Here is a 72,089-nt window from a genome sequence, read left to right on the forward strand (position 1 = left end):
AATATGTTGTTTTTGTCATGGAGAATACAGCTTTAGAATAACTGAAGATTTTATCAATCAACCTGATAAATGTCAGAATAATTCATCTGACGTCTGTTTGAAAACGTTTATTTTTCTGCTCTCTCGAGAGTTTTTCCTCTGAAATCACAGAATATGAGCAACACAAAGAACCACACATTTTAATCTTCATTTTTATTTATTAATCATGACATGCATTGTATATTCAGTTAAACATGTTAAAGCAGGTCAAGCACAACATTAGCATGTGTTTATTGTTAAAACAGCCATTACTAAATAATCACTTTATCCATTAAAGAACAGAAATGATCAGACACAAACACTTATCAATACTGTTTATATTTAGCTGATATCTAAATCACGAAGCTAGCACATTTTTTAGCATTCTTTCTAATAAGAGCAATAAGGCAAGAATTATTCAGTTAAGTGCTTTATGAAGTTTTTATGTTTCATATGTTCTGCGTTTTTGTTCAGTAAATATTAACACTATAGAAACATATTTGATCATATAAATAAGTGCTTCACAAACACAGTTATAATCAAATGTATGTTATATCATGTCACGCCGTTTACATAGAAAATAGTGAAACACAACACATTCACTTTTGTATTGCAACATCAAATTACATCATTGTAGGACTGATAATAATGTTGATTATATTTTATATTTTAATAACGCGGCCATAAGCTACATGCTTCGCCTTTTAAATTGTCCATGCACAATAAACGTGTGAACTATAAAAGTCATTATCAGTTTCAGGAATACCGCAACAGAAACTCTAACACAAGTTTGAGAACCTTTGATATAAATGACCACACTGACAGTTAGTGTAACAGGGTTGAGCATGAGATTGTGGGTTCACACATTCATTTCACTTGTATATATCAATGGTTGGATTTAGTTGCTATTTGGTTTATTTGTATCCAATGAGTCCTAATAAATGTAACTTCAACTATTTCTAAAGTGCTTATTTGATAAAGATCGCCACTACCTCACATAATGCAGTGAAGCAGTCCGTGTGTACACTAAATTATTGATTGGAGAACGGTCGATATCCATTAATTCAGCACCATGGACAGCAGCGGGTAAAGCTCATAATGGAGCAAATTATAATGTACATGAAAAACTAAAATAATATCAACAATAAAAACAGAACAAACATCAGAATCTAACACTGATGCTCAAAATGTTTCTCATGTGTATTTTCTAGAATCTTCTTCACATGATAAACACAGATTGTCATGTGATCTCATCTGAACTTCATCATGATCTTGTTTTTGGAGTGAGTTGTTATATAAATGTGTATAAAATCAGATTAGAGACGGGTTAGAGAAAGTCTGAAGATGTTCTTCATGTGTAGCTGATATTTCTTCATCATCACATTTTAAATTAATACTGTCTACAGTCACACAATATCAAACACATGACAGTCAAATTGATCATATGCTATGCAGTGAGTAACATATGAAATATAAAAATATAAACAAATTCTGATCAGAGATCATCTTCAACGGCAAATAAATGAAATTCTGTTTCACTGTTTATCAAAAAACATGTTACTTTAGCTTTAAAAGCTTTTATCAGTCGAGCTCAACAGCACACATGAAGATGATCTTTTAAAGAGGACGGATCATGAACACAGTAAATCAGTTTTATTACTGTAGATGTTGATGATGTGAAAGATGTGATGATGAGCATATATCTCATCCTCGATCATTCATTTTCTACTTCATTGGGGGAAGGCTTGTCAACCGCTGCTGATTTATTTTCTTCAATTTCTGCTGATTCTGTCAGAAGAGAGAAATGTCAACAATTTACCATAGAAATAACATTTAAAAAATCACATTTACAGAATAATTTTAAAAACGTATCTTACGCAGCAATAGAGTTTTACTTTGCTTTATTTTCTACGTGAATGTAAATTATATCTCCACGTTCTTTCAATATTGTACTTTCACTTTAAATGAACATTCATTCATTCATGAGAAACATGTGTTTAGATTAAACAGATTTATACTGCTAAATATAAAGGTTTGAAAGTACACTAAAATAAATATAACATATGTTACAAATTAAATGACACATTAGCGTTCACATTATAAAATTATCCCTTTAAATAACTCCATTATAAGTAATAAAAAATTCAGGACAGTCATGGAAAACAAACTCAAGTCTAATGAAATTATAGTACAGTTTTCACTGTGGACAGAAACTTCAGGACTGAAATCTCACTGTAAACACTTCAAAACACAGTTCTTCATTATGAAATGATATATCAATTGTGATGTGTTACCTGATTTCTGTTTGTCCTTTACTTTTCCAGAAGCCTTATCTGTTTAAATAAACATTGTTCATTAAGAAATGTAAATCTTTAATAATCCTGCTGCATTAACACTGTGTTCAGTGAACAAAACGAAAAAGTGTAATAAAGAGCTTTTATTCAATTATTCAACACAACAAAATAAGAGTCATTTACCAAGATCATGTTTTCTTTTCAGATCATAAATAGTTTATAGAGAATGATGTAATAAAATGAAGTGAATTATTGTATCAGAAATTGTGAGTTACTCACTCTTGATCCAAACCATGAATATCCTGAATGAGATCTTTTCTTTACTCTTGATGTGTAGTTTATAAACTCCAGCATCTGTCCATCTGACGTCTGTGATGGTGAGATCTCCAGTCTGAGGATTCATCTTCAGTCTGCCTTTGAATCTCTCATCATCTTTATATTTAGTGTCTATTATGACTCCATTCATTATAGTGGCCAGAATGATGTTATTTTCAGAGATCCACTTGATCTCACTGCCTCTCTGTATTTTACTGTCAGTGTGTATAGTGAGAGATTCTCCCTCACAAGCGATCACTGAAACAGACGTGAAAACACACAAAAAACATGAATTAGAGTGAAAATGTACTTATTTACTTGATAAGAATCACATATAGCTAAAACTTTACTGCAGCTTTTTAAATCTTTAGTAAAATCTCATGTTCAATAGATGATGAGACAGAAACTTGAACAAAAGATCAGGTGAGTGTACAGGTAAACACATTCTAAACAAGTGTAAAGATAAATGTATTTATCAATGATCAATAATCTAATGTACTGTTTAAACACATCTGCACATTTATCATTATTGGATAAGTAGTTAATGAAACTGATTTTGTTTCCTTTAAGAGACAGTTTACCCAAAAATGACCATGTAGTCACTTCATATTCACTCATCTCTCATCATCATGTCAGATATAAATCACTGAAACAAATCCACTCACCAGAGATGTTAACCCTGTATGTTCTGTATTCTGTTCCTCAACTCCTGCTGATGATCTTTGCTCTATAAACTCCAGAGAGTTCAGATGTGATGTTTGAGATGGTGAGATGTCCAGTCTTTGGGTTCAGCTCCAGTCTCTCTTTGAATCTCTTATCATATGAGAGTTTATTCAGTCCAGTGATTTTAGCTATGGGAGTTTTTTCATCTTCAAATGTCCACTGAATCACATCATCTCTCTGTATTCCAGTAACATCAGAGTATAGAATGACAGAATGTCCAAACTCTACTGATCTGATGTTCTCTTCATTTATAACAGCAGCACATAGAAGAGAAAAACACAGAAGAACATCCATCAGATCAAATAAAATGAAAAACTTTGCTTTTAAGGATTACATCACTAATGTTATCCATTATCTGTCATCCTGCGTCACAATTCCACAAAATCCAAGTGAAAACTCAAGAAATAAAACATCAGAAGATTCTTATGATTTACAGATAAAATCTACAGAAAACATGAAGAGTTCTGCAGCTTAACATGAAGACAATTCAGAAGATGTGTGGAGAAGATAAAATCACAACACGTGTAATGTCAATACAGCACTTGATATATAAAAGCCATCATTCTCATCACATTAACTTGAGCTTTACTTACCCCTGACATAAACTTTAAACTGAGAGTATGATGTTCCTTTACTGTTGATGATCTTCAGTTTATAGTGTCCAGTGTGTTCAGTGTTGAGATCTCTGATGGTGAGATCTCCAGTCTTATCATTCAGCTTCAGTCTGTCTCTGAATATCTCATCATCTGTAGGGAACTTGTTGTTCTTTCTATTGATTTCAGCTATGAGAGTTTCTCCAAACCTCCACTGGATCACATCATCTGACTTTAGTTCAGTAACATCAGCGTTCAGAGTCACAGAATCATTCTCATATTTACACACTGTATCAGTCACAGCAGCACACAGAAGAGAGAAACACAAACATTATAACACATTAATATTACATTAATAATCATTTCATGATCATGTCAACATAACTAATCATTATTAAACATATGCCAGATATATTTGTAAGTTAATATCAATATGATTATTTATTTGTGCATCAATATGAGTTAAAACTAACAGATGAAACTGCTAATGTAATGTAGTTAATGTAATCCAAATTAACACATTTATATTTACTTATTTGGCAGACAATTTTATGCAAAGCGACTTACAAGTTGGAGATCATATAACATTGTGTCAACATGCTAAACAGTACTGATAGTTTACAAGGCCATGTGACTAGGAGGATTACAGCTGAAGTAAGCAAGTGAGAGAATGAACAATATGGGGTGAAAACAGTATCAAAACCTCACACAAATACACGTAAAAGATCAACATTCACACTCTACAATTCACAAAGTCACGCCAGTGACCCTCAAATACACATCAATCTAAACATGCTCCATTTACAAATGCACTCATCATTATGCATACATGTACAATCTACAAATACATTTTATCTGTAGTTGTAATTGTAATTATAATTGTTATTTAATCTACAAAAATCACGTGTGCTTTGCATTCTGACCCTTTGAACATGTGTGAATATACTCTTTTGTATCTGTGGACTGCTTTGAGACTCTTGTAACGCAGCTCTGATTCAAAATGCACAGAAGCAGATATGATTGTCCTCAATGCTGACGTCTCCTGCATTATAGTGTCCTCCTCAAGAGGGCGCTCACCGGCCTTATTAAATTTACAGTGTAAGTTGTTACCAATTTCAGCTTCAACCCAGAAGTAACGTCTAGATTTACTAACATTTAAGCAATAATGTTACTTATGATCTAACATTGAAGTGGTAATGATCCAATTTCCGAGGCCACGTGAATGCAGTATTAATGCACATGCCTGTGCTGTTAGCTGTATTGTGTTTAAAACAGGGAAGAGTTGTTTGGAAACTTATTGTACGACTAAATGTAAGGTATGCACACGACTTTAACAAGCTATAAAACGGCAAACTTAATACCGAAGTGGATCAAACATTATTTAAATCCAGGCACTACAATGCAGATTCCCGCTAGTCTGGTAAATGAACACGATGGAACAGCCCTACGGTATAATTTTGGATCTATACTAAGATAGTAGAATCTATCCGATCTATCATTAGGCGTTAGTAGTAGGACATTAGCATAGTAGTAATCACAATTAATTTCTTTACAAATAAAATTGCTTATATTAAAGAGCTAAGAAACTGCGAAGAAACAAGAGGCAACACAAGCTGATCAGTGATCTAGTAAGAGTCTTTAGTTTAGTTTAATGTGAAGCGATCGTTACTTTAGTGTTCAGTCAGTCTTCGTACAGTGCTTTGATATTAATTCTTGTTCCGGTTTTTACCCCATCGTGAGTCCTTGTTTTGTGTTTATTGTAAAAGTATTTTTGTTTCCCCCGCACAACCACTGCCTGCACTTGGGTTCTTCCTTGCAAATTCATGACAGTTACACTATAGACCTATATCGAAGCTAAATTTCATTTCTAAAGTACATGAAAAGGTTGTTTCATCACAGCTATGTTCCTTCCTCCAAAGGAATGACCTTTATGAAGAGTTCCAGTCAGGTTTAAGAGCACATCACAGTACAGGGACTGCTCTGATCAGAGTAATAAAAGATTTTCTTTTGCCATGTGATCGTTGTTGCATATCGTTACTTTTGCTATTCGACTTTAGTGCTGCATTCTACAACATTTACCACAGCACACTTTTACATAGACTTGGAAATGATGTTGCCGTTAGTGGAATAGCATTACATTGGTTTCTATCATACCTATCTGACCATTTTCAGTTTGTTGTAATACACAATGAGGTGTAACACAAATCACAAGTACAGTGTGGTGTGCCACAGGGCTCAGTTTTAGGGCCTTTGCTCTCAGCACAAAACATTTATCTCTAAGAGGAATAATTAAGAGACAAAGGGCCCTGTTGCACATGATGACTCTCTGATTAAAACACCCATTACTCATTAAGAGAATTGGGACAACCCGTTTAGACCATGCGCCCGGGTACGCCGACCGTTTTCCCGCCATTAAACTAGCAAAAGAGGATTCGGACACACCCTGAGGGTCCTGCTCCTTGTGCTTTAAACCATGCACTTAGGAGTGAAACTAACTCTGTGGGCCCTATTTTCACAATCTATGCTGATTATAATCCATTCTATATTTCCTGAAGGCCTCATGAGAGACTACAGTTCAATAGAATAACGGAATGCATAGTCGATATAAAAAACTGGATTAGTAGCAACTTTTTCTTGTTGAACTTGGAAAAACAGAAGTGTTACTTATTGGACCGAAAACCAACATACATAACTGTCATGGTTCCACCTCTCCTTGATAGGTATTTCTTGGTCTTGAGGTGGAATCATATAGGATCCTTTTCTGTTATGAATCTCAAGGCAAGAACCCAATTGCAAGGCAGAGTAAGGACAAGATGGTGGTACGGGGTAAACAAGAGTATTTATTAACAAATAAACACTATAACAAAAAAGGCAAAACAAAACCCACAATGGGGAAAACAAGACTGAGTAAACTATAACAAGACGAGAACACGGACTAACTCAACTAAGAAAACAAAACACTTGAAACAAACACTAAACTACACTTACAAGACACGATGAAACAGGAACTTGGGAGACAAGGTACTCAACACGTAGCAACAGGAGACACGAACAGCTACAGCACACACAGAGCAAGGTATGATATACAGTTGTGTTCAAAATTATTCAACCCCCACTGAAATTGATTGTTTTGGTCGGTTTGACATTGATTATGATCATTCAGTCATCCTGCTTACAATTAAATCAAAGAGGCACGTGTAGGTCAGACAAATATAACATAACATTTATAATGAAATAACAACAAATGTCTTTTCTGAGCTCACATCATTATCAGTTTTATTCAACCCCCAAGTGACATTCAATCTTAGTACTTAGTACAACATCCTTTTACAGTTATAACAGCTTTTAAACGTGAAGCATAGCTTGACACAAGTGTCTTGCAGCGATCTACGGTATCTTCGACCATTCATCATGGGCAAAAGCCTCCAGTTCAGTCACATTCTTAGGCTTGCGCACTGCAACTGCTTTCTTTAAGACCCACCAGAGGTTCTCAATCGGATTTAAGTCTGGTGACTGCGATGGCCACTTCAAAATGTTCCAGTCTTTAATCTGCAACCATGCTCTAGTGGACTTGGAGGTATGCTTGGGATCATTGTCCTGTTGAAAGGTCCAGCGTCTTCCAAGCCTCAGGTTTGTGACGGACTGCATCACATTGTCATCCAATATCCTGGTACTGAAGAGAATTCATGGTACCTTGCACACGCTGAAGCTTCCCAGTACCTGCAGAAGCAAAACAGCCCCAAAGCATGATTGACCCCCCGCCATGCTTCACAGTAGGCAAGGTGTTCTTTTCTTCATAGGCCTTGTTCTTCCTCCTCCAAACATAGCGTTGATCCATGGGCCAAACAGTTCTAATTTTGTTTCATCAGTCCACAGAACACTATCCCAAAACTTCTGTGGTTTGTCCACATGACTTTTGGCATACTGCAGTCGACTCTTCTTATTCTTTGGGGACAGCAAGGGGGTGCGCCTGGGAGTTCTGGCATGGAGGCCTTCATTACGCAGGGTGCGCCGTATTGTCTGAGCAGAAACTTCAGTACCCACATCTGACAAATCTTTTCTCAGTTCCTCAGCAGTCACACGGGGACTTTTCTCCACTCTACGCTTCAGGTAGCGCAGAGCAGTCGAAGTCAGCATCTTCTTTCTGCCACGACCAGGTAGCGTTTCAACAGTGCCCTTTGCCTTGAATTTGCGAATGATGCTTCCTATGGTGTCTCTTGGTATGTTTAACATCTTTGCAAGCCATTGCCCTTCCTGTGAAGAGTAATCACCTGTTCTCTTGTCTTCCTGGACCATTCTCTTGACCTCACCATGTTTGTAACCACACCAGTAAATGTCTAGAAGGAGCTGAGTATCACAGTCATTTTAAAGCTGCCTAATTGGTGCTTATTAGGCTGTATTGCTGCTCCCTGATATCCACAGGTGTTTTCAATACCTGATTGAAAACACTTCATTGAACCTCTGTTCTTGTGGTAGTCTTTAAGGGGTTGAATAATTGTGTCAATGAAGAATTCACAAAAGAAACATTTACTACTGTATTACAAAACTAATTGATGTCATTTTAGTTGCATATGGTTCTTTAAGAAGTCCTTGTAGGATTTCATTCTGAATACAATTACAAATGTACACTAAATTCCCTAAAACCATTTACAGCATTGGGGGTTGAATAATTTTGAACACAACTGTACATTGACAGGTAGGTACAACTTACAATGAACGTGCACAGGACAATGAACACGAGGATGTTTTAAAGGGAACAAACTAAGAGGGAACAGTTGCAGGGGATAAACACTCAAGGGAAGCTTATTAACACAAACTAGGAAACAGGAGGGTAGGAACGATGACGCAGACCAGAGAGAGAAAAAATCGTGTCTCTCCCACATGAAACAGAGGATCCTGTATCATTCCACCTCTAGACCAAGAAATACCTGACAAGGAGAAGTGGAACCATGACACGTAACAACAAAGAATACTACTTGACTAGTGACAGAGGCTCAAAAAAACCTCATCGTCAGCTTAGATTTGGGCATTTTAATCAATAATTATCCATCATTTGAAAACCATGTGACCAACACCTGCAAAATCTATTTTTTCATTTTAAGAATAAATCTAAATTATATCATATGTGCTCACTTTCAAATACAGAAAAGTTGATTCACACATTCAAAAATAAATCATGTTACAAATGAAATGACACATTAGCTCTCACATGATAAAATGATTCCACATGATTTAGTGAATCAGACTCAACTCACAGCTGTAGAGAATCTCACCTGAGTTCTGCTTCTGATCTGGAGAAGGGCCGTCTGTTAAGAATCAAACACACAAATGAAACATTTATAAGTGTTTTCTGCACATGTTTGTGTGAACACAGAGTCACTTTATATAAGAAAGAATCTTTAATAATCCTGCTGCATTTACCAATGACTCTGTTCAAATAAACAAACAATAAAAATGTAAAAATATGATGTTTTTAAATTAAAATAAAAGTGAAACAGCTGTCACAAAACATCATGTTTTCTTTACAGACCATCAATAATTGATAGAGAATGTTGATATAAGAAGAAGTGAGTTATTATATTTCAGATATCTTGAGTTACTCACCGTTGACAAAAACATTAATCATCTTGTATGAGATCTTATCATCACTGCTGATCTGTAGTTTATAAACTCCATCATCTGTCTTTTTGATCTTTGTGATGGTGAGATCTCCAGTCTCATGATTCATCTTCAGTCTGTCTTTGAATCTCACATTATCTGTTAACTTGGTGTCTCTTATGACTCCAATCTTTCCAGTGACCAGACTGATGTTATCTTCAGAGATCCACTTGATCTCACTGCCTCTCTGTATTTTACTGTCAGTGTGTATAGTGAGAGATTCTCCCTCATAAGCGATAACTGAAACAGATGTGAAAACGCACAGAAAACATGAATTCGAGTGATAATTTACTTGAGATTACACATACAGCTGATCTTTTGTTAACGTTGCATTTTTATTGCAACTATTAAAATCTTTAATGGTGCAAAAAACCTTTTACAATACCTTTTATCTTGTAAATCTTTGAACCTGATGTAAAAATAACCGATCTCTCATATCTAATTAATTATCTGCTAATGGAGCCAAACATTCATTTAAACCATGAAAAGTTGCTCAGGAACCCTAATCCCCTTGTCAAATAATTTGACTTATACAAGAAGGAAGCATCATATTTGATGTATCTCTCAGCCAGTTGCGTGCAAAAGTTAGGAGGCCTCCAAGAAAATTCTGCCCCCCAACCAGAAAGAGTTCTTTTAAAATAATAATAATTTTATATAATTTTTATTATTAAATTCACATGGACATTGACGAAGCAAATCTTTGAAATATTATTATTAAGTCACAGGAGCCTGGCGGGTCACTTATCAGGTGTTTGTTTGCTACGGTAAACACAAAAAAGGTTTAGCTGTACCTATGAACTCATTGGGTGTCAGATACGATAACTCAAAAGTTAATAGCTGTATATGCATGAATCCAGTTTATACCTTTTTTCTGTGCATGAAGTTAACATGCATAAGTTATTCACAAGTATATATACATGCATTAATTTATATTAAATTAAATAATTAAATTAGCAAGTTTATTTATATAGCACATTTCATACACAAGGGCAATTCAAAGTGCTGTACATAAAATGATTGACACAGATAAGTAAGACATATCTTTAAAATGTAAATGATTTATGGTCACAAACACAACTTTAGATTTTATGAAAAAATGAACAGCAGTAAAATTCATAGAAAATGTGAGTGTATATATAAAAATGAGAACAAAAGAAAAATATATTTGAAATAGAAATGGAGGTTATGTAAACCAGCACAGTGCTCAGGGTGTAAATGCACAGCTAAACAGTTGTGTCTAAATCTGGATTTAAAAGTAGCTGCTGTTTGTGAACATCTGATATCTTTTATAAGCAGATTCTAGCAACAATGACTAGCCTTATTTTGAGTGAACCCTTGTAACTGACTTGATCCTAATTATCTGATAAGTGTGTTTGGTTTATATTCAACAAGCATATCTGAAATGTGTTTAGCTTTGAAGTAGTTTAAATCTTATTTTTCAGACCGTTTTCAATTTGTACAAATAAACAATGAGATGTCATGCAAATCGCTAGTCCAGTACGGTGTACCTCAGGGCTCAGTCTTAGGGCCTCTGCTCTATGCATTATACATGCTACCTCTAGGAGATATAGTACAGTAACACTGTCACGTGTATACGGAAATCTAGCACACAACTCCACGTACAATCCAAGAATAGAGTTTTAATGATAACCGGGGAACCACACAGGAATTAACACACAATAACATTAACAATACTAGACAAAGAACTAAGGAACACACAGGGCTTAAACACAAAGGGAAGACACTCAGGGAAAACAGAATCAGATGCGGGACTAATTAACAATGAACTAATCATAAGACACGGGTGAAAACTAATTAACTAATAATGAGATTAGTGAAAACAGGCAAGGGAACAATTAACTAATAACAAAACACAAGTGAAAACTAATTAACTAATAATGAGATAAACCAGGGGAGAAAGCAAAACAAAACATACACCAACTGTGACAAACACGGAGTTAGCTTTCACTGTAATGCTGATGATACAACTTTATATTTCCAAGAAGCCTCAGGAAACACATGAGATATATCGAATAATGGAATGCATGGTCGATATAAAAAACTGGACAAGTAAAAACTTTATATTACCGAACTTGGACAAAACAGAAGTGTTATTAATTGGAACGAAAAAAAACATATGCAAAAATCAAGAATACTGCTTAACTATTGTAATATGTTCCATAAAACCCTCGTCGTCAATAAAGAAACTTGGCATTTTGTTCAATAGAAATCTGTCATTTGAGACCCATGTCACCAACACCTGTAAAATTGCATTTTTCTGTTTTAAGAATATATCTAAACTATGTCATATGCTGTCACTGTCAGATGCAGAGATGTTTATTCATGCGTTCATTACATCAAGACTAGATTACTGTAATGCACTGCTAGGTGGTTGCCCTGCAGGCTTTTTACAAAAACTCCAACTCGACAGCTCGAGTTCTTACACTTACAAAAAGTATGAACATATTAGCACTGGTTCTGTCAACCTTGCACTGGTTGCCTCTTAAGGATCGCATTAACTTTAATATCTTACTTATAACCTATAAAGTCCTACATGGTTTAGGTCCTCAGCACTTGAGTGAACTTGTCTTGTATTACAGTCCCTCATCTGCACTTCATTCTCAGGCGTCCGGTCAGTTGGTAATACCTAGAATTAAAAAATCAAGTCTAGGTGGTAAATCCTTTTCCTATCTAGCGCCCAAACTTTGGAACAGTCTTCCCTGCCCTATCCGGGGGACAGACACACTATCTCAGTTTAAATCATGACTAAAGACGCATATATTTAATCTTACATACACTACACTTCCATAATATAAATACATTGAAGGTTTAGGCTGCATTAGTTAGATCAACCGGAACCAGGAACACTTCCAATAACAACTGATGTACTTGTTTCATCAAAGTGTGCAGGGCAGTACTCTACTCTCAGCCAGTCTTGTCACATTGTTCCAAGGTTACAACAGCGGGCAGGATGCAGTTTATGTCCAGATCTGATGGGTTGGGAAGCAACGTTCTGAACAAGAGCTGAGATGTTGGAGCTGGATAAAGAAGGAGGCGGCGACTTGACATGTCTTCGCTACAAAAATCAACTGCTATTAGATTATTAATGATAATAGTAAATCTATAATTTTTGAATCTTTATAATTTTTTATAAGTTTTGTTTTTATTTAACTGAAGGAAGTTTTGACACATCCAACCATAATTTGCATCAATGATGCTGGTGGAATGTTGGGGGTAATAACATATGATGTAGTAGTATGGATTTAATAATAGTATGAACATGTTTTTCACATGTATCTGTTTAAACATCAGATAACATACTTACATATGTGAGTAATTAGCTATATGTGTATGCATGTGTTTATATATGTATTCATAAGCAAAGTTTGATTTTAACCCTATACAGCTCCTCATTTCACAGAGATTCTATCATAGACTACTTAGTGCGCCTGAAAACTTTGTAAACACTTTAGTATAGGGGGCAATTCTCACTATTAAATAGATGTTATTAACATGCCTATAATTGCCATAAAAACTGTTTATTATCACTTATGAATCATTTGTTCTACATGATCATACTTCTAATCCCTAACAGCTCCCCTTACTAACTCTAGGAAGCTCCCAATTTTGGTCGGGGGGTTGAAACCGGTATTCACTGGAGATGGGTCATGGTTTACAGATTTTTGGAACCCCAAAATGTCTCGCCCCAGGGGTTTACGCCTGCAATCCCACAGAAAAGGCATGTCGGCTTCTCCCTTGAGAAAAGCGTCGCATGATCGACCCTGGGCCCCTGACGAGGGAAGAGGGACTCGAGACAAGCGGGCCGGAGCGGACATTGGTCACATACAGTATATGTGAAACACCTAAAGATGCATGCATAAACCATGGGTGGTACTACTGAACATCCCCGACATCCATTATTGGACAAGAGGAAAACAACTGTTTAGTGGACTTTGCTGTTTTAACCCGGAGGTAGTAAAATGGAAAAGTGTTACCATTGAATACATCGATAATTCTATTGATCTTCTAGTATGTGATTAAGTACCCGATCTCTACTAAAGTGGACATCCTAAAGAACTACTACATGTGGCTCATGAAATAAACTCTAGGATGCATAACTCTGTGTTATAGCCCCTGATTCAGTGACCGCCTAGTAACTGTTTCTAAGACAATGCATAAAATAGGAAAGTGTGACCTATATGACCTTTGACATGTGAGTATTACTCACAAAATGCATATTTGTGCATAAAAAGGAAAATGATTTATCCTACATAAACGTGTCTTCACAATTGCAATGTCCAAAATGACAGATTAGGATCCCAAATGTCATGTGTTTGAGTTGATTCTCTAAATCTCTTTGAATTTAACAATGTAGTAAGAGCACTAAACAAAATGCATATTTCGAACCATAGATAAACATCCTAGATAACACATACACATGGCTTGTCAATAATAATGGTAGGAGGGAGCTTCTTGGGTGTTGTGTATTGAATTCATTCATGTATTGAAACTGTTTCAAGGACAAAGCATGGAATGACTAAACATGCATCCTAATGTAGTTTATTTTTATTGATATTTTAACTTGTTATCAAGCCCACTGTGTTGAGTGGCATGATGTGAGCATCGTGTGAGTATGACAGTCCTGCTAAATGACTAAATATAAAATGTAAATGGTTCCTGTTTAACAAAATGTATGTGCATTTTATTCTTTGGTTTAGTCATTATGTAGTAAAATATATTTTTAGTTTGAATTTTTTTTGGGAAAATGCCGTTATTTTCATCAATCTATGTGATTATTTCAGATGTGATCAAAAATATAAAATGACTTTAAATTTAACATTAAAAATGTTAAGAGTGTTTAGTGTTAAACTCTTCTGGTCATTACATCATCTCTCATCATCATGTCAGATATACAGTAAATCACTTAAACAAATCCACTCACCAGAGATGTTAACCCTGTATGTTCTGTATTCTGTTCCTCTACTCCTGCTGTGGATCTTTGCTCTATAAACTCCAGAGAGTTCAGATGTGATGTTTGTGATGGTGAGATCTCCAGTCTGAGGGTCCAGCTTCATTCTGCTTCTCCATCTCCCATCATATGAGAGTTCAGTCCCTACAGTCATCTGAGCGATGGGAGTTTTAATATTTGTTTCTAATGTCCACTGAATCACATCACCTCTCTGTATTCCAGTTACATCAGTGTATAGAGTGACAGGATGTCCCAAAACTACTGATCTGATGTTCTCTTCATTTATAACAGCAGCACATAGAAGAGACAAACACAGAAGGACATCCATCAGAACAAATAGTTGACACCCATTCACTTCCATTCTACCGTTGAGGAGAAAAATGATACGTGGTATTATAACTCTGACTGCATTATTCTTCAAGACGAAAGTCAAATTCTGTCAGGATGCCTTGGTGAGTAAAATATAAAATATCAATGTTCAGATACAAAAGAAACATCATTCTTATCACATTAACTTGAGCTTTACTTACCCCTGACATAAACTTTAAACTGAGAGTATGATGTTCCTCTACTGTTCATGATCTTCAGTTTATAGTGTCCAGTGTGTTCAGTGTTGAGATCTCTGATGGTGAGATCTCCAGTCTTATCATTCAGCTTCAGTCTGTCTCTGAATCTCTCATCAAGAACATCATCATGTATAGAGATCTTGTTGTTATTTCTATTGATTTCAGCTATGAGAGTTTCTCCAAACCTCCACTGGATCACATCATCTGACTGTGGTTCAGTAACATCAGCGTTCAGAGTGACAGAATTATTCTCATATTTACACACTGTATCAATCACAGCAGCACACAGAAGAGAGAAACACAAACATTAGAACAAATTAACATTATATTAATAATTATTTCATGATAATATCAACATAAATAATCATAATCATTATTAAACATCCCTGATAGCACACAAACATCTGGCTTATGTCTATTTGTCGTCTGCATTTACATTGGCAAGACATCTACAATACGTCTCGGAGATGTCTGTAAGATGTGTATGATTTAGAATGGATGTAAATTTGCTCTTTCTAAGATGTTTAGCAGATGTTTTTTGCAGCAGATCTCCAGATGTTTTGCAGACGTACAGATGTTTAGACGTGTCTGAGACGTATTGCAGAAGAGCAAACTATGTATTGCAGATGAGCGGCCAGAGGGGCTCGATCGCACTTCCGCCAGAAGGGACTCAGCTCCTCTTTGATGCCTTGGCCTGAAGGACCTGCAGGATGGCCATGGCATGAAGAGCAGAAGCTGCTTCACCCGCGGGAGTGTAAGCCTTCGACACCATTTGCAATCATCGACATATCCCTTAGCAGCTCCCGAGTCGAGGGAAGTCAGGGCGGCTGAGCCGTCTGATGTGCACACGTCGAGAAGGGGGCCTGCCACGTCTTTGTGAGCTCTTCATGCATCTCCAGGATAGTACTGCAGCGGGATATGGCTTCATGAAGCGAACATCCTCAAAATTACAGCAGTGAGACATGTCCCATACACATGCATGCTGTAGGAAATTCTCAGGTGTTTTAGGGAAATTTGCTCTTTTAGACACCTAAGACTCGAAATATCCGAGAGGAGTCGTACAGAGAGGTTGAGTCCACTGATCTGCGTCGTATGGTCCGCTAGCTCAGAAAGAAAATTGCTTCGCATAAATGTGATGCTCAGCTGGTTCTGAAGAACAAAAGGTGAATGAATGGACGCCCCACCTTCCTTTTAAACCCGAATGTACGAAGTGCCCCACACTCTTTCAGTTTAAATCTGGATTAAAGACGCATTTCTTCAACCTTGCATACACAACAATACAATAATACAAATCCTCTGAAGGATTATTTGGCTGCATTATTTAGATCAACCTTTACAATAACAACTGATGGATCAGAGGGTGTAGAAAGGAATTCTGCTATCAGTTTGTTTATTCTCATTGTTCTGAGGACCATAACCAGTGCAGATGGTGGTGATGATCGACATGTGGACAGATGGAGGCAGTAACCAGACTACTCAGTAGCTGTAGGTCATACAATCTAGCGACGTATACTGACACTGCCATAATATGATGTTAGGATGTCTTTGATCGCAAGACCTTGACAACGGCTGCCATTCAATCTCTCTCACTTTACGACGTAGGACCAGAGTTTAGAAGCCACGACCACAAAAATCCTCACGATTGTCATGATTCTTCAGGGACAGCCCAAAATCTTTCAGTCTGAACTCGGCTTTAGAAGATGATTGTATCTTTGGTTATAACAGCACTTATGGAATTTATTTATAATTATTATTCTTGAATATTAATTGCCTTTATAGTTTATCATAAAATGGTAACCAATGTTTACAAATACTAAAATAAATATAACAATAATATTGCAAATGTTTAATGTTACAAACTAAATTACATATTAACTTTCAAATGATAAAACTTAAATAAATAAATCATAAATGATAAAAAATAGGACCGTTTTTGAACACAAGTCTACTGAAATTATATGACAGTTTTCACTGTTTACAGAAACTTCAGGACTGAATTCTCACCGCAAGTGCTTCAAAACACAGTTATTCATATAAGATGATATATCAATCATGATGTGTTACCTGATTTCTGTTCGTCCTGTTCTTTTTCATCCGTGTTGTCTGTTTAAACAAACATTCAGTTCATTAAAAATGTGGCATCCGCAAAAATGTAATAAAAGGTTTTGCACAGAAATATTCATCATATTGTAGATCAGATGTCAAATGTCACTTTTATGAGAAGTGTTGAAAAGAAAAAAAAAAAATTAAAAATTGTCACTTGATTTATTACCAATGTGACTTTCAAACTTAAGTCACTTTATATCACCTCTCAGCGATGCCATAGAAGAACCTTGTTGTCTAAATAGTTCCATAAAGAACCTTTAACATCCAAAGAACCTTTTTAGTACAAAAATGGTGAAAAGGGTTCTTTAGTTAATTAAAAGGTAAGAAAGAGATGCTTTTTTAAAGAACCTTTGGGCCCTATCTTGCACCCAGCGCAATTGACTTTGTACACCGACGCATGTGTCATTCCTATTTTGCACCCGCGCAAAGCGCGCTTTTCCCTCCACAGAAGCACGTCGCTAAACTAGTGAATGAACTTGCGCTCCCTGGGCGGTTCAGCGCAAAAAAGGAGGTGTGTTCCGGCGCAAACAATCCCTGGTGCTATTTTGCTGTTTCATTAAACAATTGCGCCACTGACCAGAAAAAAACCTAGTCTAAAGTCAGTGGCGCGTTGTTCATTATGCTATTTTAAGGGCGTATGCTTGACCATAATGTATAGCGTGCACAACGCGCATACACTTTGCTCATGTAATCTACACAGATGCAACAGTTATTTTTGCAAATCATAAATTGTTACACTAAAAAAATATTAACACATGAGATGACGGAAATCATTGTGGTGTGCCACGAAGATGTGAAAAAATAGGCATAAATCTAGCTTACAAATTATTCAGGCTAATTGTAGTAATTAAGGATCAGTCCTGTTTGCCCAATAGTGGCAAGACATATATGTATATAAGGACATCTGACAAATTGGTTTGTCCGTCAAGAACCAGGAAAAACAAATCGACTGAAAAACTGAAAAAACTGAAAGACTGAAAAAAAAAGACTGTGAAATCACCCTTACCATAATGTAAGTACATTAAAAACCTTAGTCTTCAACTTACCAGTTGAGTTGAGATTGCTCATATTTTTGCGCCTGGTAAATACGCCATAATAATAGCAATCCATAATGGAACTTGCACACCTGCTTTTAAAGGGAATGTTGGATGACGCTCTGATTGGTTTATTTCACGTTACGCCCAAACCACACCTATGAATAATGAAGCTACTTCAGACCAACCCATTTTAGATTTGCGGCGGGCGTAAGAGCCATTTATCCCGCCGGGAAAATAGCAACAGCGCCGAGACCCGCCCACAAAGTTACTTGCGCTTCGCGCTTTGACACTTGCGTTTCAGATCGTTAAAATAGGGCCCTTTGACTGAATGCTTCTTTGTGATATAAGGTGAATTATTGTATCAGAACTTCTGAGTTACTCACCCTTGAAGAAAACACTGAATATCCTGAATGAGATCTTTTCTTTACTCTTGATTTGTAGTTTATAAACTCCAGCATCTGTCGCTATGACGTCTGTGATGGTGAGATCTCCAGTCTCATGATTCATCTTCAGTCTGTCTGTAAATCTCACATCATCTTTATATTTGGTCTCACTGTCATCTCCATTCTTTCCAGTGACCAGACAGGTTATCTTATCATAGATCCACTTGATCTCACTGCCGCTCTGTATTTTACTGTCAGTGTGTAGAGTGACAGATTCTCCCTTATAAGCGATCACTGAAACAGACGTGAAAACATGAATCAAGGTGATAATAGAAACACATGCAGCTGTGATGTGAGTCAGAGTAAAAATATAATTGAGATTAAACCTGAAAACAATGTAATAAATGAGCAAAACCAACTCAATATTAGATCACTAAATCCAAAGGCAGTTAATGTAAATGAAATGATCACAGATCACAGTTTTGATATATTCTACCTTACTGAAACATGGCTTAAACCAAATGATTATCTTGGTCTAAATGAGTCCACCCCACCAAGTTACTGTTTTAAGCATGAGCCACGTCCAGTTGGTCGAGGTGGTGGTGTCGCAACATTTTTAGAGACAGTAACACAGAGATCAGAGTATAAATATAAATAATTTGAAGTGCTTCCGCTGAACATAATTGTTCCAAACAAAAGTAAAAAAACATTGTATTCTATTACATCTCTTACGAAAGAGGACTTCTTATCAGACATATTGGTTAACGTTGATAAAATACTGATAATAGGACATTTTAATATCCACATTGTGATAATGATGCATAAGCAGCTGTGTTTACAGAGCTTCTACACTATTTTGGACACAACACATCAATAGACCCACTCATCAGTTTAATCAGACACTAGACTTGATTATATCTCACGGAGCCGGTCTAACCAATATAGATATATTACACCGATTATGAAGTCAAAAAAGATGAATGAGAAAAATATTGCACAATGGTACACTACCACCACTCGTGCCCTCATAAGAGAAACACATAAACTGGAGCACAAATGAAAACAAACCCAATTTGATTAAAAATTGCGTCGAAAGAGAGAGCAAACTGTTATAAAAAGGCACTAAATGTCACATTCCCGTTTGTCCCTTGTCCCAAATATAAGAGACGGCCCAAAACAATAGCTGAAAAGTCCAGGGCCCTCCCATCCTTGCAAATGTGTAATAATTTACATTTTAGACCAGTGTGTACACTGGCGGGGAGCGGAGAGAAAGTTTTTAATCTATTCATATACAAGTTAAGTCACATGTGGTGAACTCTCGCGAGCATGAAGCACAACTTTCATTAGAATGGGTTGAAAACGCTCCTCCTGCACTCGGCATACACTCTCTCCGGTTTCCTCTCTGTTGCCACCCTCTCGTCTCATTATTGCTTTTTATTTATTTCATGCCCACATGTACCCTCTTGATTTATTCCCTTATTTAATGCCCCTTTGTCTTCTGTCTTCTTCTGGATAATTTTGAATGGAATAATTTGGCCATTGTCATTGCATCATCTATCATCATCATGTCAGATATAAATCACTAAAACAAATCCACTCACCAGAGATGTTAACCCTGTATGTTCTGTATGTTGTTCCTCTACTGCTGCTGATCTTTGCTCTATAAACTCCAGAGAGTTCAGATGTGATGTTTGAGATGGTGAGATCTCCAGTCTCAGGGTTCAGCTTCAGTCTCTCTCTGAATCTCTTATCATATGAGGGTTCAGTCCCTACAGTGATTTCAGCTATGGGAGTTTCTTCATCTCCTAATCTCCACTGAATCACATCATCATTCTGTATGCCAGCAACATCAATGCCTAGAGAAACAGAATCTGCCAACTTTACTGATCTGAGTCCCTCTTTGTTTATAACAGCAGCACATAGAAGAGAAAACATAGAAAAACATCCATCAGAACAAATAAATGTACTGGAGAACATAAAGTTTATTATTTAAATCATCAGTTAAATATTCAATATATCTAAACTTGTGACACAGAGAGAAACTTTCTATTACAGTCTCAGTTTCAGTTTACAGACTGATGAGAAAACATCAAACATTATCAGATACTCAAGAAAATATAGCTGCAAGCAACAATTGCTGGGTCAAGCGCAGCTACTGCCCAAAGGGAAATATTTTGGACATGTCAGATTATCAGATTTTGAAAAAAGGGAAACGCACATAAAATGCTCTTAAAACAAAATTGCTTATAACTGTTGACAACTAGGATATGCTGTCACCATATTTTTATGAGGCATAAAAGATGTGCCAGTGATGACACAAAAATGTTGCAAAGATTATGCCTAGAAGTCCTAGAAACAAAACTCTTCCAAACTATAAATCCTTGGCTGATACCGAATTGGTTGTACCCTTTGACGTCATATTAAGACACACGAATCTTCCGCCATTTAACATTTTTGATGAACTTACTTTTTCAAACTCGTTCTAGACTGTTTGTCCAATTTGCACCAAATGTAGTAATTAGCATTAAGAGACAGTGCTGACAAAATTTATTATAAGATTTATGATTGGCCAATCAGTTTTGGTTATAGGACGTCAACAAATTTGATGACGAGCACGCAATAGTGGTTGTGACGCTGCATCTTCTTCAAAATGTAATGTATTGACACGAAACTTGGTTGATGGCATCAAAGTCTGGACATGAGATGACATACATACTTTGGGCACAGCACCACCTAGTGGTACAAAGATATGAACAGTGGTCATTTTTCTTTTAACTTTTGAAAACTTTACTCTAAAATCATGAGAATAGTCAAAATTCATTTTTTGAATGCCCTTTGAATAATGTGAAATAATGTATCGCTATGAAACTTGGTACGGTTCAACATGACCTTATTCTGAGAAGACCTGTAAATATTTAGGCCGATTTTTCGATTTGCATGCATTTATTGTAAGTTGTAAAAATGAGCGAAATGCTCGCACTGTCGAGCCCTGTTTTACTAACCCATGACATTAACTTCAGTCTGAGTGAATGATGTTCCTCTACTGTTGATGATCTTCAGTTTATAGTGTCCAGTGTGTTCAGTGTTGAGATCTCTGATGGTGAGATCTCCAGTCTTATCATTCAGCTTCAGTCTGTCTCTGAATATCTCATCATCATGTATAGAGATCTTGTTGATCTTTCTATTGATTTCAGCTATGAGAGTTTCTCCAAACCGCCACTGGATCACATCATCTGACTTTAGTTCAGTAACATCAGTGTTCAGAGTCACAGAATTATTTTCCACTTTACCAACTGTATCTGTAACAGCAGCACACAGAAGAGAGAAACACAAACATTATAACACATTAATATTACATTAATAATCATTTCATGATCATGTCAACATTACTAAACACATCACAGATATTTGGTAGTTAAAATCGATATAAATGTTTATGAATTTGTGCATAAGTTCACGCTTACACTTACAGATAAAACATGCTGATTTTAAATGTGTTAGTAATTGCTGACATAAACACTAATTAAGACTAATAATGCATAATCCATATTATTAACTCATGTTAACTAATGTTTATTATGGGATACATGGACACATCCTGCTAGTTGTTGACACAGAATAAATCAAACATGATGTTCAGAACTCATAAACGGAGTACATCATCCTCCTGCTTATTACACATCATGAGATTAATTAAAAAGTTATATAAAATAAACACATCAGGCCCACATTATACAGAACTTTCTTTAAACTACATTGTACATAAACAGTTCAAAGCATAAAGACCATAACTTCTCTGAACATAAGGATATAGTTCAGTTTTTAAATGATCATCATTATAATCCACATGAAGAAAAAACTCATTCCAACATGAAAGATGTGACAAATATCTGCAAAAGAACTTTATCAAATCATGAAGAATTACAGAATAAATGTCTTAACAGATGTGTAATATTCCAGTGTGAGTCGGTGATCATTTGTTTATGTGTTATCAAGGGTTTGTCAAGGATTTAATGGGCTTTCTGGGGTCTCAAGTGTGAAAAAGCATCACTTTCGTTCTTCATATGATATGCGCTCACAGTCAAGATTGTCTGTACAGTGTGCACATGTTTACATACCCAGTATGTATATGCAGAATTGAGCATGCCCATTGTGTGTCTAATCTCCTTTTGTAGAATAGATGTAGTAACACTAGAGCTGTTTGTTTTTTAATATTTACTATGTTAGAATGTTATAATGTAGAGCCAGTTATCATCACAGATTAAGACCAGACAAAACCCAAACACGAAACAGAGGAGCGATAACAACCACATACTCTCTGTATGTTATCTCACTTTCTTCACACCCACTTGACAAGTTATTGAATATAAATCACTGATTAGAAATCTTTCATTAGCTCAGAAGTTATGAATGCAGAAGAATTCTGCGAGTAAAAATGTTAATCTTTTGAAAATAAAATGTGTTTTTTAAAGCAGTTGTAAGCGGTTGTTATTTGGGAATTATAGACCTTAAGAAGTTACAACAGGCTAATAGACATTGAGTTTTCCAGAGCGCCGTGAAATAACAGTAAATAACATTTGTCTGTGTTTGTGTCTTCTTTAGTCGTCTGCTGGTTTGAAGTGTAAAAATGTTTCTCTCTTCAGTTCAGTGTTGCACATTGTGTTTGACAAGCTGAATGACATAAATTTGTGTAGAACATATAAATATTATCAATAGAAATAAGCTTCTTACCTGTGACAATAACATTGAATTGACGGTATGATGGTCCTTCACCGGTGATGAACTGAAGGAATGATTTCAGTCGACTGCTGCTGCTGATCTTTACTTTATACAGTCCAGCGTCTTCTGTTCTGATGTTTGTGATGATGAGAGATCCAGTCTGATTATCCATCTTCAGTCTGTCTATGAATCTCTCTTCATCACTGTTGTTCTTATTGAATGTGGCTATCACTTCATCTCTAAAGATCCACTCGATGACATCATCAGACTGAGGTTCAGTGACATCAGTCTCTAGAGTGACAGAATCTCCCTTAGGCACCATCTTCTCTTTAACTGTCACACAAACACAAGAGAGAGAAATATAAACATCATAACTCATCAGTGTTCAGGTGAAGATGATCAACAATCTCAGATGTTATGAAGAAATAAAACAAACTGATGAAATGTTCACCATAAATGCACTTTAAGAGACTTAAGATAAAATCGTCTGTTGTCAGTTGTTTCCTCTATAAAGTGAATGATCATAAAGTGTAAAAAGATTCTGCTTCTGAAGAACTATATTACCTAGTGAAATATTTGTTGTTATCAATATAATCTTATTCTTGATGCTGTGTGTTCATTTAAAGAAACCTTATATATGGAAACTGTTTGATAGAAACATTAAACCCTGTGAAGCTGTGAGGAGAGAGAAGAGGGCCAGACAGCATCACAGAGCGACTGGTAAATGACAAGGCAAAGGGAAACAGCGACTAAGACACGGACTATGGTTGTGGCTATGACTATGGCTTAAAGAACAGTACTAGTCACACTACACAGTGGCAGTCAGAACTGGCTAGAACATAAAACATTCTGACACAAGACGAGAGGACAAGAGGGATAAAATAGTGAAATCTATGAAGTGGCAGGTGACCGGGAACAAACTGTAGATGAACAGAGTGATGAGGTGATGAGAAACCGGTGAGAGGGAACAACTGATGGGGAGACACACACAGTGTCAGACAAAGTACCGATGTGACCGGGATCACAACAAAAAATTATTTTATATTAATATAATGAACATATATGATTTCTTTTTACAGTAAAAGCTGGAGATTAAACTCACCCTTTCGTTTCTGACTTTCATAATTAATGCGGCGATACACAATCACACTAAAAACACCAAAAACAAGAGCAACAGCAACAGTAACAGCAATAGTCAGCAGTCCTGCAGATTGACCAGATTCTGAAATGACAAAGAGAAACATTTAAAATAATATCACACGAGTATTCCTGCTATAACAGATGAATACAGTGCAGTTGTTTCATTTGGTCTCTTTAGATCTGTTACATTACATCACATTCCTTCTTAAACTGGGACATTTAAGAGAAGAGAAAGTTGAAGGGAATGTTTTCATCTTATTATTTTATTTTATTACATTATTATAATATTTCATCACTGTTGACTTGAAACCTTGTTAACAAGCTTTTTAAAATAATATTTACTGGATAACTCTCCATGAAGGTTGACCAAAAGTAATGATTAAAGAAAAAAAATCAGCAATGATTTCTAAATCCAGCATTTTAAGAGGTGGAAGTAGTGCTTCAACTTAAAAATACAACAACCTTTTCAAATCTTGACTAAGTGAGTTCTTGACAAGAAATAACATTAATATTGGATCGCCGGTACTTGCATTTCTGCTTCAATTTGCATCTCTATTTCACAACAGAAGCCAGTCTGAGTTGTCCAAAAATGTATTTTTTGGCTGAATTGTTCCATAAAGAAGTTTTTTACAATTGCTAGGACACATTTCTCAAAGTTTTGCACAAACTTTGAATTTGGCACAACAGTTTATTTCACACTCAAAATGCACTAAAATGATCAAAACACATGCTTTTATTTTGAAAGCACAACCTCTGGCAGCAAATTCTTCAGACTGTTTATTTCAGTACATAAATAAACAGATTTTGACATGAACACTGGAGAATTTTCTCTTGTAAAAAATATATATGTGACTGAGTTGTACAATTCGTTTGACTCAATTTGAAGGGAGATGAGTTTCTTCATGATATGATGTGATCTATTTACACACAGTTGATATTAATAATTATTAATATGAGAGAATTGAGATACTCACCACTGACAGAAACACTGAATGTCTTGTATTTTGTGTCTCTATTGCTGCTGATCTTTAGTTTATAAAGTCCGGTGTTTGTGGTTTTAGTGTTTGTGATGATGAGAGATCCAGTGTGAGGATCCAGCTTCAGTCTGTCTCTGAATCTCACATCATACTTAGAGCTCTTATTGTCTTCTTCATCGTGTTTAGCTATAAGAACACCATCATCTCCAAACCTCCACAGTATCAGATCATCTCTCTGTGTTTGAATATCAGTGTGTAGAGTCACAGAATCTCCCTCAGTCACTGATTCTGACTTCACTTCACATGTGTCAGATTTAAAAACAGGAGGAGCATCTACAAGAAACAGTTTCACAAACAGATTACATTTATAAACCAATGTCAGCTGATATAAACAGAGCTTTAGTGACATATTAAACAAAGGACGCTGCTTCACAACAGCTGAATTCAATGGAAGTAATCTCCCATCATGCATTCTGTTCACTACTGCTTGTGTCCAAGAAAACGTCTTGGTTACGTATGTAACCTCAGTTCCCTGATGGAGGGAACGAGACGTTGTGTCGAGAACGACAGATGGGGTTCGCCCTTGAGAACCAATCAACTCTGACTACTATAGAAAAGGCCAATGAAATTTGGCGAATGCAATTTGCATGCCGGGCTCCGCCCCCGGAAATCCGGTATAAAAGGAGGCCGGCGTGCAGCATTCACTTACCTTTGTTCTGAAGAGCCTGAGACCTCTCAAACTGCAGCAGAATACGATACGTGTTCGTGGCATAAGGGACACAACGTCTCGTTCCCTCCATCAGGGAACTGAGGTTACATACGTAACCAAGACGTTCCCTTTCTGTCGGTCTCTCGACGTTGTGTCGAGAACGACAGATGGGGTTGCCTATGGAAAACGCCACAACGCTGTATCGCGTCACAATCTCTAGCGAAGCGACGGTAACAAGCCTGGGCGTGTCATCTCGAAGCTTTCGTGAGACTGTAACCTTCCAGTGTGGTGGTCGGGGGGTTCCAGAGCTTTCTTGGAGAAAGATGGGTACAGCCCTGACCGGTAACTTTCACGGACGGGGCCTTAGCTCTCTATAGGCGAGAGGCCGTCCAGATCAGTTTACACCGGGTAAGCGCGACTCTTAATCAGAGAAGCGCTACAGAGGCCACCTCCTACCCGTGGGGAGGAATATGGTGGATATAGGTATGGTCTCGTCCTTGGAGGAGAACGGATGGAACGTGCGGACTGAGTAGTTAACCGCGAGGTGGAGGCCCACCTGGGGAAGCTCATGGGTTACCAGGAGTGGGAACCATTCTCATGAGGATACATCAGACGGAACAGCCCACGGAGGGGGTGTTACAGACGTCCGGTAGCACTAGGTCCGGTTAGAGCTATCTGTGATAGCTCACATGGTATCCCGGCCTAAGGGGGAAGGCTGCTCTGCCCAGCCAGCCCCCAGGGGGTGCTTGTTTGGTGATGGATGGAATGCCTATTCTTAACCAGTGTCTGGGTAAGAAGGGAGGCTGGTGAGGTACCAGTTTCTTAGCGATGTGTTCGGGTAAGAAGAAAAGGTAAATAGCACACTGACCCAACCTGTTAGAGGGTGGAAAGGTGCTTTCGCAGGCATACGCCCACCCGGATGCCAGTCCTACATGTCGCCACGCAGGACGTGGGCTGACACCGGGTTTACGCGAAGGTTGTTAACCCTTGCGAAGGTGTTTGGGCATAGCCCAACCCGCAGCTCTACAGATGTCTGCTAGAGAGGCGCTTCTGCCAGTGTCCAGGAGGTGGCTAAACTCCGTGTGGAGTGAGCCCTCACTGCCAATGGGCATGGGAGATTCTGAGATCGGGATGCCGTCGTAACGGCGTCCACGACCCAGTGCGCCAGCCTCTGTTTGGAGACAGCCTTCCCCTTCTGCTGTCCTCCAACAGACACGGAGCTGGTCAGAGCTTCAGAGCTCTGCGTGCGGTCCAGTACGTACTGGACACAACACTAATCGGGTTGGGTCTTCCTCCCCCATGGGGAGCGCCTGCAAGTTCACCACTTGGCCCCGGAGGGAGTAATGGGAACTTCTTGGGCACGCATCCGGGCCTGGGTCTCAAGATAACGTGAGAGTTTCCAGGGCCGAGTTTAAGGCAATCCAGGGACACGGAGGATGCTCGGTGGTCCCCTACCCTCTTGAAGGAAGTGAGCGCCGTCAGGAGGGCCGTCTTACTCTATGAGGAAGATCGGAACCTCCGAGGGGCTCTTTGGGGGGCCCTGAGGCTCCCCAGGACCACTTAGGGTCCCAAGAGGGTATGGAGCGGAGATGAGGCGGATTCCGCCCTCTCGCTGCTTAGGAACCTGGTGACCAGGTCGTGTTGCCCTAGAAACTTTCCACCGACTGAGTCGTGATGAGTGGCAATAGCGACTACATACACTTTCAGTGTGGAAGGGAGATGTTAGTCTCCAGTCTCGTGAGGAGGGGAACACAATCCTGATCAAGCACCTCAGTGGGTCTTTCTCGTTGAGAAAGACACCAGGACGAGAAGAGGCACCGTCTAGAGGCGTGTAACCGCCTAGTAGATGGGGCCCTAGCCTGGGTGATGGTCTCAGCCGTATAGGGGGAGTAGCCATCTTAGGATCTTCTCGTCCCGTCTAGAGACCAGACATGGGTGTTCCAGAGGTCTGATCTGGGATGCCAGAACGTGTCCTTCCCCTGAGAGAGCAGGTCCTCTGTAAGGGGAATGGTTCAGGGGGAGTCGCTGTCCAGAGCATCGGCTCTGAGGCCAAGTGCGGTTAGACCGGTGTGGTGTAACCAATAACACTTGGTGCTCCTGCTCCCTGACCTTGCACAGAGTCTGTACAAGAAGGCTCCTGGGGGGGGGGAGGTGTGCTTCCACCCATCCCGCGGCCAGCTGTGCGCAAGGATATCCGTGCCGAGGGCAGGGACTATCAAGCGGGCAAATGGTGGTGTTACGGGAGGTGAACAGGTTTTACCTGGGCCTACCCTAACAGCCTCCAAATGAGCTGGACTGCACGGGGGTGGAGTCGCCACTCTCCACGAGGCATAAACTGGCGAGAAAGCACGTCGGCTGTCTAGTTCAGTTTGCCCGGGGTGTGTGGCCTGCAGGGAACGAGTCACCTGTTGACTCCACCGGAGGAGGCGTCGAGCAAGTTGTGTTTAGCTGCTGTGTGCGAACGCCACCCTGACGATCTGTATTCGCTACAGCTATAGTGCTGTCCTCGGAACAGCACGTGCATGTCTCGCACGAGAGGCCGTAGCATGCTCAGTGCAAGTAGCATAGCCCACAACTCTTGGCAATTGATATGCCAGCGCAGGCGGGGGTTCGTCCAACACCCCACCTGCGTGCCCGTTGCACACTACACCGCACCCCTGCAGGGAGACTTCAGTCGTCACCACAACCTGCCTCATAACCTGCTCAAATGGACCTGAGTCCGTCGAAAAAGTCATAAAGACTAGGGGTTATGGTGCGTCGGCAGCAGGGCGGCATCACCATGCGCCTGCTGCCGGTGTGCCACGCTCTCCTCGGAACTCGACTCTGAAACCAGTGTTGGAGCGGTGTCATGTGCATCAACTCGAGGGGTATTAACCCGCGAGGACGCCATGTGTCCCAGGAGCCTCTGAATTGTTTCAGGGGGACCGCTGTCTGCCTAAAATGTTCATTTCAGACAGTTCAACACTGGTTGGGCACAACTGCGGACAGGTGTGCTGACATGGTGACAGAGCTGAGTTCCATACCGAGAAAGAGGATGCTCTGCACTGGGGAGAGCTTGCCCCTCTCTTGGTTGACCTGGAGTCCCAATCGACCTAGGTGCCGGAGCACCAGGTCCCTTTGTGTACATAACAGATCTCGCGAGTGTGCCAAGATAGGCCAGTCGCTGAGATAGTTTAGTACCCGCTCGCCTTCCTCCTCTCAGGGAGAAAGGGCGGTCAGGGACAGACCGAAAGGGAGGACTCTGTACTGATATGCCCGCCTCTCGCACGCGAACCGTGGGAACGGCCGGTGTCGAGGAGGATCGAGACATGAAAGTAAGCGTCCTTCAGGTCGATTGCCACAAACCAATCCTGACACCTCATAGATGTCAGGACGCGCCTCTGTGTGAGCACCCTGAATGGCAGCTTGTGAAGGTGCTCTGTTCAGGGTACGCAGCCTTTGGGGGCAACCCGCCGTCTTTCTTGGGAACGATGAAGTGCGGGTGGTGACCCACTGAACATCTTGGTTTTGAGGGACGAACTCGATGCCTGTTTTGCCAGAAGGGTGGTGACCTCTACCCGAAGTACGGAGGCGTCCCTGCCTCTGACAGAGGGAGAGATGATGCCCCGAAACTTGGGTGAGTCTCTGGCGAACTGGATCGAGTAACCAAGACGGACCGCCCTCATTAGCCAGCGAGACAGTGTGGGCAGCTCTCGAGCTCCCAGGGACTGTGACAGGGTGACCAAGGGGACGGTCTGCTTCATCATTCCCACGGGGGGTGGTTCGTCGGCTGGCGGAGCTAACCATGTCGCGGGGAGTCCCCAGAGGGAAGGTTTTTGCTCCGCCTGCTTACCTGCCTGGCGGGACAACGGCACGCACTGTCGGTTTGAGAGTGGTGACGGCTGTCATATGTGTACGACCTCACGCCTCGCCAGGGTGTGAGGTCGGTTCGCCGAGCACAGTCCAGTGGAGTGTGCGATCGGCTGCAAGTAAACCCGGGGAGAACAGAAAACTCAGTGAGTAAGTGGGCGCCAAGCCCTAACAAGGGCCCGGCTTTGGTGACGAGGCAGGAGTCGTCCCGTACCGACCGATCAGAGCCGTGGCTGTGAAGGTTCGGGCCCGATGTTGTTCTCCCTGGGGTCTTCCCGTCAGTGTCCCTTCTCGCGAGGAGGTTGCTGACGGGGTGGAGGTTTCCCCCTCGACCTCTGCTTCCGGGGTGCCGCCTGTGGGGGCACAGGAACCGGAGCCGATGTCGAAAGGGTCCTGGGTTGCAGGGAAGCAGACGTCACGTGAGATCTCGGAGGCCTGTAGGCGGCCGAGTCGCGGCGTGAAAAAAATGTGGTTAATTGCCACTGTCTGCTTCGCCGTCAAAAAACTGCTGAGCGCAGTCCTCGACGGTGTTACCAACAACCCACCCTGCGAGATGAGTGCATCAAGAAAGCGGACTTCCTTGCTGTCACTCTTCTGCACAAGGTATAGCCGGGGGTGTCTCTCCTGGACCACTACCGTGGACATCGTCCGACCCAGGGCCCGTGCCGCCGCCTTAGTCGCCCGTAGAGCGCTGTCAGCGGTGGCACGGAGATCCTGCATTATACCCGGGTCGGCCTTACCCTCGTGGAGCCCTCTCAACGCCCTGGCCTGGCGGACCTGCAGGATGGCCAAGGCATAGAGAGAGGAGGCAGCCTGGCCCGCAACATCGCAAGCTTTCGACACCAGTGATGCCGAAGTCTTACTTGCTTTGGACGGTAGGAGTGGTCGATCCCCCCCAGGTGGTAGCCGTCCGCGGCACAGGTGCACCGCAGGCGGACGTTCCACCCGGGGGATCTCGACGCAGTCCTTGGCTGCCTCACCATCGAGGGAAGTAAGGGAGCCGGAGCTGGTTTCACTGGAACGGTCTGTGAGTGGAGCGTTCCAAGTTTTACACAGCTCCTCATGCACCTCCGGGAAAAACATGGCACCCGGGGTGGGCGCGGTTTGCACCGCGCACCGACCTCGGGAACCACGTATCCCTGGGTTAGCACGGATGACATCACTTCTGCTTCCTCCTGAACTCGACCGCTGGGGGTGGAGTTTGGATTCGGCAGAGTCGGATGCCAGTCTCCCTCCGATGCTGCGAGCGACATCTCATCTACGTCACACATCGTTTCCGAGTGTGTGCGTGAGGATCCGGACGGTATGCCACCGCCGGTTGGGGAACGTTCAGAAGAGCGAATCGGGGTGCGATCGGCCCGTGAGCACTTGGCTGGCGGGTTTACGTTCGCAGAGTTCCCCGTATCACTAACGCTGCTAACGTGGGTGGTCATCGGGGCCGTAGCCACAGATGTCACAGCCCGGGTAGCAGACGAAATGGTGGCTGGTTCCCGTAGGAAGACAGCCACCCGTGACCGCAACTTCTGAATGACAATCTGCCCGCAGTGCAGGCAGATGTGTCAACGAACGCTGCTTCAGTGTGCTGGACGCCCAGACACCTAATGCAGCGATCGTGTCCATCCCCCTCCTCGATGAGGGTGCCGCACCCAAGAGAACAGCGGGACATGCCGCGCTGGAGAATGCTCAGTCAGTCCTGAAAAGGACTTTTAGAAAAAATCTCTAACACCTCCGGAACCGCCGAGACGCCCAGGGGAAGGTCGCTGCAGGAAGGGACGATCCGCTGTAACACGTCGTAGCACCAGCGTGTAGTTGTAGAGGATTGAATCCTGAGTTGTACTCATGAGCGATGGCTCTGAAGAACAAAAGGTAAGTGAATGCTGCACGCCGGCCTCCTTTTATACCGGATTTCCGGGGGCGGAGCCCGGCATGCAAATTGCATTCGCCAAATTTCATTGGCCTTTTCTATAGTAGTCAGAGTTGATTGGTTCTCAAGGGCGAACCCCATCTGTCGTTCTCGACACAACGTCGAGAGACCGACAGAAAGGGAACTGAAACAACTTGCACGCTCATTTTAAACCATCACAGAATAATGTGAACATCAGAACACTAGATATTATCACACTGACCGAACTCTTTTGAATGCCTTTAAATAGAGATTAGACAGCAACACCTGAGGAAGATGTTTCTGTTATCTTCAATAGCAAAGTTGGTAGGCTAAGTGACTCTCTTGCACTGCAGTATTAACTTTTCTTGGTAATGTATTATAACATAATAGATGTGTTTAGCCTGGTGCTTATTATTTATTAAGAATTCAGCTGTAAAATATTTCACCAGTATAATGGTACCAGTGTTCTGCAAATCAGATGAGAATCAGTTCATTTCAACATGTCATTAAAAAGTGAAAGCAGAACACTGAAAGCTTTTAGTGGTTTTCATATACGATGCATTAATACGTTGTTTTGGCTCTAACATTTGTATTGTGTAAAAAGCAATAAGGTCCCTGAGGCTATACTGTTGTATGGTAAATAACTCACAGCGGGTTTACTACTTTAATAAGTGCACTGTAAGTCGCTTTGGATAAAAGCGTCTGCCAAATGCCTAAATGTAAATGTAAATGTTTACTAACAAAGGGTAAACATTGCTTTTGAGATGTCGATTATATGTTCATCATGGAAATGTATTAACCGACATTTACAAACAATGAGAAAACGTGTATTTCTTAATCGCTTTTTAATATTAGTTTATAAAAACATCTGGTCCATTTAATAATACTAAACAAGTATTAGGAATAATAATAATAATAGCCATGTTCTTGTTCTTTATTTATTAATAAAAATTTAACATTTTTAGACCTTATTATTGTGCCGGTTATTTCCCAACTGTATTGAAAATGCTATTGAATATCTATATTTTCGAGGTACTGTCTCGAAGTTATCAGGGTATGTGTGTAAGAACCCAAATGCAGGCATCGGAAGGGAAGGAATTTACGAGAAGTTTATTGACTAGACAGAAACAAAACAAAAGCCCACGATGGGGGTAACAAAAGACAAAATAACTCAAACATAGCAAAAATTACTGTAGGGGTGGGGGTAGTCTTGGCAGCCGGCTGGACACGACTAGGGCTCGGAAAGACTGCCGGCTGTGGTGTCGACCGGAAGGTCGGTTGGACGGGACTTGACGCAGCTGAAAGGCCGGCTGAATGGGGCTTACTGGTCTGGACGCCGGCTGCCCCTGAATGGATGCCGGACCCGGGACCAGCGGACTTGGGACCACCGGACTTGGGACCACCGGACTTGGGACCACCGGACTCTAGATGGGGAGGCCAAACAGCTCTGATCGAACTGCGACAGCGAAGGGGTAAACAAAAGATTTATTGACAAGACAGGAACAAACCAAAAGCCCACGATGGGGTAACAAGAGACAAGATAACAAACACTAGGGAAAAAGGAACCAAGATATTAACACGACCCAATATCAAGACACAAGCCAAGGTAGGGTATGCAGAGGACAATACACACAAAGTACTTATAGAGGGAGAAAGACAAATGATAATTAACAAGGGTGAGGTGTCAGGGATGAAACAATTATGGGAAGGTAACCAGGAAATGAGATAGCGGGAACAACGACGCGGACCGGAGAGGGAGTACGGAAAGCCGATAGGTTCACTATCTCTTCCTCCACACAAAACCTAATGCTATGCCATGACTCCTCCGCAAGACCATGACATGATGGCACTGAATTTGTTTTGTATTAACTCAATGACGCAATACACATACATGTAACGTGTTTAGTCTGCACTTTGAATCTTTAGTTTAATTTTATGTTAAAAGTAAAAGCAATCTTAATAAAACTCCAAACACATTTCTGCTTACCATTGACAGTAACTCTTAATCTCTTGTATGCTGTTCCAGTGTTGTTCTCATAATCTACTTCATATCTTCCAGAGTGTTTGTGTTTAATGTTTTTGATGATGAGATCTCCAGTATGAAGATCTAATATCTGCAGTCTGTCTTTGAATCGACCATAATTTTCAAAATTTATAGCACCACCACCGGTCATTTCAGCTATAAGTGTGGCAGAACCTTCTTCTCCAAACCTCCACCGTATCTTGTCATCGTTCAGTAGTTTAGTTACATCAGTGTGTAGAGTGACTGATTCTCCCTCATTCACTGACACTGACTCCTCATCTGTCACAGCACCAAACACACCTGAACAACACAAACACAAACATTAATACAGAAATGAAATGTGTCAGACTGCTGATGATGTCAGCACACAGATCTAACTGAGAATATAGAGTCTCGACAAACAACACGAAAAAACAGATGACATATCCAGCCCCCAAAGCGTGGTTATGGATCAAATGGTAGGTGTAGGTAGGTGTAAAATGGTGTAGGGCTTCCAAAAATAATAAATTCCTCAATTCCAAGGTGTGAGAAAATTGACTCCCCTTTAAGAGCCTTCATAAGCACAAGCCCCCCCCCCCCTTAGTTGATGTCATTGGTCAACTAACATAAGTTTCTTGTGTAAAACAGTTCAGACTTGTCTAGAACTATGCAATCATATAAAATATTCTGCCTCCATAAAAGAAAAAGCTTTGTTTGCACACAATGCAGATACGAGTATCATGTATCAACATATCTAACAAATCACATAACCACGTTTGCTTTTCAGAGGGAAGGTAAATGGACGGCCTTCTCTTACTCTCAACCGATGAGATCAGTATGTGTGTGAAGAGAATTACATGTACACTCTCCTAGAGGATTATTAGGAACACCCAACTAATACTGTGTTTGACCCCCTTTCACCCTCAGAACTGCCTTAATTCTACGTGGCATTGATTCAACAAGGTGCTGAAAGCATTCTTTAGAAATGTTGGCCCATATTGATAGGATAGCATCTTACAGTAGATGGAGATTTGTGGGATGCACGAAGCTCCCGTTCCACCACATCCCAAAGATGCTCTATTGGGTTGAGATCTGGTGACTGTGGGGGCCATTTTAGTACAGTGAACTCATTGTCATGTTCAAGAAACCAATTTGAAATGATTCGAGCTTTGTGACATAGTGCATTATCCTGCTGGAAGTAGCCATCAGAGGATGGGTACATGGTGGTCATAAAGGGATGGACATGTTAAGGTAGGCCATGGCATTTAAACGATGCCCAATTGGCACTAAGGGGCCTAAAGTGTGCCAAGAAAACATCTCCCACACCATTACACCACCACCATAAATGCATTACTGAGAAATTGAACAGGTGTTCCTAATAATCCTTTAGGTGAGTGTATATAAAGCACAGTCTCACAACATATGTACTTGGACGTCTGTTTAAAGCAGTTAAATCTGACTTTTTCAACGTCTGTCTGCATTACTTGCATTAACAGTAAAATTAATTTGCATCGTTTTCTTACATATTTTAAGCACAATTTACTGATTATCGATCTATCTATTTATATTCCTCAAGTATTTTTTTGTACACTGCTGAATAACTTTAAAATAGTAATGTGACCTTTATTTTTGAAAACAGCTATGGTATTAGATTATTAATGATATTATTTACAATACATTGAAATTACAGGACAAGATCGACATATTTGGTTTGAGTTTTTGTACAAACAATAAACAATTAATAAATGTAAAAATTGACATCTTACAAAAATGTATTAAATTGCATTAAAAAATGTGGAATAGATTCCAAAAAAATCAGTATCGAGCAGTCCCCCACGGGGTGATGATTTTACCCGTTTCCCAGAAAATGGCGGATAGCGGCAAATTCAACAAACATGATTTTCCACGGAGTCCTGGGCTGGGTTTCCCGATAACGATGTATCTTAGCTCTTAAGAGCGTTTTCTACGTGCAAACTTACGAACGCTCGCAGCAATTCCACGAGCGTTTCCCAAAAATGCACTTAACATGAACGCGCGAGAACGCGCTCTACGTGCTACTTACGAGTCGCTGTCCATTCGCGAAGTGCTGAAATTTAACCTTATATGGAATCGTATTCTGAACATTTAACCTAATAATTGTCATCTGTTTTGGATTACCAATCAAGACAATCAAGTCTATATAAAGCACCTACATACAGGCGGAGACACTGACAAAATGGCTGAACAAAAAAAAACAAGAAAAGATACCTTTCAAAAGGATGAAATTAATGTCCTCTTAGAGGAGATAGAGAAAAACAAAGATGTGATTTTTACCAGATTTAAAGGACACCATACTAATAAAGAAAATGAAAACATCTGGGAGGACATTGCTACCAAACTAACTGCAACCAGGGGTGTTCAAAGGTCAGGGAAGGAGGTCCGCAAGAAGTGGCAGGATTTTGCAAGCCTGGCAAAAAGGAAGAGGGCACTGCAGAGGACTGCAATTAAAAAAACAGGTGGTGGGACCAATGAGTCCCCCCTTCTTACAGCCGAGGAAGAAAAGGCATTGTCAATACTTGGCACAAGTGCTTCAGATGGAATTAGTGGTGGTATTGACATCCATGGAGGAGTAGGGATAACTCAACCTGAGCCTGAGCCTGAACTTGAGTCAGGTCCTTCATGCTCAGAGGAACCATCAGTTTCATCTGCCATCTCCGAGCACCTACCATCTCCTAGTCCTCCAAAAAACCCTCCCAGGCCACAGCCTCCATCTTCAGTGGTCCAGACTGCAGCCACAACAACTCAGCAGTTTGACAATGTCTGTAGCTGTAGTCAGGACCTAGTGCAGCTGGAGAGAGAGAAACTAGATGTCTTGAAAGACATTAGGCAATGCCTTCAAGAAGCCAATGAGAGAGACAACAACTTCCAACAGCAGCTCATTGAGCTCAAGAAGGCCAAACTGGCCTTAGAAGAGAGGAGGCTTGCACTAGAGGAGATGAGTTTTGCAAGGCCCTCAATTTCTGTGCCAATTATCTTGCCAGAAGACACAGGTAATGTGAGTTATTGTTTCAGTAATTTGTGCAATGTGAAATGTTTTCTATATGTAGTTATGACTCATCTCACTGTACAATGTATTTTGCAGGTTGTGGGGAACTGAATAACCCAAATTAATAAAACTATGCAATGTTTTTTATTAATAAAGCTATATGCAGTGTTTTTGATGTCCATGTCTTTGTTGAACCATGCACACGAGGCCTAAGACCATATGAAATAATATAATAATTGTTATGAGTTCTTCCAAATGTTTCTGAAGTAAATGGCTAATGGTTGATGATTATTTTCAGACATAAGCATTTAAGTTTCAATATTATTAATATAAAGTCTATATATTTGGCGTGACAGATAACACAAATATATATACAGTACTTCATCTAGCCAATACATTTCTACAGGTATAGACAAAAAAATCAACAACATTTTTTACCAGTACTGTTCTATGTATACATTTTTATAATAAGCACAACTTTTCATCATTATGAACAGAGGATAGATTAAAGGAATATAATATGTAATCTATACAGTTTCTAAGTATGCCACACCTTCACTTTCTTCAAGGTAGGGCCTAATGTCATTACTGAAATTGATGATAGGCAGTGGGATATGTGAACGTTATCACAGCCTGATGACCTTCACATGGTTTCTTCAATTAAGCTAGGATTAGAATAGAGTTTACACCTCACTAGACTTGCAGAGGAAATCATGGCTGCACTACAGCGTGTTCTTCAATTGAGGGTCAGAGAAAGACAAAGACAGAGACGACCACGAAGTAGACTGGTGACTTTAAATGCCTTCATCAGACAGCATCAAACCCCCTTGGATATCCTTGATGACATGGCTATAATAAGGCGAAACCGTCTGCCAAGAGGACCAATAGCCCAATTTCTAAATAGCATTGGACCTCAGCTGATGCGTGCCACCAGGAGAAATTTTTGCTTGTCCCCTGAAATCCAACTCCTATCAGCCTTGAGATTTTATGCAACAGGCAGTTTTCTCCAGGTACTTGGTGATGGGCTTGGACTAAGTAAGGCATCAGTTTCAAGAGCTGTTCAAGCGGTCACCAATGCATTACTTCCACTTGCTGTGGAACACATTCAATTTCCAGCATCAAGACAGGACATCACAGAAATACAACAGTATTTTTTAACACATCATCACATCCCACAGGTCATTGGAGTGATCGATGGTACCTTGATCCCTGTCCTTACATCATCTGTGGATGGCCATGTATATATATGCCGCAAAGGCTATGCAGCTATCAACTGCCAGGTGATCTGTGACCATAAGGGTTTGATTACAGACATTGTGGCAAGGTGGCCCGGAAGCACACACGACTCCTTCATGTTCACCAATTCATCTGTTGGTCAGGAGTTACAAAACTTACAGGGACAGTGGAGGCTGCTTGGGGACAGTGGTTACCCACTGAGGCCGTATCTCTTCACGCCTGTGGCTAATCCTATGAATAACAGGGAGACAAATTTCAACGAGGCACACCGTGTTGCACGTAGTATTGTGGAACGCACAATAGGGAGGTGGAAGATGCGCTTTCGGGCAATTCACTAGTCCAGCGGTGGTCTTTTGTTTGCTCCACAAAAGTGCTGTGCAGTAATAATAGTAACAGCTATGTTGCACAACATTGCAGTGCAGATGAGAGTGCCCTTACTTAACAGGGAGGAAGATGAAGAGGTGGAGGAGGAGGATGTGGAGGACGAAGATGGCATGGGACCACATGGCCAACCAAGAAATGCCCAATACATGGCTGGTTTTCGCGCACGTCAGCAAGTCATTGACAGATTTTTTTGAAATCATTCCTATTTTGCCCAGTCTTTGAAGCAAATTTCCCACATTACTTCTTTTATGATTTTTTTGTTCATTCATTTAATTTAGATGTGTTTTTTTATCTTGTTTTCCCCTTTTTATTTATTTCATTTATAAATTCATGTAAACAAAAAACGAGTACAATAAAGTGTACAATAAAGTACAATCAAAATATTATTATATTACTCGCGTTGGAGTGTGTTAAATCTAGATAAAAGTGTAATCTGCCGGTTGTCCTGCAGGTGTCCTCATAAATCTGTCTTCTTACGATGCACTTGGGGATGAACGATTACTTCAGAGCACTTGTAGATCTACGAAGATTTTCAAGTGCTACTTAAGCTCCGATGCTTTAGGGAAACAGACCGTAATATTAAGATCAATCGTACGATCGTTTTTACGATCAATTTAGGTTTACGATGCTTTTGGGAAACGCAGCCCAGGTTGAAACGTTGATCACGATATTTAATTCTGCTATTATCTTAAATACAAAGATCTGTTTTATTGATTTGTATTTCAAATTCATTGTATTTTTTACTGCATAAGCCACGCCCACGTTAACAGGGCCATTAGTTTCAATGAGAGGTGTTTATGAAACTTGTTTGCGAATTTAAGTAAAACGGTTAGTTTCTTTGTCACACTATCTTATCAAAGGAAATTATGCGTATAAAGTGCATAAAATGTGTCCCAATCCCATATCACAAACCATGTGGCATAGTTTCGTTTACATTTGCGAAAAGAAAATGCAGGAATGGATTGAAAGTTGCTTTTTCTTCTTTTAACTAATTCAATCCATGTATTATATTCATATATATAAGACTTACTTTAATCTCTTTGTAGTGCATTGTTGTTTTTAATTAAGTATATTTTTTCTGTTCATTTCAGATATAGGAAGCATACAGACAAGATGCAGTTGATTTGTAATGAAGTGTCTTTACATACGGGGACATATGTTTGATATTTTATTATGGTTTGATAACTTACGATAAGTTTGGAAAAACTCTAGTTTTCTTACAATCTTTACAATTTAACAAATTATTTTACATATGTTAAGTGATAGTTAACCCCCCAAAAAATTATGTCATGATTTACTCACCGTCCTGTCAATTCAAGCACGTGTGACTTTCTTCATACATCAGAACACAAAGGGAAGATATTTTGAAGAATGTTGGCAATTCACTTGGTTTGGTTTCCATACAATAGAAGTGAATGGGTGCCACCCCTTGTTCAGTTAACAACTTTCTTCAAAATATCTTTGTGTTCGGCAGAAGTTAAAGGTTTAAAATGACAAAAGGATGAGTAAATTATGACAGAATTTAAGTTTTTGGGTTCAGTTATCTTTTATATTAAAGTATTAGAAATCATTGTATCTGACATTTCTTTCTCCTATCCAGTCATTTATTTGTAGGATTTTCTTTCTTTCCAATTGTCCTCTTTATGTTTGCCCTGTTAAGCCATCTTTACAACTACTTAATGACTGGCATTAACATATCCATCATGCTTATAGATATATCTTTATGGAATTCTACATATATAGTACAAATACAGTAATTTCATAACTTTTGGCATTTTATTTGGTAACTTGCCTAATTCCCAAAACATCTAAAATTCGGGAAGCTTTGTATCCATTCATATTATACAGATAGGTGTGGCTTTCAGATGCTCATAATATCAGATCATAGTATAGACACACAGACCAACGTGTAAGTGCAAAATAAACAATCTAAATTCAGTATAAACTCGTCTCTGTAATCTGCTGGGAAATCGTGTAAATGTATCACCGTGCACGCGCATGCCGTCAGAAAACGATCCCCAGTTGATCCATAACACCGGTTTAGAAAGTGAAAGTATTCAATTTGATATAAATCAATATAAATCACTTACCGCAGACGAGTAATAACACGATGCTTTTACAAAAGCTCCTCATCCTGCTTTAGATTTCACTAACAAATAATTTAATGAAGATATTCAGTGTTAGTCATAAATCTAAATCTCCTCAGTTTGTTATCAGAGCCTCAGAGCCGCACCCGAAGACCACCACTGCTCACCAAACCTGATAAAGTCTAACAGAGACCACCTCACTGAACTATCCACACAACAATCACTTGAGCATTGTACCAGAAACTGAAATGATTTGTTCGTCTCTCGAGTCATCGAGTCTTTTCCTCCTTTTGTCAAATGGTGGATCCGCAGAGAAACCTGAATGCAGCTGAACCGGAGTCTTCGGGTCTTTAACGTTATGTGACCACTTCCTGTATCATATGTCAGTGATGTATGTTGTACGTGTTGTATGATGTGTTATAGGATGGACATGTTATAAAATGATCAAAACACATGTGCAATAAACATCTCTAAAACGTACCAGTTCGGTTCTCTTTTGTGTCAGTATATTAATAAATGTTTCTTGTTTTTAATTTATTTTAATAAATAACTACTGTGCATAAGAACAAAATATGAACAGAAGCATAGTACAGTCAGTTTTTAATCTGCATATTACACAAGTGATCTCTCTTATTAAATAATTTCACATTTAAATGATTTAAACAGTCTATTAATATATACATTGATACTGCATGTGACTTTTAGTTAAAAAAAAACTATCTGTAAACATGTATAGCAGACCAAAGTGACCCAAAAATCTTGATGAATTATAAATACATAACTTTACAGAAATGCATCAAAGCAAGAGTTAAAAACTAACTACATTGAATATGTGTAAGGAAGGTCAGGAAATAAGTAATGTTTTATGTAATACATCATACACTCATCTGTAATATCTTGTGACAAAAGAACGAACGACTCAAACCGTGGACTTGGAAGGTGAACTTATCATTTCTTTTCTGTAAATGTAGCCTATATGGGCAAAATAAGGAATAACTTGTGCATTAAGTCTCTAGAGTTGAACTGTAATATTTTATGTTTCTTGTACAGATTGCAGAGTTCATTGCTGTCAAAATTAAATTACTGTTTCTCATAACTTGTCCCTAACTGCAAAAGTTATTTCTTATAATAAACTGTAGTTGTAGCCGTACTATTAAAGATATTATCAACTTTTACACTCGACTTGACTATACATTTGATCAAGTATATATGATCTTTACTCCACTACATTTGTAATGAATAATGCAATATTATATTTTACCTGTCACCTATCTTTTATGAAGTTTATTTTTGCCACAGAAGAATAAATATTGCCATTTACAGGGTGCGATAAGTAAAACTTCTGTTATATTAGTTTAAAAGAAGGAAATTACTAGTTATTCAATTTCAACATGGATAGTTTAATGGAAAATGTTTCTGTTACTGTGTTTCCTAACTGTGTTATGAACACATTTTAAGATGTTGTGCATGTGATTGTTCATGTCATTATTTTGTATTATTACTTATTAGTCCATAGAACGTGGCAGCTTCTTCCTGTTTGATGCTTCGTGTCATTGTTGATTTTTAAGGGAAAAACTAGACTAAGATAAATTCTTTAGCATACAATAATGCGAAGACTTCGATGGACAACTTGTATTTTTGGTAGACGTCAACGTGTAGCCACCAAAAGCAACTGTTGGATATTTTTTGATGGAGAAACTAGTTCTACATTAATAACAGAGACTGAATTATTATCTGATGTTTCCTCATATGAACGTGTTTCAGAGTGGCCTCAAGGCAATATTCCAGTGGCAGCATTTTCCTGCATTGATGTTATCTCATCCTGCTTTTACATTACAGACAACATGTAGTTCTGCTCACTATCAATGTTTGTGGAAGAGGGTGTATGGACATCTCTAGGATGAGACACTGGAGGTGCAGAAGTGTTTAGAACTGTGAGCTCTCTCAGGAGCACCGAGGGCCTCTGCTGGAGATCAATAGTATTGTCGGTCCTTTTCTCTTCTGGCCTTTCAAAGCATACATCAGAATTTCCAGTTGCTGATTTTCAGTTTTCATCCTGTCCGGGGTTCTGTGGAACTAAAGGTTTTTGCATCAATGTTAAGAGCTTTTATTCTTAAAATATAACTCCATGCCATCAGATCCATGAGAAGCAGCACTCCACACACCAGGTTCAGAGATGCTTAAAACATTCACTATTGCCATTGATGCAGCTATATCGACCTTAAGCTGAACTTGTTCTTTTGTCGTCTTAATGTCTCTTCCTGCTCCTCTAGAGAATGTTTTTTCTTAAGCAAACTTTAACTGGACTTCAGAGCAGATATTTCAGCGTCTGTTTTTTATCCAAAGTGACTTACAGAGTTTGTGCAATGGCCGCTTTAATGTGTGAAACATCTTTCATGAGCTCTTTGAGAGAAAGTCTCTGGCTCTTCATTAGTTTACTTCTCCTTAAAGTTGTTTCTGAATTGACTCAATCTTGCTGGTCAAAGCCTTTGCAGACAGAATGTTTTTTCTCTTCTCCATTTAAGATGAAGTTGAACAAGCATTTGATCGACTCATTCTGTGCATGCAGGCAGATGGAAGTAACCATCACAGTATGAACACAACATAAAGCCAACAACTAATAGCCACATCCATCACATTCCGGCACGATGTAATCACCAACGGGCTGAATCCAACGTAAAGCCAACAACACGCTAATAAACACACAAAATGATGAAATTCATGATGACGCCACAAAAATATTTGATGGCATAACAGAAGAAATGAGAGGTCTGAGATTGATGACCTCACAAAACAGACTGTTGTGATCCATCTTCTGTGGTCCAAAGCAGAGAAATAAACTTTGTGTTTGAAAGGAACATGAAGTTTAACAATCGGTGATAAAGAAGTTTAGACCTTGTGGTCTGCTATAGATCAACTCAAACTTCCTCTCGTCGGTTCGTAAAGCAGCTTTAGAAACTTCTACCGTCACATGCCGTTTCACTACGATAAGCCCATCAAATGCTTCAAATATAAACTTGATTTAGGATTTTTTACTTGAAAGTTAGCTTGTTTAATAATTTCCTCATCTTCAGAAACAAGCAGGTTAATAAAGTGATTTTGATATAATGTTTATATATATATAATAATTATTAAACCTGTATTATACAGATTATATTATTTTATAGATTAGCCCCGAGCCTACAAATTGTTACTCATTCTAGATTATGGTGACATCATATGCGTAACATTTGAGTGATCCAGTCAGAGAGCAGATCCACATACAGCCAAAGATTTAATAATAACAATAAAACAACAAATAACACAAAGAAAACCAAATGACACAAGAACTCTGAAACAACGACTGAACAAATCGCAAATTAAACACTAGATATATATACACATGATAACAACACATCTGTGTTTTTGTTTTTGCGTTGTACTAAAACTTAAACAATCGTAAGATCAGAGCTTTACATGTGATGGGCGGTCCATTGAAGAAAGAGGATTTGTTGATGAACTGCAGTCACACTGAAGCTTCACTTCACATCAGAAATATCCTCTTTATTTCTGTCGCTTTCTTACAAAACTCTCATTGACGTTTTAAACAGTTTTTAAACATTTTACATCATTTCTGGATTTGTTGCAAGCTGTTGAAGAAAATGTTTAATGTGATTTTGTTCTGTTTGTGGAGTCTGTCTGGTAAGTTTTACGTGTTTTATATCTTTAGATTTATCAGTCACACGCATGATTTTATGATTCAATAATCATTATTTTCCAATAATCACATTTCAATTGTTCTGTGTTTATTCCATCATTAATGTCACATTAATATTAATTGTGAGTTTGCATATATAATATGTGATAATTATTGCAAATAAAGGGTGAATTATACATGTTTAACTTATGTAATACTGATTGTATTTTCAGGTGTGTTTAGTGAGTCTGTGTCAGTGACTGAAGGAGATTCTGTCACTCTGTCTGTGAATCTCACTGAAGTGAAAGATAAAATCTCATGGAAGTTTGGAGCTCAAGAAGTTGTCATAGCTGAGATCAATGTAGTGCACGATAACATGAGATTATATGAAGAGAGACCTGACGGGAGATTTAGAGACAGACTGAAGCTGGATCAAACTGGATCTCTCATCATCACAAACATCACAAACACACACTCTGGACTTTATAAAGTCATCAACACCAACACAGGAAAACAACTCAATATATTCAACATTACTGCCAACGGTGAGTAGAGAAGAGATGATCAATATCTTTCATAATATTCTGCCATTATCACAGAGCATTTTATATATATTTACATTTGTGCACTGCCCTTCATGTTGTTATTGCAAAATATGTAATAAAAAATAATAACAACAAATGAAAAAGCTCTTATTCTTCACTGTCGTGTTTTCAGCTCATCTGTCTGTTCCTGTCATCACCAGAGACTCTTCATCATCGAGCTCAAAGTGTTCAGTGTTGTGTTTAGCGGTGAATGTGTCACATGTGAGTCTCTCCTGGTACAAAGGAAAGAGTTTATTGTCCAGCATCAGTGTGTCTGAACACAGTAACATCAACATCTCTCTTCATCTGGAGTGTCTGGATGATTCTTACACATGTGTAGTGAACAATCTCATCACAAACCAGACTCAACATCTCAACACTGATGTCTGTCACAAGTGTTCAGGTGAGTCACATGTGATTATTAGTGTTTATTCACTTAGCTGATAAGGAAACTGGTTTAATATGATGGGTTTTGTCATTCTGTTTAGTGGTGCTACAGTATTTATAATAGACTCTTAATGTAAATTGCATAATAAATGGACACAATCAATCAATTTTACCAAAATTGTCCACACAAATGGAGTAAATCGGGTAGGACAAATAGCATCGTCTGTTTGAAACAGTGTGATAAATTATATTTCTGTTTTATTGTTTTCTAATGATATGATAAAAAAGTCTGTTTCAATTTGAAATAGGTTCAAAATCTAGTTTAGGGAAGCCGGGATTATTATTTTTTGTTATTTTTGCAACAATTTCACAGCCATCACTTTTCACTCTTTTGGATGAGTATATATATAAAATGTGATAAAGCAAAATCATAAATACAGTAAATGACTTAAAATCAGTCAGCTGCAGGAAAGTGTTTATTCTCTTTATAGCCAAAACTCAGAGACTGGACCAATGGCTTTGAACTTTAATCTTTGCTGCCTGTTTAGATACTGAAGGTGTGATGCACTTCAATAGACAGAAAGAATGACAGACTATTTCGGACAAACTTTGACAAATTTGTATTATCTTGTAGGTTATTTAACAGTCCAGGAGCATTTTCACAAAGAAACTAAATAATGTAGAAATGAAATAGATTCTTTACTGTATTAATGAAATAAAAACACTGTTTTGCAACAAAGAAACAAAACTTATTTAGCCATAGACAGTTCATGATTTTGTATTTTGTTGTTTCATCAACAATGACGACAGAAACAGCAGCAGGTTTTTGGTCTTTATGTAAAGGATCATGTTATGCTGCTGGAGAATAAGTCTTGACATTGTGATGAAGACACGACGGAGGGTCTTCTGCGTCACACTGAAGGGCTTTATTCTGAAATAACAGTTCAGTTTAATTCACTGATCTGATGTAGGGATACATATCCGACTCTTTCCATTCACTAAAGACATCACGGACTGTTTTCATTTGTTTTTGACATAACCTTGTATTTCACAGTAACTTATATAAGACGGGTCAAAGATGCGACAGACTTGTTTGTACTGTGACTTGTGCTGGATATGACGTCTTCACTCTGGACTTTATAAAGTCATCAACACCAACACAGGAAAACAACTCAATATATTCAACATTACTGTCTATGGTGAGTAGAGAAGAGATGATGAATATCTTTCATAATATTCTGCCATAATCACCAAGCATATCGTGAAATTGTATTTTATATATATATTTACATTTGTGCACTGCCCTTCATGCTGTTATTGCAAAATATGCAATAAAAAATAATAACAACAAATGCATAAGCTCTTATTTTTCACTGTTGTGTTTGTTAGCTCGTCTGCCTGTTCCTGTCATCTCAAACTCTTCATCATCTTCAGTGTCTTCATTGTCAACTTGTTTAGTGTTGTGTTCAGTGATGAATGTGTCACATGTGAGTCTCTCCTGGTACAAAGGAAAGAGTTTATTGTCCAGCATCAGTGTGTCTGAACACAGTAACATCAACATCTCTCTTCATCTGGAGTGTCTGGATGATTCTTACACATGTGTGATCAACAATCCCATCACAAACCAGACTCAACATCTCAACACTGATGTCTGTCACAAGTGTTCAGGTGAGTCACATGTGATTATTAGTGTGTATTCACTTAGCTGATGAGGAAACTGGTTTAATATGATGGGTTTTGTCATTCTGTTTAGTGATGCTGAAACTACACAGTTTTTGTAATAGAATGTTAAAGTAAACTGCAAAATAAATGGACAAAATTTACTTTACCAAAGTCGTCCACACAAATTAACTTTTCCCCTGTGAGTTAGTTGAGTAAAGGACAAATAACATAGTTTGTTTAAAAATCGTGATGAATTATATTTATTTTATTGTCACAGATGTCTCTGAAGAAGACCACATCTTCAAGTGTACGTTTACTGAAGCTGTGATCCGATTGGTCGTCTCTGCCCTGGTGGGTGTGGCTGCTGTTGCTGTTGTTGTTTATGATGTAAGATCCAGAAGAGATGAACAGAAGAAGAAGAGATCATATCAGAAGATAAGATCAGACATTGAGTTAAACACACTTGATTCAGCTGGGTGTTAGAGTTGGGTGTCATTTGATTGATCAATTCTGAGTCTGATTGTTTAAATTTCAAGTGTTAAAACTGAAACATTACACCAAACATTACACATCAAGATATATAGTCACATAGCATCTTCATTGACTGCTTTGCAAATAATAGCCTGTGAGCAGTGTTTTGAGGAGAAACGTTCAGTTTTATCCATTCTGTCAGATAACTGTGTTAAGAGATAAAATACTGAATCTCAGTTTAAGTGTTTTACACCGGCCAGTGTTCCTGAGATGTGATGTTTAATGATGCTGTGATGTATTCTTGTTCCCTTTCTGTCGGTCTCTCGACGTTGTGTCGAGACCGACAGATGGGGTTCGCCCTTGAGAACCAATCAACTCTGACTACTATAGAAAAGGCCAATGAAATTTGGCGAATGCAATTTGCATGCCGGGCTCCGCCCCCGGAAATCCGGTATAAAGGAGGCCGGCGTGCAGCATTCACTTACCTTTTGTTCTTCAGAGCCATCGCTCATGAGTACAACTCAGGATTCAATCCTCTACAACTACACGCTGGTGCTACGACGTGTTACAGCGGATCGTCCCTTCCTGCAGCGACCTTCCCCTGGGCGTCTCGGCGGTTCCGGAGGTGTTAGAGATTTTTTCTAAAAGTCCTTTTCAGGACTGACTGAGCATTCTCCAGCGCGGCATGTCCCGCTGTTCTCTTGGGTGCGGCACCCTCATCGAGGAGGGGGATGGACACGATCGCTGCATTAGGTGTTTGGGCGTCCAGCACACTGAAGCAGCGTTCGTTGACACATCTGCCTGCACTGCGGGCAGATTGTCATTCAGAAGTTGCGGTCACGGGTGGCTGTCTTCCTACGGGAACCAGCCACCATTTCGTCTGCTACCCGGGCTGTGACATCTGTGGCTACGGCCCCGATGACCACCCACGTTAGCAGCGTTAGTGATATGGGGAACTCTGCGAACGTAAACCCGCCAGCCAAGTGCTCACGGGCCGATCGCACCCCGATTCGCTCTTCTGAACGTTCCCCAACCAGCGGTGGCATACCGTCCGGATCCTCACGCACACACTCGGAAACGATGTGTGACGTAGATGAGATGTCGCTCGCAGCATCGGAGGGAGACTGGCATCCGACTCTGCCGAATCCAAACTCCACCCCCAACGGTCGAGTTCAGGAGGAAGCAGAAGTGATGTCATCCGTGCTAACCCGGGGATACGTGGTTCCCGAGGTCGGTGCGCGGTGCAAACCGCGCCCACCCCGGGTGCCATGTTTTTCCCGGAGGTGCATGAGGAGCTGTGTAAAACTTGGAACGCTCCACTCACGGACCGTTCCAGTGAAACCAGCTCCGGCTCCCTTACTTCCCTCGATGGTGAGGCAGCCAAGGACTGCGTCGAGATCCCCCGGGTGGAACGTCCGCCTGCGGTGCACCTGTGCCGCGGACGGCTACCACCTGGGGGGGGGATCGACCACTCCTACCGTCCAAAGCACGTAAGACTTCGGCATCACTGGTGTCGAAAGCTTGCGATGTTGCGGGCCAGGCTGCCTCCTCTCTCTATGCCTTGGCCATCCTGCAGGTCCGCCAGGCCAGGGCGTTGAGAGGGCTCCACGAGGGTAAGGCCGACCCGGGTATAATGCAGGATCTCCGTGCCACCGCTGACAGCGCTCTACGGGCGACTAAGGCGGCGGCACGGGCCCTGGGTCGGACGATGTCCACGGTAGTGGTCCAGGAGAGACACCCCCGGCTATACCTTGTGCAGAAGAGTGACAGCAAGGAAGTCCGCTTTCTTGATGCACTCATCTCGCAGGGTGGGTTGTTGGTAACACCGTCGAGGACTGCGCTCAGCAGTTTTTTGACGGCGAAGCAGACAGTGGCAATTAACCACATTTTTTTCACGCCGCGACTCGGCCGCCTACAGGCCTCCGAGATCTCACGTGACGTCTGCTTCCCTGCAACCCAGGACCCTTTCGACATCGGCTCCGGTTCCTGTGCCCCCACAGGCGGCACCCCGGAAGCAGAGGTCGAGGGGGAAACCTCCACCCCGTCAGCAACCTCCTCGCGAGAAGGGACACTGACGGGAAGACCCCAGGGAGAACAACATCGGGCCCGAACCTTCACAGCCACGGCTCTGATCGGTCGGTACGGGACGACTCCTGCCTCGTCACCAAAGCCGGGCCCTTGTTAGGGCTTGGCGCCCACTTACTCACTGAGTTTTCTGTTCTCCCCGGGTTTACTTGCAGCCGATCGCACACTCCACTGGACTGTGCTCGGCGAACCGACCTCACACCCTGGCGAGGCGTGAGGTCGTACACATACGACAGCCGTCACCACTCTCAAACCGACAGTGCGTGCCGTTGTCCCGCCAGGCAGGTAAGCAGGCGGAGCAAAAACCTTCCCTCCGGGGACTCCCCGCGACATGGTTAGCTCCGCCAGCCGACGAACCACCCCCCGTGGGAATGATGAAGCAGACCGTCCCCTTGGTCACCCTGTCACAGTCCCTGGGAGCTCGAGAGCTGCCCACACTGTCTCGCTGGCTAATGAGGGCGGTCCGTCTTGGTTACTCGATCCAGTTCGCCAGAGACTCACCCAAGTTTCGGGGCATCATCTCTCCCTCTGTCAGAGGCAGGGACGCCTCCGTACTTCGGGTAGAGGTCACCACCCTTCTGGCAAAACAGGCATCGAGTTCGTCCCTCAAAACCAAGATGTTCAGTGGGTCACCACCCGCACTTCATCGTTCCCAAGAAAGACGGCGGGTTGCCCCCAAAGGCTGCGTACCCTGAACAGAGCACCTTCACAAGCTGCCATTCAGGGTGCTCACACAGAGGCGCGTCCTGACATCTATGAGGTGTCAGGATTGGTTCGTGGCAATCGACCTGAAGGACGCTTACTTTCATGTCTCGATCCTCCTCGACACCGGCCGTTCCCACGGTTCGCGTGCGAGAGGCGGGCATATCAGTACAGAGTCCTCCCTTTCGGTCTGTCCCTGACCGCCCTTTCTCCCTGAGAGGAGGAAGGCGAGCGGGTACTAAACTATCTCAGCGACTGGCCTATCTTGGCACACTCGCGAGATCTGTTATGTACACAAAGGGACCTGGTGCTCCGGCACCTAGGTCGATTGGGACTCCAGGTCAACCAAGAGAGGGGCAAGCTCTCCCCAGTGCAGAGCATCCTCTTTCTTGGTATGGAACTCAACTCTGTCACCATGTCGGCACACCTGTCCGCAGTTGTGCCCAACCAGTGTTGAACTGTCTGAAATGAACATTTTAGGCAGACAGCGGTCCCCCTGAAACAATTCAGAGGCTCCTGGGACACATGGCGTCCTCGCGGGCTAATACCCCTCGAGTTGATGCACATGACACCGCTCCAACACTGGTTTCAGAGTCGAGTTCCGAGGAGAGCGTGGCACACCGGCAGCAGGCGCATGGTGATGCCGCCCTGCTGCCGACGCACCATAACCCCTAGTCTTTATGACTTTTTCGACGGACTCAGGTCCCTCTGAGCAGGTTGTGAGGCAGGTCGTGGTGACGACTGAAGTCTCCCTGCAGGGGTGCGGTGTAGTGTGCAACGGGCACGCAGGTAGGGTGTTGGACGAACCCCCGCCTGCGCTGGCATATCAATTGCCAAGAGTTGTGGGCTATGCTACTTGCACTGAGCAGGCTACGGCCTCTCGTGCGAGACATGCACGTGCTGTTCCGAGGACAGCACTATAGCTGTAGCGAATGCAGATCGTCAGGGTGGCGTTCGCACACAGCAGCTAAACACAACTTGCTCGACGCCTCCTCCGGTGGAGTCAACAGGTGAATCGTTCCCTGCAGGCCACACACCCCGGGCAAACTGAACTAGACAGCCGACGTGCTTTCTCGCCAGTTTATGCCTCGTGGATAGTGGCGACTCCACCCCCGTGCAGTCCAGCTCATTTGGAGGCTGTTCGGGTAGGCCCAGGTAAAACCTGTTCACCTCCCGTAACACCACCATTTGCCCGCTTGATAGTCCCTGCCCTCGGCACGGATATCCTTGCGCACAGCTGGCCGCGGGATGGGCGGAAGCACACCTTCCCCCCCCCAGGAGCCTTCTTGTACAGACTCTGTGCAAGGTCAGGGAGCAGGAGCACCAAGTGTTATTGGTTACACCACACCGGTCTAACCGCACTTGGCCTCAGAGCCGATGCTCTGGACAGCGACTCCCCCTGAACCATTCCCCTGACAGAGGACCTGCTCTCTCAGGGGAAGGACACGTTCTGGCATCCCAGATCAGACCTCTGGAACACCCATGTCTGGTCTCTAGACGGGACGAGAAGATCCTAAGATGGCTACTCCCCCTATACGGCTGAGACCATCACCCAGGCTAGGGCCCCATCTACTAGGCGGTTACACGCCTCTAGACGGTGCCTCTTCTCGTCCTGGTGTCTTTCTCAACGAGAAAGACCCACTGAGGTGCTTGATCAGGATTGTGTTCCCCTCCTCACGAGACTGGAGACTAACATCTCCCTTCCACACTGAAAGTGTATGTAGTCGCTATTGCCACTCATCACGACTCAGTCGGTGGAAAGTTTCTAGGGCAACACGACCTGGTCACCAGGTTCCTAAGCAGCGAGAGGGCGGAATCCGCCTCATCTCCGCTCCATACCCTCTTGGGACCCTAAGTGGTCCTGGGGAGCCTCAGGGCCCCCCAAAGAGCCCCTCGGAGGTTCCGATCTTCCTCATAGAGTAAGACGGCCCTCCTGACGGCGCTCACTTCCTTCAAGAGGGTAGGGGACCACCGAGCATCCTCCGTGTCCCTGGATTGCCTTAAACTCGGCCCTGGAAACTCTCACGTTATCTTGAGACCCAGGCCCGGATGCGTGCCCAAGAAGTTCCCACTACTCCCTCCGGGGCCAAGTGGTGAACTTGCAGGCGCTCCCCATAGGGGAGGAAGACCCAACCCGATTAGTGTTGTGTCCAGTACGTACTGGACCGCACGCAGAGCTCTGAAGCTCTGACCAGCTCCGTGTCTGTTGGAGGACAGCAGAAGGGGAAGGCTGTCTCCAAACAGAGGCTGGCGCACTGGGTCGTGGACGCCGTTACGACGGCATTCCGATCTCAGAATCTCCCATGCCCATTGGCAGTGAGGGCTCACTCCACACGGAGTTTAGCCACCTCCTGGACACTGGCAGAAGCGCCTCTCTAGCAGACATCTGTAGAGCTGCGGGTTGGGCTATGCCCAAACACCTTCGCAAGGGTTAACAACCTTCGCGTAAACCCGGTGTCAGCCCACGTCCTGCGTGGCGACATGTAGGACTGGCATCCGGGGGGGCGTATGCCTGCGAAAGCACCTTTCCACCCTCTAACAGGTTGGGTCAGTGTGCTATTTACCTTTTCTTCTTACCCGAACACATCGCTAAGAAACTGGTACCTCACCAGCCTCCCTTCTTACCCAGACACTGGTTAAGAATAGGCATTCCATCCATCACCAAACAAGCACCCCCTGGGGGCTGGCTGGGCAGAGCAGCCTTCCCCCTTAGGCCGGGATACCATGTGAGCTATCACAGATAGCTCTAACCGGACCTAGTGCTACCGGACGTCTGTAACACCCCCTCCGTGGGCTGTTCCGTCTGATGTATCCTCACGAGAATGGTTCCCACTCCTGGTAACCCATGAGCTTCCCCAGGTGGGCCTCCACCTCGCGGTTAACTACTCAGTCCGCACGTTCCATGCGTTCTCCTCCAAGGACGAGACCATACCTATATCCACCATATTCCTCCCCACGGGTAGGAGGTGGCCTCTGTAGCGCTTCTCTGATTAAGAGTCGCGCTTACCCGGTGTAAACTGATCTGGACGGCCTCTCGCCTATAGAGAGCTAAGGCCCCGTCCGTGAAAGTTACCGGTCAGGGCTGTACCCATCTTTCTCCAAGAAAGCTCTGGAACCCCCCGACCACCACACTGGAAGGTTACAGTCTCACGAAAGCTTCGTGATGACACGCCCAGGCTTGTTACCGTCGCTTCGCTAGAGATTATGACGCGATACAGCGTTGTGGCGTTTTCCATAGGCAACCCCATCTGTCGTTCTCGACACAACGTCGAGAGACCGACAGAAAGGGAACGTCTTGGTTCCGTATGTAACCTCTGTTCCCTGATGGAGGGAACGAGACGTTGTGTCCCTTATGCCACGAACACGTATCGTATTCTGCTGCAGTTTGAGAGGTCTCAGGCTCTTCAGAACAAAGGTAAGTGAATGCTGCACGCCGGCCTCCTTTTATACCGGATTTCCGGGGGCGGAAATTGCATTCGCCAAATTTCATTGGCCTTTTCTATAGTAGTCAGAGTTGATTGGTTCTCAAGGGCGAACCCCATCTGTCGTTCTCGACACAACGTCTCGTTCCCTCCATCAGGGAACTGAGGTTACATACGGAACCAAGACGTTTTTATGTTTGTGATTGTTTTGACTTGAAATGTCCTCATTTTTTCATCATCTTGTCATTGTAAACCTGTATGATTTCTTTCTTCTGCTGAACACAAAAGAAGATATCTCAAAGAAAAATGATAAGAGAATAACAGCAGTTAACCATTCACTGTATGGACACAAAACTAATGCAAGTCAAGGAGTACTTCAAAATTCTTTCAAATTTCTGCTTCCAATAAATTGACACCCATTTAGTAACTTTAATAAAGATAATCATTTACATTCTGTTATTGAATAATGTGTAGTGCAAAACAATATTGAGGGGACAATAGTATCTGCTACTCTATAAGTATCAATGGTGTCTAAATAAAAACAAACTCTGTTTTGAATTATTTTCAAACATCTTAATTTTTGTTATTTTATCATGCTACTGTTGTTTTTATTGTGTTAGTTAGCTGTATTGTTTGAGTTTTTATGCCTTAAATGAAAACAATCAAGCTTGATTGACTTTTATTGCAATGCACAATAAAAACATGTTATCTCATTTAGGAAATAAACTCTTCAAATACTTATTTTTATTACATCTTTATTTAGTGCAGATAGCATATCGCTAAGAAATGATGCTTTTTCCCCTAAAAGGAGTTAATTCATATTTAAACTCAGTGTAAATCGCTGCAGCCTCATAGTTTCCATAAAAACTAATACAATTCCAATCATATCCATTAAATCTATTACAGTTTCTAGTGTGTTTTGGGTAGAGATGCTGTTTTTTAAGGGGATTTATAAACAGACGCCCAAAACACAACAACATAAAAGATTTACTTGTTATTATTAGTTTTGATTTTGTCTGTTCAGTGTGTCTTTTGATAAAGAACATTTAATATCCGTTTCTTATGTACACTGCCGTCTAAGGTCTGCCACTTTTCCCCTCAATATTATTATTATTTAATATTATTATTATTTAACACTTCTTTATTATACTTTTTTTCATTTGCCTCAAATGCCTTTATCTTTATTATTTAAAAAAACGTTTTGTAATCATGCAGCTTCGTATGATTAGTTTGAAACACACACACACACACAGGGTGAGGGGGGGGGGGTTTGTTGTACAAAGATAAGATCATAGGTTTGCATGTGATGGGCGGTCCATTGAAGAAAGAAGATTTGTTGATGAACTGCAGTCACACTGAAGATTCACTTCACATCAGCAATATCCTCTTTATTTCTGTCGCTTTCTTACCAAACTCTCATTGACGTTTTAAACGTTTTATATAATTTCTGGATCCAAATGTGGAAGAAATGTGGCTATAGGTTAGTCCAATGAAGAGTGTAAAATGATAAATGACACAGAATTTATGTTCATCTCAATCAGGAAACGATTAAGAGGAGAATCAATCTCTCATTTACATTTAACAGAGGCTTTTATCAAAAGCCATTTACAGATGCAGTAAACAATGGAAGCAATTGGAACAGAAAGAGTACCTAACAACCAAACTTGTGTAAAAGTGCATATACCTTGCAGTGACCATGACTGAATTACAAGTCACCAGTAAAAGTCTTAGATTGTCTGAATGGTTATTGAGTTATAGATTTCCACTGCTCTGGGTGTGTGTGTTCACTATTCACCATGGATGAGTTAAACACAGAGGACACATTTCATGGATGGGGTACCACACATAGACAAAAACACACACTTTCACTTCACTTTAAATCTTTAGATTTCTCTTTTTTCACTGAACCCGTGAAGGAACGTTTCAATCTTGCTTCTCGGGGTAAAGCAGGAAGTGGAAAAAGCCAGAAAGGAAACACTATTTTAGGTCTTCTGCATGGTTCCAGGGCAAAGTGTTCCTCAGTATCCGTGACAGAAGAACGTGCCTCTCAAACGGCTTCTGTAAACAGGAGACCCATCACATACCTTGACTGTATTGTATTTACCTTGGCATTTTCATTATAATTAAATCTATTAAATCTATAATTAAATATAGATTTACATTTAAGAGCTGGCACGTGAAAGTGTCTTTCTGTATTATAGATCCTCTCTCTGCTTTGACACTCAGATAACTTCAGTGGGAAGAAGCAGTTTTTATCACTTTCTTAAACCTTTTCTGAGTTTGAAAGATCTGGAGACTGTTATCCATGCTTTCATTACCTCTTGACTAGACTTCTGTAATTCAGTGTATGTAGGGATTTCTCAACACTAACTCTCTAGGTTACAGTGTGTACAGAATGCTGCAGACAGACTGGCAGTAAAAAAAGGGAACACAACACCCCGGTGCTATCATCTCTCCACTGGCTTCAAGTAAAAATTAGAATTGATTTATAAAATGTATTAATGAGCTTTAAAGCATTAAAAAAACACTCCCCAATTTACATCAATGATCTCTTAGGGTCTCACACTCAGGGCTGGTCTGGGAAACAAAATCGGCCCTGGCTTTTTGGGATCAAATCGGCCGTCAATAATATTTGTTGACCGGGGGGTTTGGTTGGTGATTGGAGTCCTTTTAATATTTTCTTTTTTTCGACGGGGAGGATTTGTTATTTGAAAGAAGGCATACGTATCTTTCTCAGTAGTAGGGCCACAACTATGGAACAGGCCCCCCCTGCACATTTAAAGAGTCTAAACATTTCATATTTTACAGTTTGTGGATGGTTTTTATTCCTGGGTTTCAAGAATTGTTAAACTCTTGTATTTATCAGTGAATTATCGTTAAAAAATATAAAGAACATTCATAAGGTGTTAATATGTTGTTTTTGTCATGGAGAATACAGCTTTAGAATAACTGAAGATTTTATCAATCAACCTGATAAATGTCAGAATGATTCATCTGTGACGTCTGTTTGAAAACGTTTCTTTTTCTGCTCTCTTGTGAGTTTTTCCTCTGAAATCACAGAATATGAGCAACACAAAGAACCACACATTTTAATCTTCATTTTCATTTATTAATAATGACATGCATTGTATATTCAGTTAAACATGTTAAAGCAGGTCAAGCACAACACTAGCATGTGTTTACTGTTAAAACAGCCATTACTAAATAATCACTTTATCCATTAAAGAACAGAAATGATCAGACACAAACACTTTTTAATACTGTTTATATTTAGCTGATATCTAAATCACGAAGCTAGCACATTTATTTTATAAGAGCAATAAGGCAAGAGTTATTCAGTTAAGTGCTTTATGAAGTTTTTATGTTTCATATGTTCTGCGTTTTTGTTCAGTAAATATTAACACTATAGAAACATATTTGATAATATAAATAAGTGCTTCACAAACACAGTTATAAACAAAGGTAGGCTATGTCATGTCAAACCTTTTACATAGAAAATAGGAAAACACAACACATTCACTGTTGTATTGCAAAATCTAAATACATCATTGTAGGATTGAACAATAATGACATACTTGTTTATATTCTTCTTCTTGATATTGTAAATGTGATTAATAATGTTGATTATATTTTTATATTTTAATAACGCAGTCATAAGCTACATGCTTTGCGCTTTAAATAGTCCAAGCACATAAACGTGTTAATTATGTACGTCAATATTAGTTTCAGGAATAAACCGTTTTAATGCACCGCAACAGAAACTCTAACACAAGTTTGAGAACCTTTGATATAAATGACCACACTGACAGTTAGTGTAACGGGGTTGAGCATGAGATTGTGGGTTCACACATTCATTTCACATTTAAATAATATCAATGGTTGGATTTAGTTTGCAATTTGGTTTACTAATATCCTATGAGTCCTAATAGATGCAACTATTTCTATAGTGCTTTCTTGATAAAGATCGCCACTACCTCACATAATGCAGTGAAGCAGTCCGTGTGTACAGTAAATTATTGATTGGAGAACGATCGATATCCATTAATTCAGCACCATGGACAGCAGCTAGTAACGTAGGACGTAAGAAAGGAATCTCCTCAGGTTTAGTTCAGTTAACACGAAAATATATATATATAAAATATAGGCACATAATGAAGGAAATTATAAAGTACATGAAAAACTAAAATAATATCAACATTAACAATAAAAACTGAACAGACATCAGAATCTAACGCTGATGCTCAAGATGTTTCTCACGTGTATTTTCTAGAATCTTCTTCACATGATAAACACAGATTGTCATGTGATCTCATGTTAACTTCATCATGAATTTTTTTGTGGTGTTAGTTGTTATATAAATGTGTATAAAAGCAGATTAGAGACGGGTTAGAGAAAGACTGAAGATGTTCTTCATGTTTATCTGATACTTCATCTTCATCAGATATTAAATCAATACTGTCTACAATCACACAACATCAAACACACGAGAGTCAAAATAATCATATGCTTTGCAGTGAGTAACATATGAAATATAAAAAGATAAACAGATTCTGATCAGAGATCAGTTTCAACAGCAAATAAATGAAATTCTGTTTCACTGTTTATCAAAAAACGTGTAACTTTAGCTCTAAAAGCTTTTATAACTCAAGCTCAACAGCACACATGAAGATGATCTTTTAAAGAGGACGGATCATGAACACAGTAAATCAGTTTTATTACTGTAGATGTTGATAATGTGAAAGATGTGATGATGAGCATCTATCTCATCCTCGATCATTCATTTGCTACTTCATTGGGGGAAGGCTTGTCAACCGCTGCTGATTTATTTTCTTCAGTTTCTGCTGATTCTGTCAGAAGAGAGAAATGTCAACAATTTACCATAGAAATAACATTTAAAAAATCACATTTACGGAATAATTTTAAAAGCGTAACTTACACAGCAATAGAGTTTTACTTTGCTTTATTTTCTACGTGAATGTAAATTATATCTCTACGTTCTTTCAATATTTTACTTTCACTTTAAATGAACATTCATTCATTCATGAGAAACATGTGTTTAGATTAAACAGATTTATCCTGCTAAATATAAAGGTTTAAAAGGATGCTAAAATAAATATAACATGTTAGAAATTAAATGACATGTAAGCATTCACATGATAAAATTATCCCTTTAAATAACTCCATTATAAGTAATAAAAAATTCAGGACAGTCATGGAAAACAATCTAAAGTCTAATGAATTTATAGGACAATTTTCACTGTTTACAGAAACGTCAGGACTGAAATATCACTGCAAACGCTTCAGAACACAGTTCTTCATTATGAGATGACATATCAATCATGATGTGTTACCTGATTTCTGTTTGTCCTTTACTTTTCCAACAGCATTATCTGTTTAAATAAACATTCATTCATTCATGTGAAACATGTGTATAGATTAAACAGATTCAGACTGCTAAATATAAAGGTTTAAAAGGTTGCTAAAATAAATATAACATGTTAGAAATTAAATGACAGGTTAGCGTTCACATGATAAAACTATCCCTTTAAATAACTCAATTATAAATGATAAAAAACTCAAGACAATTATTGAAAACAAACTCAAGTCTAATGAAATTATAGGACAGATTTCACTGTTTACAGAAACTTCAGGACTGAAATCTCAATGTAAACGCTTCAAAACACAGTTCTTCATTATGAGATGATATATCAATTGTGATGTGTTACCTGCTTTCTGTTCTTCCTGTTCTTTTACAACAGCCTTGTCTGTTTAAACAAACATTGTTCATTAATAAATGTAAATGTTTAATAATCCTGCTGCATTAACACTGTGTTCAGTAAACAAAACCAAAAAGTGTAATAATGAGCTTTTATTAAATTATTCACCACAACAAAATAAGAGTCATTTACCAAGATCATGTTTTCTTTTCAGATCATCAATAGTTTATAGAGAATGATGTAATAAATTGAAGTGAATTATTGTATCAGAAATTGTGAGTTACTCACTCTTGATCCAAACCATGAATATCCTGAATGAGATCTTTTCTTTACTCTTGATGTGTAGTTTATAAACTCCAGCATCTGTCCATCTGAGGTCTGTGATGGTGAGATCTCCAGTCTGAGGATTCATCTTCAGTCTGCCTTTGAATCTCTCATCATCTTTATATTTAGTGTCTATTATGACTCCATTCATTATAGTGGCCAGAATGATGTTATTTTCAGAGATCCACTTGATCTCACTGTCTCTCTGTATTTTACTGTCAGTGAGTATAGTGAGAGATTCTCCCTCATAAGCGTTCACTGAAACAGACGTGAAAACACACAGAAAACATGAATTAGAGTGGAAATTTTATAGCAGCTTTTTAAATCTTGAGTAAAATCTCATGTTCAGTAGATGATGAGACAGAAACTTGGACAAAAGAGTGAGTGTTCATGTAAACAAATTCTAAACAAGTGTAACGATAAATTTATTTATCAATGATCAATAATCTAATGTACTGATTAAACACATCTGCACATTTATCAATATTGGATAAGTAGGTAATGAATCTGATTTTGTTTCCTTTAAGAGACAGTTCACACAAAAATGACCATGTAGTCACTTCATATTCACTCATCTCTCATCATCATGTCAGATATAAATCACTAAAACAAATCCACTCACCAGAGATGTTAACCCTGTATGTTCTGTATTCTGTTCCTCTACTGCTGCTGATCTTTGCTCTATAAACTCCAGAGAGTTCAGCTGTGATGTTTGTGATGGTGAGATGTCCAGTCTGACGGTTCAGCTTCAGTTTCTCTTTAAATCTCTCATCATATGAGGGTTCAGACCCTACAGTGATTTCAGCTAAGGGAGTCTTTTCATCTTCTAATCTCCACTGAATCACATCACCAGTAACATCAGTGTCTAGAATAACAGAACCTCCCAACTCTACTGATTTCATCCTCTCTTCATCTATAACAGCAGCACATAGAAGAGAAAAACACAGAAGAACATCCATCAGATCAAATAAAATAAAATGAAAAACTTTGCTTTTTATGGATTACATCACTAATGTTATCCATAATCTGTCATCCAGCGCCACAATTCCACAAAATCCAAGTTAAAACTCATGAAATTGAACATTATAAGATTCTTAATATTTACAGATAAAATCTACAGATAACATGAAGAGTTCTGCAGCTTAACATGAAGAAATTTCAGAAGATGTGTGGAGAAGATAAAATCACAACACGTGTAATGTCAATACAGCACTTGATATATAAAAGCCATCATTCTCATCACATTAACTTGAGCTTTACTTACCCCTGACATAAACTTTAAACTGAGAGTATGATGTTCCTCTACTGTTGATGATCTTCAGTTTATAGTGTCCAGTGTGTTCAGTGTTGAGATCTCTGATGGTGAGATCTCCAGTCTTATCATTCAGCTTCAGTCTGTCTCTGAATATCTCATCATCTGTAGTGAACTTGTTGATCTTTCTATTGATTTCAGCTATGAGAGTTTCTCCAAACCTCCACTGGATCACATCATCTGACTTTAGTTCAGTAACATCAGTGTTCAGAGTGACAGAATCATTCTCATATTTACACACTGTATCAGTCACAGCAGCACACAGAAGAGAGAAACACAAACATTATAACACATTAATATTACATTAATAATCATTTCATTATCATGTCAACATAAATAATCATTATTAAACATATGCCAGATGTATCTGTAAATTAATATTAATTTGTGCATTAATTCAAATTAACACTAACAGATGAAACTGCTAGTGTAATGTAGTAAATGCAATACACATTAACACATTCATATTTTTTAATTTGGCAGACGATTTTATCCAAAGTGACTTACATGTAGGAGATCATATAACATTGCGTCAACATGCTAAACAGTACTGATAGTTTACAAGGCCATGTGACTAGGAGGATTACAGCAGAAGTAACCAAAGGAAAGAATGAACAATATGGAGTGAAAACAGTATCAAAACCTCCACAAAAAAAGTTAAACAACATTCAAACTCTACAATTCACAAATTCACTCCAGAGACCCACAAATACACAGCAATCTACTCATGCTTCATTTCTATTCAACCCAGAAGTCACTTCTAGATTTACTAACATTAAAACATTAATATTACTAATGATCTAACATTAAAGGGGCACCATTTCAAAAATTATTTTTTAACATTAATTATAGCCATCCAACAGTTTAATTGAGATCTATCATGTAGGAAATATACAGAAATTGAGGTAAGTTCTCAATCACTTTACAGCCTTTAATAAGAATTCTTCTGTATTTAATTTCAATTTAGAATTAAAGAATTACAAAATCACATTGATATCTTCTTTTCTTTGATTAACATTAGTGGCAGGAGCCACAGCAGCACGTTTAAGAACACGGCCCCTTTAAGAGCTGTCTCTGCACGCAGATCTGACGTCACCCCACTTACATCTTCACAACTCTCTGCATTCATTTAAGATTTTTCATTTAGTCATTTAGCAGATGCTTTTATCCAAAGCGACTTACAGTGCACTTTTTACAGGGACAATCCCCCTGGAGCAACATGGAGTAAAGTGTCTTGCTCAAGGACACACTGGTGGTGGCTGCTGGGATCAAACCAGCAACCTTTGATTTACCAGTTCAGTGGTTTAACCCACTAGACCACCATCTCCATTTTATTTTACAATGTGAAGTCTGTGCTTAAGGAAATGCTAGACAAAATAACCCTGTGCGGTTTTATCCATTCAAGCATGAAAGAGAACTTAACACGGATGCTGTCTGATAGAGATTCAATGACGCAGCCTTTAGCATGTGACTGTATACCAGACTGGACCTCGCGTTGCGTTTTATCGCGTCCCACAGCTAAAAGCTGTACATCTTCATTGAATGTATCTAAGCAACCGTTAAGTCATGCTTAAGTGGTGTAAAAGCCTGTAAACGAATACGGGCGTGATAACATAATGCAACGCAAGACAAAAGATGTCAAAAACATTTGCGTTAAATATTTATATATAAAAATCAACCCCATGCGTACACACGTTAACAGCCCTAATTTTAATTAACAAAAATAATCATCAGCATCTTAAGATGTTGGATATGAGTAGAGTAGTGATTACTGACCCTAGGAACTTAGCTTACTATAGACCTATATTGAAACTACCTTTTATTAATATAGTACATGAAAAGGTTGTTTCATCGCAGCTATGTTCCTTCCTCTAAAGTAATGACATCTGTGAAGAATTCCACTCAGGTTTTATAAAAAACTATTTTCTTTTTTCATGTGGTCTTGGCTGCATTTCTTTACTTTTGCTATTCGACAGCGCACTTTTATATAGATTTGAAAATGATGTTGCCGTTAGTGGAATAGTATTAGAATGGTTTTGTTCATACATATCTGACCATTTTCAGCTTGAAGTAATAAACAATAAGGGTGTCGCGCAAATCACAAGTACAGTACGGCGTGCCACAGGGCTCAGTTTTAGGGCCTCTGCTTTCAGCACTGCACATGTCTCTAAGAGGTATAATTAAGAGACACAGAGTTAGTTTTCAGTCCTATGCGGTTTATAATCAATTCTATATTTCTTGGAGGCCTTACGAACCAAAGAAGGAATTTGGGCATTATTTAATAGGAATCTGTCATTTGAAACCATGTTGCCATCACGTGCAAAACATAATTTTTTTTTTTAAGGATATATCTTAATAATGTCATCTGTGCTCACTATCACATGCAGAAAAGTTAATTCACACATTCATGACGTCAAGACTAGATTATTGTAATGTACTAATAGGTGGTTTCCCTGCAGGTTTATAACAAAAACACTAACTAGTTCAAAATGCTGCAGCTAGAGTTCTGACGTGAAAAGAAATGTATGAGCATATTAGCCTGGTTCTGTCAACATAAGATTGGTAACGTATTCACTTAAAAATCTTACCTATACGATAACCTATAAGGCAATACACAGTTAAGCTTAACAGTACCCAAGTGAGCTCCTACTACTTAACGGTCCTAAATGTTCACTATGGTCTTTAGGCTCCGGTCAGTTGGTAATACTTAGAATTTCAAATCAAGTGCAGTTGGTAGATCCTTTTCCTACCTATCACCCAATCTCTTCCGAATAGTGTGCGAGATGCCGTGCATACACAACACTTCAATAATACAAACCCGACATGTCCCCACTAAACAACAAAATTGCCACTGCAAATAGCAATTAAAATATTAAGATTATATTTAACCTGTCATCTACCGTTTTTATCTTTATTTTGCCTGCTTGTGTAAGCAATGTCGAGCTTGTAGTGATGCAGAACATTTTAACGATTTATAGTTTATTTAATTTCTTTTAATCACTTCAGAGAAATAAAATTAATATGAAACTGGGTATTTTTTTACGCTTTTAGACTTGCAAGCATTCTAAAAACAACCCACCAGAGTGTCTTCCAACTAAATGGGAGTATATTATATAATATAATTATTATTTAGTTTGGATTTGACTTTCTTTACCTACTCTGACATATGCAGATTAAACAGATTCTGACTGCCGACTATAAATGTTTAGAAATAAAATAAATATAATATGTTTCAAATGAAAAGACACATTAGCTTTCACGTGATAAAATGATTTCACTTGATTTAGTGAATCAGACTCAAACTCACAGCTGTAGAGAATCTCACCTGAGTTCTGCTTCTGATCTGGAGAAGGGCCGTCTGTTAAGAATCAAACACACAAATGAAACATTTATAAGTGTTTTCTGCACATGTTTGTGTGAACACAGAGTCACTTTATATAAGAGAGAATCTTTAATAATCCTGCTGCATTTACCAATGACTCTGTTCAAATAAACAAACAATAAATGTGTAAAAATCTTTAATAAAAAAAAAAAAGGGAATCGGCTTTCACATAATAACAGAGACATTTGAAAACATCATGTTTTCTTTTCAGATCATCAATGATTTATAGAGAATTTTGATATAAGATGAAGTGAGTTATTATATATCAGATATCTCGAGTTACTCACCGTTGACAAAAACATTGATCATCTTGTATGAGATCTTATCATCACTGCTGATCTGTAGTTTATAAACTCCATCATCATTCTTTCTGATCTTTGTGATGGTGAGATCTCCAGTGTCATGATTCATCTTCAGTCTGTCTTTGAATCTCACATTATCTGTTAACTTGGTGTCTTTTATGACTCCAATCTTTCCAGTGACCAGACTGATGTTATCTTCAGAGATCCACTTGATCTCACTGCCTCTCTGTATTTTACTGTCAGTGTGTATAGTGAGAGATTCTCCCTCATAAGCGATCACTGAAACAGACGTGAAAACACAAATCAATGTGATAATAAACTGTCAGTAACTCATGCAGATGTGATCTTGTGTTTAAAGAATCTCATTTTGTTTCCTCAAAAATGATCATGTAGTCTCTACTTATTCACTCTTCTGTATTATTAATAGCTCTCAGCAGCACCACTAACAGTAATAATGAATTGATATTGGTCACACAGCACATCAGATCCATTCTCTGACCCACACCAGTTTACACCTGGAGTGTAAAGCTGCTAGTGTTCTTTACTTTAACCATCTTTAACCAAACTATTACTGAAAGAGTCCAGCTCTGTTTTAAACTGACTGATGCAAACACACTGCACAGTACTGTGCAGCGTTTTGAGCTTCTTGAGTAACTTTAGATCGTAGAGTTTTTATTGGTGGATTATATGCTCAATTCTATTGGCAAGTGTGACGACCATAAACACATCCACAAATGTTTGCTGGAAAACAAATTAAGAACCTGATAATAGATTTGAGAAAAATTTCAAATTTATTTCTGTGAGTTTTATTTGTATGAAAATTTGGGGGAAATGTTTGTGTATTTATGAGTTGAATGAGAGAGGATCCATGTTCATCTTCAAACTGTGTTGAAGGCTTTAAAGCTTAGATGTTAGAGAGAAAGATTGTCTAAAAATCACCCCGAGGAGGATGCTTTGATTTGCCTCAATATGTGAGTAACATTGATTTTGCTGTTGTATGAATTATTAATGTGTTTTATTTGTCTTTTGGTGTGGTTTCCCAGAAAGGGCTTAAGCCAAAGTCTCAGACTAAATGAACTGTAAGAGATGTCTTGATCGAAAATCATCGATCATCTTTAAACAAATCAGTAGGTTTGTTTTGACTCAAGATTAAACAAAGTAATGTTTTGTAAAGTATGATTTTTAAAAACAACTTAAATATCTGAGGTCTATTCCTGTCTTTAACTAATCTCTGTCTGGGAAACGACCTCTTTATGTTAAAGTATTAAGTCAATTCTGACTTGTAATGAAAGTTAAATGTTAAGAGTGTTTAGAGAAAAACTCTTCTGTTCATTACATCATCTCTCATCATCATGTCAGATATAAATCACTAAAACAAATCCACTCACCAGAGACGACAACCCTGTATGTTCTGTATTCTGTTCCTCTACTGCTGCTGATGATCTTTGCTCTATAAACTCCAGAGAGTTCAGCTGTGATGTTTGTGATTGTGAGATCTCCAGTCTGAGGGTCCAGCTCCAGTCTCTCTTTGAATCTCTTATCATATGAGAGTTTATTCAGTCCAGTGATTTCAGCTATGGGAGTTTTTTCATCTTCTAATCTCCACTGAATCACATCATTTTTCTGTATTCCAGTAACATCAGAGTATAGAATGACAGAATGTCCAAACTCTACTGATCTGATGTTCTCTTCATTTATAACAGCAGCACATAGAAGAGAAAAACACAGAACAACATCCATCAGATCAAATAAATGTGTTATGGACTGTTGGATATGGAAACACAAACACAGTTCATCTGTAGATAAGAACATGGTTATAAAGACAGAGGCTGTGCATGTGCTGTGTGAAAGAATAGAGACAAAACTTTACTTTTTAATGTGTGTGTGTGCATTTGATCAGATGTGTCTTGTATATGAAACAGAACTGACAGAGAAAATATGTAAATGAGAACGTCTTTATTCAGCAATAAGCTGTTTTAAAATACTGAATGTTCAGAGTAAAATGAAAAGAGGTCTGAGGTTGTGACTCAAAAACTGCATGACGACGTCACTAATGTTATCCATTATCTGTCATCCAGTGCTACAATTCAACAAAATCCAAGTGAAAACTCAAGAAATAAAACATTATAAGATTCTTATTATTTACAGATAAAATCTACAGAAAACACAAAGAGTTCTGCAGCTTAACATGAAGAAAATTCAGAAGATGTGTGGAGAAGATAAAATCACAACACATGTAATGTCAATACAGCACTTGATAAATAAAAGCCATCATTCTCATCACATTAACTTGAGCTTTACTTACCCCTGACATAAACTTTAAACTGAGAGTATGATGTTCCTCTATTGTTGATGATCTTCAGTTTATAGTGTCCAGTGTGTTCAGTGTTGAGATCTCTGATGGTGAGATCTCCAGTCTTATCATTCAGCTTCAGTCTGTCTCTGAATATCTCATCATCTGTAGGGAACTTGTTGTTCTTTCTATTGATTTCAGCTATGAGAGTTTCTCCAAACCTCCACTGGATCACATCATCTGACTTTAGTTCAGTAACATCAGTGTTCAGAGTGACAGAATCATTCTCATATTTACACACTGTATCAGTCACAGCAGCACACAGAAGAGAGAAACACAAACATTATAACACATTAATATTACATTAATAATCATTTCATCATCATGTCAACATAAATAATCATTATTAAACATATGCCAGATGTATTTGTAAGCTAATAGCAGTATAATTGTTTAATAATTTGTGCATTAATTTATGTTAACACTTACAAATAAATCTGCTGATAACACACATTAACACATTTGTGTTTATTTATTTGGCAGACGATTTTATGCAAAGCGACTAACAAGAAAGAGATCCTATAACATTGTGTCAACATGCTAAACAGTACTGATAGTTTACAAGGCCATGTGACTAGGAGGATTACAGCTGAAGTAAGCAAGTGAGAGAATGAACACTATGGGCTGAAAACAGTATCAAAACCTCCAAAAAATAAACGTAAAAGATCCACATTCACGCTCTACAATTCACAAATACACTCCAGAGACCCTCAAATACACATCAATCTACACATGCTCCATTTTCACATGCACTCATAATTATACATACATGTACAATCCACAAAAACACTTTATCTGTAGTTGTAGTTGTAATTGTTATTTAATCTGCAAAAATCACGTGTGCTTTGCATTCTGACCCTTTGAACATGTGTGAATATACGCTTTTGTACCGGTGGACTGCTTTAGACTCTGATTCAAAAATGCACAGAGGCAGATATTAGTGTGCTCAATGCTGACGTCTCCTGCAATATAGTGTCCTCCTCAAGAGGGCGCTCACCAGCCTTATTGACTGTACAGTGTAAGTTGTTACCAATTTCAGCTTCAGCCCAGGGGTACCTCAAGATTTTACATTAAAACTTTATGTTGCTAATGATCTAACATTGAAGTGGATATGATCCAATATCCGAGGGCACTTAAAACGCAGTATTAATGCACATGCGTGTGCTTTTAGCTCTATTGTGTTTGAAACGGGAAGAGTTTTGGGGAAATTTATTGTACAAGTAAATGTACGGTATGCACACAACTTTAACAAGCTATAAAAAAGACAAACATAATACCGAAGTGGATCAAAAATGATATAAATCCAGGCACTGCAATGCAGATTTCCGCTAGTCTGGTAAATGAACACAATGGAACAGCCCTACAGTATAATTTTGGATCTATACTAAGATAGTAGAATCTATCCAATATATTATTTGGCGTTGTCTGCAAAATCTACCAGATCTATCAAAATAGACATTGAAAATGTATTTAAATTTTGAAACTATGAATTTCTTTAAAAATAAAATTGATGATATTAGAGATTTAAGAAAATGCTAAGAAACAAGAGGCAACACAAGCTGATCAGCCAACAAATTACAGCTCCCCTAAGGAGCAACTGCAATTTTTTTCTACAGTAGGTCAGGGTGAATAGTCCAAAATAATGAAATTATCTAAATCAACAACATGCATGCCAGAACCTACTTCATATCATTAACTCTTCTCTTTCGTTAGGATGTGTCCCTAAAGCATATAAGATGGCTGTTATTAGGGGCTTGTCAAAAAACGCAGTTTGATCCTAGTGACTTGGCAAAATATTAGTAGCAATCTCTCCTCAGCGGTCAGCCACACCCTCTCCATCAGCACCGCCTCGCAGACTCACCTGTTCACTTTCACCAGACTATTAACACTTATGGACTACACTACCCATCATCCCTTGCACCAACCATGATTACCATCCGCACCTGATCCTCATCATCTGGACTCTATGTATACCATGTTTTTGCTATTCATTGTCACGTCTAGTTGTAGTTCATCACTGTTCTAGTTCCGACCCCTTGTATTCTGGTGTTACCTGGATTTACTTACCCTTGGATGTTACCTGTTTATCGTGTTTACAACCTGTTTTTGGAATTACCGTTTGTGGATTTACCCTTTAACCTTTTTGGATCTTCATTAAACTCTCGTCTTTAATCACCGTTTCATGTTGTGGCATCATCCTTCTGTATCGTAAAGTGTTACACAATAGACCTTTATCGAATCTACCTTTAATTTCTAAAGTACTTGAAATGTTTGTTTCATCACAGCTATGTTAATTTCTCCAGAGGAATGACATCTGAGAAGAATTCCAGTCAGGTTTTAGAGCACATCACAGTACAGAGACTGCTCTGATCAGAGTAATAAAATATTTTCTTTTGGCATGTGATCGTGGCTGCATATCGTTAATTTTGCTATTCGACCTTAGTGCTGCATTCTACAACATTTACCACAGCACACTTTTACATAGACTTGGAAATGATGTTACCGTTAGTGGAATAGCATTTAATTGGTTTCTTTCATACCTATCTGACCATTTTCAGTTTGTTGTAATACACAATGAGGTGTCACGCAAATCACAAGTACAGTGTGGTGTGCCACAGGGCTCAGTGTTAGGGCCTCTGCTCTCAGCACAGTACATTTACCTCTAAGAGGAATAATTAAGAGACAAAGGGCCCTGTTGCACATGATGACTCTCTGATTAAAACACCCATTACTCATTAAGAGAATCGGGACAACCCGTTTAGACCATGCGCCCGGGTACGCCGACCGTTTTCCCGCCGTCAAACTAGCAAAAGGGGATTCGGACACACCCTGAGGGCACCTGCTCCTTGTGCTTTAAACCATGCACTTAGGAGTGAAGCTAACTCTGTGGGCCCTATTTTCACAATCTATGCTGATTACAATCAATTCTATATTTCCTGAAGGCCTCATGAGAGACAATTGTTCAATAGAATAACGGAATGCATAGTCGATATAAAAAACTGGATTAGTAGCAACTTTTTCTTGTTGAACTTGGAAAAACAGAAGTGTTACTTATTGGACCGAAAACCAACATACGTAACTGTCATGGTTCCACCTCTCCTTGTCAGGTATTTCTTGGTCTTGAGGTGGACTCATACAGGATCCTTTTCTGTTATGAATCTCAAGGCAAGAACCCAATTGCAAGGCAGAGTAAGGACAAGATGGTGGTACGGGGTAAACAAGGGTATTTATTAACAAATAAACACTATAACAAAAGGCAAAACAAAACCCACAATGGGGAAAACAAGACTGGGTAAACTATAACAAGACGAGAACACTGACTAACTCAACTAAGAAAACAAAACACTTGAAACAAACACTAAACTACACTTACAAGACACGATGAAACAGGAACTTGGGAGACAAGGTACTCAACACATAGCAACAGGAGACACGAACAGCTACAGCACACACAGAGCAAGGTATGATATACATTGACAGGTAGGTACAACTTACAATGAACGCGCACAGGACAATGAACACGAGGAAGTTTTAAAGGGAACAAACTAAGAGGGAACAGGTGCAGGGGATAAACACTCAAGGGAAGCTTATTAACACAAACTAGGAAACAGGAGGGTAGGAACGATGACGCAGACCAGAGAGAGAAGAAATCGTGTCTCTCCCACATGAAACAGAGGATCCTGTATCATTCCACCTCTAGACCAAGAAATACCTGACAAGGAGAAGTGGAACCATGACACATAACAACAAAGAATACTACTTGACTATTGACAGAGGCTCAAAAAAAACCTCATCGTCAGCTAGGATCTGGGCATTTTAATCAATAGTTATCCATCATTTGAAAACCATGTTGCCAACACCTGAAAAATCTATTTTTTCATTTTAAGAATGAATCTAAATTATGTCATATGTGCTCACTTATAAATACAGAAAATTTTGATTCACACATTTAAAAATAAATCATTTTTCAAATAAATGACACATTAGCTTTCACATGATAAAATGATATCACATGATTTGGTGAATCAGACTCAAACTCACAGCTGTAGAGAATCTCACCTGAGTTCTGCTTCTGATCTGGAGAAGGGCCGTCTGTTAAGAATCAAACACACAAATGAAACATTTCTAAGTGTTTTCTGCACATGTTTGTGTGAACACAGAGTCACTTTATATAATAGAGAATCTTTAATAATCCTGCTGCATTTACCAATGACTCTGTTCAAATAAACAAACAAAAATAAAATAAAAAATCTGATGTTATTATATTAAAATAAAAGTTAAACAGCTTTCACAAAACATTGTGTTTTCTTTTCAGATCATCAATAATTAAGAGCGAATATTGATATAAGATGAAGTGAGTTATTATATTTCAAAAATCTGGAGTTACTCACCGTTGACAAAAACATTGATCATCTTGTATGAGATCTTATCATCACTGCTGATCTGTAGTTTATAAACTCCATCATCTGTCTTTCTGATCTTTGTGATGGTGAGATCTCCAGTCTCATGATTCATCTTCAGTCTGTCTTTGAATCTCACATTATCTGTTAACTTGGTGTCTCTTATGACTCCAATCTTTCCAGTGACCAGACTGATGTTATCTTCAGAGATCCACTTGATCTCACTGCCTCTCTGTATTTTACTGTCAGTGTGTATAGTGAGAGATTCTCCCTCATAAGCATTCACTGAAACAGACGTGAAAACACAAATCATTGTGATAATATGCTGATAGATCTGGATAGAAAAATACACTTGTTTCTTGTTTATTTCATTTTATTATTCTATTTCATTTATCCCATTTATTACAATATTCATCATATGTATTCATTCCTATATTTTATTATTCACTTCTATTCATATTATTTGCTCCTTACTTTCCTGTTGTTTAACCTCATTGGGAGTTGTATTGTGTCTTATGCTGATATGAGTATCCGTTGGTCTCCATCTCAAGGTCCATAATAATGTCATGAGACAATGTTTTGATACTGTAATCTTGAATTGTTAAAAACACATATTGAATCTGTTTCTAGTCAGA

General features: G+C 39.5%; 4 protein-coding genes across 4 annotated transcripts in view; 1 reads left to right on the top strand and 3 right to left on the bottom strand.

The window, feature by feature from the left end:
• Positions 1 to 252: 252 nt before the first annotated feature.
• On the bottom strand, positions 253 to 18,792 carry LOC130429684 (contactin-4-like). The gene is made up of 11 exons (XM_056758396.1): positions 18,663 to 18,792; positions 17,201 to 17,239; positions 15,101 to 15,400; positions 14,544 to 14,846; positions 9,548 to 9,841; positions 9,217 to 9,249; positions 3,944 to 4,231; positions 3,293 to 3,592; positions 2,592 to 2,885; positions 2,313 to 2,351; positions 253 to 1,806 (listed from the first exon to the last, which is right to left on the bottom strand). The coding sequence occupies exons 1-8, from the start codon at positions 18,784 to 18,786 to the stop codon at positions 3,330 to 3,332; spliced, it is 1,644 nt and encodes a 547-aa protein (XP_056614374.1). The 5' UTR covers positions 18,787 to 18,792; the 3' UTR covers positions 253 to 1,806; positions 2,313 to 2,351; positions 2,592 to 2,885; positions 3,293 to 3,329.
• An 895-nt stretch (positions 18,793 to 19,687) lies between these two features.
• On the bottom strand, positions 19,688 to 25,548 carry LOC130429847 (uncharacterized). The gene is made up of 6 exons (XM_056758673.1): positions 25,496 to 25,548; positions 24,484 to 24,603; positions 23,394 to 23,714; positions 21,665 to 21,961; positions 20,264 to 20,560; positions 19,688 to 19,707 (listed from the first exon to the last, which is right to left on the bottom strand). Exons 3-6 carry the CDS (start codon positions 23,701 to 23,703, stop codon positions 19,688 to 19,690), a joined length of 924 nt encoding a protein of 307 aa, XP_056614651.1. The 5' UTR covers positions 23,704 to 23,714; positions 24,484 to 24,603; positions 25,496 to 25,548.
• Positions 25,549 to 44,237: 18,689 nt separating this feature from the next.
• Positions 44,238 to 47,698, top strand: LOC130429693 (uncharacterized). Its single transcript, XM_056758404.1, has 6 exons — positions 44,238 to 44,356; positions 44,585 to 44,896; positions 45,069 to 45,338; positions 46,377 to 46,521; positions 46,712 to 46,990; positions 47,262 to 47,698. Exons 1-4 carry the CDS (start codon positions 44,317 to 44,319, stop codon positions 46,424 to 46,426), a joined length of 672 nt encoding a protein of 223 aa, XP_056614382.1. The 5' UTR covers positions 44,238 to 44,316; the 3' UTR covers positions 46,427 to 46,521; positions 46,712 to 46,990; positions 47,262 to 47,698.
• A 9,076-nt stretch (positions 47,699 to 56,774) lies between these two features.
• LOC130429682 (uncharacterized) overlaps positions 56,775 to 72,089 on the bottom strand; it is an 88,101-nt gene continuing 72,786 nt past the window's right edge. Inside the window, exons 28-39 of the mRNA XM_056758381.1 lie at positions 71,446 to 71,739; positions 71,114 to 71,146; positions 67,007 to 67,294; positions 66,090 to 66,389; positions 64,687 to 64,980; positions 64,343 to 64,375; positions 60,970 to 61,257; positions 60,328 to 60,618; positions 59,670 to 59,963; positions 59,391 to 59,429; positions 59,016 to 59,054; positions 56,775 to 58,511 (exon numbers count right to left, since the gene is read on the bottom strand). Coding sequence (XP_056614359.1) covers positions 58,438 to 58,511; positions 59,016 to 59,054; positions 59,391 to 59,429; positions 59,670 to 59,963; positions 60,328 to 60,618; positions 60,970 to 61,257; positions 64,343 to 64,375; positions 64,687 to 64,980; positions 66,090 to 66,389; positions 67,007 to 67,294; positions 71,114 to 71,146; positions 71,446 to 71,739 — 2,267 coding nt within the window. The 3' untranslated portion in view covers positions 56,775 to 58,437. The remainder of the gene's footprint in view (positions 58,512 to 59,015; positions 59,055 to 59,390; positions 59,430 to 59,669; positions 59,964 to 60,327; positions 60,619 to 60,969; positions 61,258 to 64,342; positions 64,376 to 64,686; positions 64,981 to 66,089; positions 66,390 to 67,006; positions 67,295 to 71,113; positions 71,147 to 71,445; positions 71,740 to 72,089) is intronic.

This window comes from Triplophysa dalaica, chromosome 10 (assembly GCF_015846415.1).
Source record: "Triplophysa dalaica isolate WHDGS20190420 chromosome 10, ASM1584641v1, whole genome shotgun sequence".
NCBI lineage: Eukaryota > Metazoa > Chordata > Actinopteri > Cypriniformes > Nemacheilidae > Triplophysa > Triplophysa dalaica.

Excerpts from the sequence above, each read along its gene's own strand:
- LOC130429693 (XM_056758404.1), top strand. The coding sequence starts at position 44,317 with ATGTTTAATGTGATTTTGTTCTGTTTGTGGAGTCTGTCTG. Across the intron at positions 44,357-44,584 it reads CTGTTTGTGGAGTCTGTCTG|GTGTGTTTAGTGAGTCTGTG; the intron begins GTAAGTTTTACG and ends TTGTATTTTCAG. Across the intron at positions 45,339-46,376 it reads TGTCTGTCACAAGTGTTCAG|TAACTTATATAAGACGGGTC; the intron begins GTGAGTCACATG and ends TGTATTTCACAG.
- LOC130429847 (XM_056758673.1), bottom strand. The coding sequence starts at position 23,703 with ATGGTGCCTAAGGGAGATTCTGTCACTCTAGAGACTGATGTCACTGAA. Across the intron at positions 20,561-21,664 it reads GACTGAAGTTAATGTCATGG|AGGGACTCAGATCAGTAAAG; the intron begins GTTAGTAAAACA and ends TTATAAACAAAG. Across the intron at positions 19,708-20,263 it reads ATACAGGGTTAACATCTCTG|TTTATGTGTTTCTCTTATGA; the intron begins GTGAGTGGATTT and ends TTTGTGCTCCAG.
- LOC130429684 (XM_056758396.1), bottom strand. The coding sequence starts at position 18,786 with ATGAATCATGAGACTGGAGATCTCACCATCACAGACGTCATAGCGACA. Across the intron at positions 9,842-14,543 it reads ATACAGGGTTAACATCTCTG|TTATCGCTTATGAGGGAGAA; the intron begins GTGAGTGGATTT and ends CATCTGTTTCAG. Across the intron at positions 3,593-3,943 it reads GTTTAAAGTTTATGTCAGGG|AGAACATCAGATCAGTAGAG; the intron begins GTAAGTAAAGCT and ends TTATAAATGAAG.